This window comes from Lissotriton vulgaris, unplaced genomic scaffold (genome assembly GCF_964263255.1).
Source record: "Lissotriton vulgaris unplaced genomic scaffold, aLisVul1.2 SCAFFOLD_556, whole genome shotgun sequence".
NCBI lineage: Eukaryota > Metazoa > Chordata > Amphibia > Caudata > Salamandridae > Lissotriton > Lissotriton vulgaris.
Genome location: NW_028248468.1, coordinates 175,095 through 247,183, shown reverse-complemented (window position 1 = coordinate 247,183; position 72,089 = coordinate 175,095). Strand labels below are relative to the sequence as shown.

The 72,089-nt window shown below is 44.9% G+C and overlaps 1 protein-coding gene across 1 annotated transcript; it reads left to right on the top strand.

The window, feature by feature from the left end:
• Positions 1-19,172: 19,172 nt before the first annotated feature.
• Positions 19,173-54,599, top strand: LOC147664117 (ribosomal biogenesis factor-like). Its single transcript, XM_086949979.1, has 2 exons — positions 19,173-19,405; positions 54,567-54,599. The coding sequence occupies exons 1-2, from the start codon at positions 19,265-19,267 to the stop codon at positions 54,597-54,599; spliced, it is 174 nt and encodes a 57-aa protein (XP_086806105.1). The 5' UTR covers positions 19,173-19,264.
• The last annotated feature ends 17,490 nt before the right edge of the window (positions 54,600-72,089 follow it).

Genomic DNA, 72,089 nt, shown 5'->3' with positions numbered 1-72,089 from the left:
TGTAAGATTGAAAAATGTTCCGCAGCATTTATGGGCGCAAGGTCCAACTGATGTAGGTTGTATGCATATTACTCCTTATCGTGTCACACTCAAGCAAGGTGTTGTACTGCCCCGAATCCGACAATACAAATTGCCTCCCGAGGCTGTAGCAGCCTTACTGAAAATTATTGACGAACTCATTGCCCAAACAGTAGTTGTAGAAACTGACTCCAATGTATGTAATTCTCCTATCATTCCGATTCTTAAACGAACTGACCCAAATGCACCTCCGGTCTATCGACTGGTGATCGATCTTCGAGAACTCAATAAATGTATAGTACCACAGTATCCAGTAGTCCCAGATATTTCGTCACTATTGACTGCCATTGATTCCGAAGCCGCGTTCTTTACTGTAATTGATCTGAAGAACGCCTTCTTTAGCATCCCCATTCATCCTGATAGCCAATACCTTTTCGGATTCTGTTTAAATGGCCGGAACTTTAAATTTGCACGTGCACCTCAAGGGTTCATGGAAAGTCCGAGTATTTACAGTCAAGCATTGAAAAGACAACTAGACAGTATTCACATGCCTACTGACACTGCTCTACTACAGTATGTTGATGATCTACTGATCACAGCTCGGACCGAACGTGGCCGCGAGCGCGCGTCACTGACGGTCTTGTATTTTCTGTCCGAAAAGGGGCACAAAGTATCCCCTTCGAAGCTCCAATTCTGTGCCCAGCAAGTGGTATACCTTGGGCACTTGCTGTCCAAGAGGGGTAGACAGTTGACACCAGATCGTATCCAGTTAATTGCACATCTGCCACACCCCAAGACACAAAAGGAAGTACGGGCTTTTATTGGCCTCACTTCGTACTGCAGACAATGGATTCCCCAGTATGCATTTCTAGCCAAGCCACTCATACAGTTGACAACACAGGAGGCAGCGACTTCGACTGTCCTCCCTTGGACTCAGGAACATACACAAGCTTTTAATGACTTGAAGAAAGCTTTATGTCAAGCACCAGTTTTAGCGACACCATGTTACAGCAAACCTTTCACACTTTTTGTCACAGAACGCGATGGTACAGCATTATCTGTTCTCACACAAGATCAAGCAGGACACCATAAGCCTTGTGCTTATTTTTCTAGTACATTGGATCCAGTAGCCCAGGCCTTGCCTGCGTGCTTGAAATCAGTTGCAGCAACAGCTCTAGCTATCAGACAAAGTGATTCAATAGTGTTAGGACATCCCTTGACAGTACAGGTCCCACACTCCGTGGAAGTTCTTTTGAACCGTACCCAGACTCAGCACTTGACCATAGCACGATTGACAGGTTATGAATTGACACTGTTCCAGCCACACATAGAAATCAGACGCTGCAACATACTTAATCCTGCCACATTGTTACCCTCGAGTACAATTGATTCAGCACCACATGACTGTGTAGAGGTCATTAATACAGTAACCAAGCCCCGACAAGACTTGACAGATATTGCATTGACCGGCCCAGACCTGACACTTTACGTGGATGGTTCATGTATGAGAACGAGCACAGGAGAATTAGTGGCCGCATATGCAGTGACCACTGAAACTGAATTCATAGAAACACTCCGTATTGACACCCTATCTGCTCAAGCTGCAGAGCTTATTGCTCTGACTCAAGCCTGTATACTAGCCAAGAACAAGAAAGTCAACATATACACAGACTCGCAGTATTCATTCGGAGTCGTTCACGACTTTGGAGTCCTTTGGGAAGAGAGAGGTTTTTTAACTTCTCACGGTACCAAGATCCAGCATGGTCCCCTTATTCAAGCCCTGTTAGAAGCAATACACTTGCCGACAGCCGTAGCCATTATGAAGTGCAAAGCACATACTAAAGTCACCGACAGTATTTCCCAGGGTAACGACCTGGCAGATCGTACAGCCAAACTCACAGCTCAGACAGACATTCCGACTGACATGACAAAGACCGATGCACCTACACTGACACATTGCCTGACAGTTAAGGATCCCACTCTAGATGTACTCGACATACAGACACATGCCACACCAGATGAAATCAAGAAATGGACTGAACAAGGAGGGATCCAAACAGGTCAGGGATGGATGACGAAGGGAAGGGCCACATGGTTCCTCCCCGACTCTATGGTTCAAGTCATAATTAATACAGCACATAGTCCAGCACACTTAGGAGAGAAAGCTATGTTAGACAGTTTACAGAATCTCTGGTACAACAAACATTTACGAGCAGCCGCAAAACAGAAAGTGCGTACTTGCATGATCTGTTGTCAGTTCAATCCAGGAAAAGGTGTCCCCATGGAACAGGGTGGATTTCATCCTCCTGACCATCCTTTTGAAGTCCTCCAGATGGATTATATCCAGATGGACCGATGTCGAGGATTCAAGTATGTCCTCGTAGTTGTATGTGCTCTATCCCGATGGACAGAAGCATATCCAGTCCCCGATTACACTGCTGTAACCACTGCCAAACAGCTGGTACGTGAGTTTTTCCAACGGTACGGTTTGCCCCGTGTCGTGTACTCTGATAATGGACAGCCATTCTCGTCCGAGCTTATGAAGCAGGTATCACTCCTGTTAGGTTACCAGTGGAAGTTCCATTGTGTCCGACATCCTGAAGCCGCAGGTCTCGTAGAGAGACATAATCAGACCCTGAAAACACGCCTAGCCAAGATATGTGCCGAGAAAGGTGTAGATTGGATAGTTGCCTTGCCAGTTGCACTCTTTTACATGCGAATGGTAGCTCATTCTAGGACAGGGCTATCCCCGTATGAGGTGGTCTTCGGTAGGCCTCCGAATATGTGGGGGACGCCTATGCCCCGTAAAATTACTGATGTTGACAGTTCTATGCTGACAGATTACTTGGCTTCCTTGATGTCTGCACTACAATCTTGTCGTTCACAGGTCGCGGCTGCCTTTCCGGATAACACCCAAGTAAATCCGCATGAAGTCCGCCATGGTGATCTGGTCCTCGTGAGGAACTTCGACCGGAAGAGTCCGCTGGAACCCAGATGGAAACAGCCAAAATTGGTTTTATTGTCAACAAGGACCGCAGTCAAACTGGAAGGAAGGAAGGGATGGCTGCATTCGAGCCATGTGAAAAAAGTTCACGGACTGTGTCCAGACTCTCCGATTAAGGACTGCCCACTTTCAGAGACTGATTCTAAACTCCCCCTGCTAGAGAAAACTCCCCAAGAGGAGTACCGTGCTAAGCTAAGGTCTAGTAAGTCAGACAGCGTTTAATTGTTTAAGTCCCCCTCTGGTGAAGCGGTTAGACAGGTTTCTGACATGTATAGAATAGACCCAAGTAGTCAGAGAGATAGGCGTATCGAGAAAAGAAAAAAGTACTGTAAAGTTTTGCACAGCAGATGCATAATTGCCTTGATCTCGATGTTTCTTCTGAGTCTTACGATTATATGCATTAGTCTTATGTTACACGTTTTTTCCCTCTTGATTCACATGTACATGCTTCCTCTAATGACACTGTGGAGCACACTTTTAGTGATCTGCCCCCACATGAACTATCCTATCGTTTAGCCATGCGCAACAATACAGTCATCCGTATGTTACATCATTCACACCAGACCAGCAGTGCCACTAATTGCTGGGTATGTGGCCGACTCCCTCCCTATCAGAAGTACAAGGGAGTTCTGCCCCTCTTTCCTTATCCGTTCACACATAATGGTTTGTGTGGTGCATGGTTTACTTTAATGTCCTCCCTAGATAGTAAGTCCACGGTTTCCCAAGGCAATTGGATATGGGGGAACCTGAATACAGTCATGAATAAAATATGTTTCCCAGACCAAGAAGGTCTTCCCCAGAGGACAGGGACCGATCTAGAAAATGAAGTGTATGGATTAGGTAATTTTACACTTAACCTCATGATCCTGAATGTGCAGTCTGAGACTAATTCGGACTTGCCGTTTATTACAGTTTTGCCAGTGAAAGGTGAATTATGCGTCAGGAAGAATGGTTCAGTACATCTAGGACACAGTGATTGTAATACTGTGGTCGAATTCAGTGATAAAGGAAAGTCTACTTTCAAAGCTTCCCGCCATTCTTATTTCATATGTGGTCAGACAGCCTATGTACGTCTGCCATTGGATTGGGATGGGACGTGCTATATTGCGTTCCTATTGCCACCTGTTTTTCTAGCCCGCCTGATTATCACAGTAATCCACATCTCGTCCATGTAAGACATAGAAGGGAGATCAAGATTCCAATTGTCGATCAGACTGAAACTACATTAGAACAATACATTGATTTCAATAAAGGATTTTTTTCCATTCATAGGCACTGTCTCAAATAGTAAACTAATACGCAAGTTAACTAGAACCTTGGAAGCAGTAGTGAATGAAACTACTTCTGCTTTAGGCAACCTGACCGAGGAACAGTCTGCTATGAGACTTGTTGTTCTTCAAAATCGCCTTGTCCTTGACGTCATCCTGGCAGATAGGGGCGGGGCTTGTAGAGTCATCGGATCCAGTTGTTGCGTGTTTATTCCAAATAACGCGCCATCCGTGTATAAGGCCATAACTCGGCTTCATGAAATAGCTCACCTGATACATCAGAATCCAGGCTCCTGGACTTGGTCCGGTTGGTTCTGGAGTGTAATATCCGCCTGGGGATGGAAATTGTTGTCATTCCTAGGAATAATATTGGTCATAGTATTCAGTTGTTGTCTCTGTCTGCAATGTGGGCCAGCGATTTGCGGCTTGTGCGCCACAGCTTGTATTCCCCGTCCAAGTACACGTTCCCGTTCCCGAATAAAGAAAGAAGAACAAATGATGCTTTATGAACAGATAGATGGTCTTATGAATATAGATATATCCTAAAGGGTGTAGTAGGGTCCAAGGAGGGAATGAGGTAATAGAAATTTTCAGGTAGCTAATGTGTCCCCCACTCGCACCCTATCCATGCACCCATGTTCCATGTATGTCGTGTAACTTCCGTTCTGTACATGCTAGAAAGACGCAAATACATTTGCGTCCATCCTTAACATGTTAGCTATCCAGTCATGCCAAGAAATCCCGTTAATTAGGCTTCTAGGCATACGGTGCCAACGTCTTTACATGGTGCACTTCTGAATTTCGCACATGTTTTTCTCCATGTTTTCCTGGCCCAGTCGAGCCGGGCCCTTAAACGAGGCCTCTTTGCCTCATCTCTCCTGTCTCCGAAAGCTGTGCGCATCCCTGACCCCTGCCTTACTTCCTGCCAGCGAAGCGGTGCCCGGCTCGGCCTGGACTACCTGCCAAATTCATGTTTTGCCTACAGTTATCTGCTCAGCCTCCTCGAAAACACATTCCAGTCTAGTGAAATAGGTAAACATATTCCCGGCTGCAGAGCAAAGGGCCCGGCCTTTTCTGTCCTCCTTGCAGGTGATTTACTGAATCCGTTACCAATGGTAGGCCCATGGCTCCGCACGTTGCACTAAGACACGTATGCACGCACCAGCATTCAGTATTGGATGGCCCCTGCCCGAGAGACCTTCTACTTCAGACACTACATCCTCCAAACATAAGATACTAGATATGCTATAGGTACAGGTTGCCCTGACACTCCAGACACCAGTCTCCTCTACTAGTGCTAAAGTCAAAGCCCCCAGTTACACGTCATGCTAGTTGCGCGCGCATGCAGGTCAAGGGTTTCTGCTGATCCTGCAACTTTCCTATGCATCCACCCACATGTGACGATTCTTGTGACGTTTCTCTGACATGTACAGTGCACGCCCATGTGTACGCCTTTTTTCACGCCTCCTATTACGCACATGTGTTCTTATCTCTCTCTTTTCACCTGCTACGCCTACTGTATTGGATTCAATTGTGTCATTTTACTATATATAATGTGTAATGTTAATAAAACGTTGAATGTCCCTTCCTGAACCTTAGTGGTGATGGAACATGATATCCCATCCTCGAGGATCATTGTCTATTAAAGCCCGTATGACTCAGATACCACGGACTCTGCCTCTCATTTGAATGAGCTGTCTTGTATTGATAATTATACGGAAAAATGCATAGGTAAATTTATTTACCACACCGTCATCAGCACAGCGCGACCGCGGCTGATGACGGAGTGGTTCCGTCACCAGCAGGGGAAGGGTTAAGTGCAGTAGTGTTGTATCTAATATTGTTGTGACGTTTGATTTTTGATAACTCTCATTGTCACAAAAAAACTTCCCTACCCTGTTTGTTTAGGTAACACCTGTTTAGATGTGTCCAATTTTATTTTGTACTTTTTTAAAATAAAAATACTCTTTAACTAACCCCTTGATGAATTCTTGGGAATTATTGTTGTGCTACCAGGGTATTACTGAAACACATTCATAGCTAGGGACCCTTGTTCCCTCGGTATCCTTGGGTTTCCCTTGTTTAGTTTAATATATAAGCCACACTACAGAAAAGAATCAAGGGGTAAGCATAGAGGTCTGTACCTTTCAAAGTCCAAGGAAAAATGGCCAACATCAAACTGTGAGAACGCTAGTAAATACTACAAGAATCTTTGGGTAACACCCATTGATCACACCATCAGGGGCTCAATTGTCCTTTCCATTCTCAAGTTGATCTGCAACATTAACAGACTCAACCAGGGAAGCGCCCTTTGGCACCTGTGACTCCTCGCAATATTGCTAAACAGAGCCTTTCAGTTAACGCTGTGGCTCTCCTTGTTTCTTGTCAAAGGTCTTCTTCGCAGGCTCTCTAGTGCTACTACAGAATTCCATCTATTCTCAAACTAACAGACCATTTTAACATTACCTGCAAAGAAAGAACACGCCAGCAGAAAATGGAAAACAGTATTTATGCAGTAGAAACGCAGGCCCATTCATGATAGCTTAACGTGTTAATTCAGTGGTGCACAATTAATATGCGTGTGCACATACAACTACAAATGAATAAGAAATGTAAGTACATTTAGTAAATGTGAAATGACTTTGAATGCACAAATAAAAGTGTGACTAGAACTACTTTATGAATACCAATGCAAAATAATTACTGCATATGTTTCCATAAACCATTCGCATTTCTAAAGTAAATACATTCTAATAGTGTGAGGATGATTTTTATCAAGTCTCTAAGTAGTATATATTGTTTTCATCAAGTTAAGGCACACATATGTATGATTTCTAGTTCTGCGGTGAATGCACATCAGTACTGAGGTCAAGTGCAACACTTCACATTAATAACGTTAGGCCACACAAGTATAGCAAATCTACAGCCACAAATATGTTGCGGATTAGTGACGTGTAAGGGGGACCCAAATTTACGTTGCTCCACCATCGCTATATAATCTAAATGAACAATGGGGCATATCATCAAGGGCAATATCGCTGCTTTAGCGGCACTTTTTGCTGCTAAAACAGCAATATTTTTATCGCCCTATCTGCAAGCTGTCACTAACAGCTGTTAGCAGCGGCTTACTGGAAATAGTGCTTGTGTTATTGTCGTTTTGCATGTCAGCAATATTTATCGCTAATGACATGCAAAGTAGGCGTTCCTTCTGAAAACAACCCTGGAACAGTAGCTAACCGCACATCGTGGTATCATCAAGCCAGACCATGATACCCATAGCGACATAAAAATCGGCGCAAATCGCGGTTATCATCATCAGCTAACATCTGCAAAATGTCAGAGTTAGCTATATTTATATAATGGGAGGTGAATTCTAGGCCTAAGTCCACATCCACATTGAGAAGGATTCCCTTAGCGCTGTTGTTGCATCGCTGAATTTCCAGTGATGTTCCCTCATTACGCCGCTATCGTCGGAATTTTTATTGCTGTGGCGATAAGCGTTGATAATTACGCGTTATCTCCGCGATAGCTGGCGTTATACAAATTTGCGCTATGTGCGCTCTGCGATGTTTATCGCAGTTTGTAGGGGATATGCCCCAATAGTCTTTGTTTTAAAAAATCTGTGGAAACGTTGGAAAATATATATTTTTTACCATATTCCGTGACCAATTGTGATTTTGATTATATAGTGCGTACTAACCCTGTCAAGGCATTGAAGCCCTTTGCGGCGAATAGCAGGCTACATCGGAATCCAAGGTTAGAGGTCAATCCTGTACATATTCCTTGTTGTTCGTTACATTTTATGTCTGTTTGGATTAAATAAATAAAAAATGCCAATTGTAAAAACGTGATCATTACTAAACAATTACTGTATTGGTCCGAAATGTGATAAAATGAAATATGCACATTTTCCTCAAATTATCCAAAACCATCTCATCTTGCTCAATACAAAATGGTGGTGCTGCTGAGACAGTCTTTAAATAATTTTTCATCATCAGGCCTGGTGTCTAAATTCACGTTGTTTGAATTGGGTTACTTCCAATGTCCATTGTAAACCTTCATGCTAACGGAAGAGACACCTGCCTCAGTTTTTGTCTATAACTGAGACAAAAATGTATCTTGAGTAAGATTAATTGATGTTCACTAACTGCTGGGGGCGAGTAATTGTTGATAAAAGAGCAGGTACCTGTTCACGGGGGTGAATCTGTGTCTATTCATTGGGAACACTCTGCGATGGTTTACACACACATCATCCCAGTTGTCTCACTTCTGTCTTGAGGCTATAGGGCAGTAAGATACTTCAGTCATTTCACAGGATTTATTGCTTTGGATATTATTTCGCATAAAGTGACACCATATGCAACATGCACAGGATTTTTAAAACACTCAGATAAGGCTGTGGCTAATAACCAACAGAAAGCAGAACCCTCTCCGAGAAAACTAACAGAAGAACAACCGAGCCTTCAAGGCTTTACGGAAAGTTGATTGAAATCGCAAAGATGAGAAGGCGGCGCACCTAAACCTAAGGACCAGATGGAGCTGAGTATCCGAGGAGCGTGAGGTGCAACTGGGAGGGTGCGCAAGAAACGTTTGCTGCAGAGGCCCCAACAATGATAGGCTCTGAGCATGATAGGTTTGGAAATCCTAGAATCGGTAAAAGGCAAACAATCCAGGTTTGAGAGCAACCAGGTTTGGACTGGGGCAGAAAATAGGTCTAGGCACCAAAATAAAAGAGGCCTCCATTAGCCAATCAGATAGCTAAAAAAGTGGCCCACAAATACAAATAGGGCAGTTTCGAAATTGTGAAGACCTTTCATATGTGTTTTGCAAGGTATGGGAGACTGCATGCATTTGTGCTTGCAACAGGCAATGTGTGTGGAAATATCAGGGTAATCAAGTAAAAACCAGCATACCACACCATAAAAATGGCCCAAAAACCTCCATAAATTTGGCCCACATACTGACCTACCAGCCTATCTCCCAGGGCACTGCCTGATTGCCTTATAGGCAATGTCCGACCCTGAGAACAACTGAAGGAGAGAAATACCTAGGGGGTTGAAGTCCAACGCATGCCTCAGCATTTTGAATACGTTGAAACCGTTTTGTCAATTCTGGTGAAGTACTTAGGAACATAGAGGCCTAATTTATGGGATTTTGGGGTAGGGTAGCGCAGCAAGGCACCTTGCAGCACTGTCCTATGCCAAAGAGAAAGGGCAGGAATGCACCGTATTTAAGTAATATGGTGCATACTTGTTGATTCTGACTGCGCTGGGGCCGTATTGGTAGCCTAGCGCCAATGTTGGCAGGATTGTTTTTGTGCAGGAAGGTGCAACTTCTTGCACAGAATCAATCCTACGAGGTGTTTTCCTCTTTCTACGTGTGCTGCAGAATGCATCACACATGGATAGAGGAAAAAACAAGTAGAAATAAACATATTTCTCCTTGTTACGCCTCACCTTGGGAGGCATACAGATTTGACTCTTCCCCAGGTTCTCATCACTTTGCAAATCTGCGGTAGTGTCAAATTCCATAGGTGTTTGGTGGAAATACCCACGCAACGCCCATGGGAAGCCACTGGGGTGCAGAGTAAGGTGACGCACGATTTGTGCTGCTTTTTATGAGTCCACTCAAAGGGTGGCTTTGCATGTCTTCATAAATCTTTATGAGAGTGGTACATGCGTAAGGCCGGGCTCTCATAAATAAGTACCAGAGAGTTACAATTATTCATAATCTTCTGGCTAGAACTCTCCATTCTTCTTGAACAGGGCTAAGAATTAAGAGGAAAAAAAAGGACAGGAGTCCTTCTTCTATCTGGCTACGCCGGCTTGGAATGCCCTCCCAGTGGATTTGCGTGCATTGAGGGATGGAAATCCTTTTAGGTGTGCCCAAAAAACCTGCCTTTTTAAAGCAGCTTTAAAGACTCTTTTCAGTGATTACTTGTTGTGGAGTAAATTACAATTATCCAGTTAACATGCAGAGAGAATCTTGATTTCATTACAAGACTGAATGCTATCATTATGTATAAAACTTTATTGCTGCCCCACATGCAACCCTTGAAAGTACATAAAAACACATCACAAAGTAAAATGTTCCATTCTGAAATCACAATACAGTGTATATGATCATAACACAAAGATATCCTCCTCTTTTATTAGCTACTCCCTCAACAGATAAGTGCATTACTTTATTATTTAATGATGTACACTGTTTATAAAAATCATTTGATTGGTGTCATTTTTAATATAATGTCAGAATATATATGCTTAGATTTTCTGGTTGAGTTATTCCAGTATATGGAGTGACTCTTAGGTTTTCATTTTTTGCATTTAATTAATTGTTGGTGTATTCTTTTCTATCAGTGTGAAGGTATTGGTCAAGGAATACAGGTACAATTGATGATTTGGGGCTACAGTCCAGCTGTACGGGTACTTACCAGTAGCTTGTTTTTGTTCAACCAGCCATCGGTAAGCGGCAGGCGCCTCAGCAATAAGACGCGCCGAGGAGTGTCCAACTCACACTCTCACTGCTCCACTTGTGAGCAGTTGCAGCTTGGTGGCTCCCATACCCTCACTCGCCTGCCCTCTCCAAATGCACTAGAGATACACCGAGACTCGTCGGGAAGCAGGAACACAAAGGCGGCCTCATACGGATGTACGTCATTACGACGCACACTTTTTCAACGCGTTCCATTACAACGCGGTCGTAACAACGCAAGTCGTTACAACCACTTGCGTTGGGGGGGGGGGCGCAAATTAAAAAAATTTAATTTACTATTCCAACACCAGTCCCCGTGGATAGTAGGGAAGGTGTTGGGATAGTAAATTAAATGATTTTCTATCCTTGAGCGCCCCCCAGCGCAATTTGTTGTAACAACTTTCGTTGTTATGACCACATCGTAATGGAACGGCGTTGTAACGGTTGCGTTGTAAACATCGCATACCGCCTCATACATGTGTGCCGCCTTCCCCATTTTTATGAGGCCCGGATGCAGAAGTGAGTGTTTAAGGCATTGGTGAATATTTAAAGTATGATATGCACATTAATGATGAGCCCAGGGTTGGTGGTGAAACCTTCAGTGATTGCATATAAAAAGGGGTTAAAGTTATGGGAAGCGAAGTGGAATCCAGCTGCCATTTTGTATTGGGATACAAAATCATAACCGGTTGCTATGACAAAGCCTTTGTTTCAAAGGCAATCGCCAGTTTCTCTTAAACTGTCATTGTTCCTATTTGGCTGTCAGCTGATTAGTAGTGCTACTTTCTTTCTTCTGTGCAGTTACTTATTTTTTTCTACAATCTATCCAGTTCCTAGGGTGTCTCCCCCTCCTCCCTCTATTTGGGTAGCATATAAAAAAAGAAAGGGGGTTGTTAGAAGATTTCCTAAGATCAGCTAATTTAAATTCAGAGTTATAGTTTAGTTATTAATTACAAATTTATGTTGCAGTTTCAAATAATATTATTTATTATTCATTGTCTTTAGGCTCAGGTTTTAAATAGTATTGTGTATATCACTGGGTCTTTTATGTAGTAGGTGTGGCTAAGGAGAGGGAAACTCCTCAGCTAGAGGTAAGTAAAGAGATGTTTAGGAGGTTTTTTGAAGAGGGGCCTCTATCAAAGAAGCAGTGGAGGCCACTATATCCAAGAGGAATAGGAGAATTCCCTCAGAAGAGGAGTACTTCTCAGCCTCTGATGAAGATAGCCCCGCAAATCCAAAATAGGGTGGGATGACCCTTAGAAAGACAAGGAAGAAACCTGAACACTGGATCAAGGACAAGAATGGGCGAAACCCTGTCCTCCACGAATGGAATACTTAGAGCTAGGGGTAGCCTTTGCTCTACAAGAGATGGTGGTGTCCATAGAGGCACAAGAAGTAGCGGTGTCCTCAGCAGCACAAAATAGAACAGGACTCAGTCAGCCCGGATGATATTTTCAATGCCAATAACGATGACAAAGGATTCGATGAGTTTATATTTGATCCTGATGAAGTTTAGATACATTGAGGATCTAGACGACAACTTATAGGGCACTTCATCCACTAAGCCAGTCAAGGATCTTCTGGGGAAGGATATGTTCAGCCCAGATGTCATAATGCACCCACATAGCTCTGAGTGGTTGCCACTGATACACCGGCTATATTTATAAAACAGTGGTGAGAAAACCCCTTGAGAGGCAGCATCGGATTCTGATGCAGCTGGAATGTCCCAGACCAGTGATAGCTAATAAGACATGTCATACACCCAATGTAGATCCAGAACTAATAACATTCCTGTTCAAATCATGTAAAGACCCCAGAAACGGACTCCAGCAGTGCCTAAAACAATGTCAAGACTGTCTTTTGGATATCTTGGGCCTTTTGTCAAGTATATTCAACATGGCTGAAGAAGCACACAGAAATAGACGTCGAGATCTCAAGGAGCTGGAGCCAAAGGGCGGTCTGTATGCTGAGCATTGCCAATCCAGGCCTTATATCAGGAAGTAAAAATGGCCTTCCTTATGAGAATGAGCCCTTAACTCGCTGATTTGGCCATTAAGGAATCAAATGGAGTCATTGGGGGCTCTGGGCAAATGCGTGTCCTCTTTTACAACTTTGAGTAAGACTTAATACAACATGAGATGTGTGTTTGGCACACACATTTTTGGAAGGGCTGACAGGAGGGCACTGGCTGCTGGCCGAGATGTTAGAAGGTCCCACTTTTATACACAAAACCAGTACTTCCAAAATTCAAAGGGATACGTCAGAGGTTTTCAAACCTCAACAGGATTCTACCCGAAGATAGGAAGATCCAGAACCAGAGGGGGAAGAGCTAGATTTCAAGGTTCAGGACATGAAGTGCCAAAGTTTGTACTGCTTCTTCCCAAGTAAAGGGAGCCGGAAGGCTAAAACTATTTGTACACAAATGTGGAGAATTGACAAATGACCCCTGGGGTCTGTAAACTATAAGAGTTTCAAGATAGATTTTTGAGAAGCTCCAATTCAAAGTTCCCAACCCCAGGAGATTGTCTACGACCAGAAGAGAATGTAAATTGGTGGATTTCAGGATTGCTCAAATGTTGCAAAAGGGTGCAATAATAAAATTTGTAGACTCAAACAAAGGATTTGTAAGTGCAATCTTCCTGGTAAAATGGTTAAAAAAAGACAAAGGTTGGCGCCCAGTGATAAATCTAAGAGACATAAACAGGTACTTGGTCTGCAGGCACTTCAAGATGGAGGGAATCCATCTTTTGTGGGATATTTTACAGGAAGAGAATTGGCTAGTAAAACTGGATTCAAAAGATGTGTACTTCATGATTCCTATGGAGACAGATTTGCTGAGGTATCTCCAATCAAAATGGAGAGGTGTGTTGTAACAGTTTTGTAGTCTAACCTTTGGGTTATCCTCCCCTCAAGAGTGTCTTTCCAAGGTCTTAAGACTGGTGGTAGCCTTTCTGAGAGAGAGAGGGAGAGAGAGAGGAGTTTTGCTATTAAAATATATTTAGATGACATGCTGCTGATGAATCAGGTAAAAACAGAGTTAATGATTCATTTGCGTATGACAAGGGAACTTCTAGCAGACCTGGGGTTTATTGTGAATGTGGAGAAGTCAGTCTTGGTACTAAGTCTATATTTGGAGTTTCTTTGTTTGCGAATACACACTCTACGAACCCAGTTACTTCTTCCTCAGAAAAAGATATTAAGATTTTCAAGGGCTTGTTTGGTGTTATTGAGAGATAGGTCCTAAAGAAAGTCTTGGTTCAGATCTGCAATTTTCTACTATAACTTCTTCATGTGTTATAGCGCTGTCTCAATCCCAAGCACCATCCAATGGAACAAACAATTGTTGGCGACAAAACTGAACCCTTCATGGAACTTAGGGTCCTCGGTTAAAATCACTGGTTCATTCCTTTGGCTACTCCCTTTTGCATTGCAACTGGACAGCTCCTACACTGCCTGAACCTTTCCAGTGTAAGTGCATTAGTAACTCCTACTGTTTTATTTCAAAACATCAGTATGTATACATTATGTTTCATGTATTTCTTTTCTTTCCCACTGAGTTTCCTTTTTCCTACCTGGCCATGACCCTTGGAGACTTTTGCCTTGATGCCAACTCCTCCCTGAGCCACTTTGCACTAGCACGTATGATGCTTGAACTATGAATTTAATCAGATGACACACGCTTTGCTGCGCTGACCGTTCTTCTGCAGATATTGATCATCACTGACGTTGCGATCATCCCTGACGCTGCTGTTCTATTTCCACATTCAGGACAGACGAGGTCTTCTCTCTAGTCATTTTGTCATCCCACATTTGCATCTGGCGCACACCAATTTTCAGGGGCTATTGCATGCCACACCAGTGCATGGCTCTGCAAACATTTTTATACCATTGAGACATTGTGAAACGTGGACGGGTATTTTTTTCATCAAGGCTGATTTGCATATAGCCATTGTCTGACCTAGGGTGGTGTGGAGTGCAAAACAACGATGGATTTAGGCCCAGATCTTTGTACTGGGGTGAATGTAAGACATTGTTCTGCATTCTGTCCATCAACTGTGGTTTTTGGGTATTTTTTCCCGCACACTGCACCTGCCTTTTTGGGCTGCTGCATGCCACTCTTTATTTTCCATAGATGTTTTGCTTTCTGGACTGTCATTGATAATCCGATGTACGGACGGGCTATCCTTCCTGTTCTATTTCTCTCTGTTGCTACCGGAGGCCTTCAGCGCACGCCGGCTTATCTGGTTGCGTTGTTTCATTGGCTCCTTTGGAGCGACGCACACAGACCAGGTCCTCCAACAGGCATCTCCTCTGAAGACAGCTTTTTCCTCATGGTACACAAGCACAGGTCATTGTGCACTCCTTCAACACCCTAGTCGGGTTCACAGCAAACAGATGGGTTCTCTCCGGACCATCCTTTCCTTGGCACCCAGGCCATACAATGAGCTTCCCCTCACAGGCGGGCGGGGTGGGGGGGCACACTCACTGTTCAAGTTAGATGTATAGTCATGTTACACCTATACATCTGTTACGCATACACAGTCTGTGTCTCAAATGCCATTTATATACTTTCTCGATTGGTATTGTGAAACTGATTAACTCTGAATAACTATTGCCTATACTTTGCCCTCACACTTTGAGGTAAGGGGACATTTCTACTCCATTCATGGATCTAATATACTTTTGATAAATTGTATTTCATGCCTAAGAATGCATCTATATTTTATTGTAGGTGTCTACTTCCAATGCCCTGATGAAGACTCTGTTTTAAGTTGAGGTTTTGGGGTCGAAACATCAATGTGTTGTTCTGTTTGCTTTGTAATATAAAGTGTAATTTGTGGGGCCCTGAGCAGAGGGCGTTATCATTTTTTAATAAGGAGGTGTGCAAGCTAGGAGGGGTGCAAGCTAGAAGTCCTGCTGTACATTATAGTGCAAGGGGGTTATATTCAGAAGGATAAGGAGAAAGATAAACAGCTTAAGCACTGTCAGACAAGTAAGATTCAATTCAAGCCAGTACCTGGCCTTTAAGGCCACCTTCCTTAAGGCGAATCAGCAAACATTCATGTGAAATTGTAAGAAATGCTGCCAACAAGGATTATCCATTATTTTATGGCTAGAACACTCCACTCTTCTGGTTCAGGGCTGGTCCTGGTACTAAGAATTAAGAAGAAAAAATAAGGCAGGAGTCCTTCTTCTATCTTGCCACGCAGGCTTGGAATGCCCTCCCACTGGATTTGCGTGCATTGAGGGATGGAAATCATTTTAGGTGTGCCCAAAAAAACTGGCTTTTTAAAGCAGCTTTTCAGTGATTACTGGTTGTGGGAAAATTACAATTATCCAATTAACATTCAGAGAGAATCTTGATTTCATTACCAGACCAAAGGCTATCATTATGCACAAACCCTTATTGCTGCCCCACATGCAGCCCTTTAAAGAACGTAAACACATCACAAAGTAAAATGCTCCATTCTGGAATCACAATATGTGCAACTATAAGTTAACTGTATATGTTGTTTGTTTCACAGCGCACTCCTTGCTCACCATATTTCCTACCAGTCACTACACTGCGCCGTTCATCAAGAGCAACTACATCTTATGATTCGTAATATTTTGGGAAGAATTTAAAAACTGTGTGATATACACTGTAAATATCCAAAATCTGGAACAGGATTGTGCAGAACAAGATACATAGGTATACAATAAATAGATGGTCTATTCCGAATCAACCTTATGACCATGAGTAAGTTGTGAAGAAGGCTTTTGCTTTACCTCCGTTTGCAATAATCCAGAAAGTATTATGAAAAGTCTGGAAGGAGGGGTGCAAGCTAGGATTTGCGTGCATTGAGGGATGAAAATCTTTTAGCCATGCCCTTAAAACCTGGCTTCTTAAGCAGCTTTTCAGCAATTACATGTTGTGCAAGAATTGTGCATGTGGTCCTTAGCACCAGGACACTCTTGAGTAGCTGTGAGCTTTATAAATCTCTGATTGATTGATTTATTAAACAAATCTATCAGCACCATGGCCGAAGAAAGCCCCTAAAACGTCAGCAGTTGAGGTCATCTAAAATGGTACTCAAAGCTGAATGAGCACTATGAGATCACCTAAACCCAAAATGGGCTCCACCCAGGATTGTTTGCGTTCCAATAATTGAGACAACTGCTTATTGATGGTCTTTTAAAGCATTTTGACCGGAAATGGTAACTGTGATACAGCCGATTAACGAGATTTATTGCAGATATTCAAGAGAGTTTGTATAATAGGTGTAGACTCACTGTACATAATAGAAACAGGACAGGAATCGAAAGAAGCTGCTGATTAAATCGATGAAGCAATCCCGACCAATTCTTCAAAAACTAGTAGTTCAAAATATAAAGTTAAGACTGGCAGGGAGTGAGGTAAGGACCCTCTCACTCTAAAAGGATTGCTCGGATACATAAGGATAATAGTTACAAATAGAAGGGATTTTTCCTCTCAAACATCTGACAGATTGTTGCAGACTGATTGACAGTGTTTCATACTGCCTGGGGAACAGGCCAGAAGAAGAAAATAAATTTCCTTTTTAACAAACATTTTTGTTGCATTGCAGGTAGTCAGAATCTTTACAGTATCTTAAGTGACCTTAACTGTACAGACCACGTTTAATAGTTTACAAGACTAACCTTCAGCTTTATTTTAGCCTCATTGGCATATTTAATCCTTCGGATTCTTTCCGATTTTTACAATCCAGTTTTGCCTCTTTCAAATTGAATTATAAAATGGAGTGGAAGGTTGAAGTCGATGAGGTCAAGTGAACCTGAAGGTACTATGTTAAGTGCTGAGTCAGTCCATCTATTAAACTCTGCACAGCTTCCATCAATGTCCTGATTCATGGAAGGGTGGACTAACTCCTTTAAAATGTTAGTCAAAGCTTAGAGAAGAGTTTGGACCAAACTCATGTAGTTTATTGAACATGGTCCCATTTAGGAAACTAATACCATCCAGGACCAGATGAAGAGAATGAACTAATAAAATGGTCTGACCGAACTTGCAGTCTCAGGGGTATCACTCAACTTTAAAATATGCAAATCAAAAATATGATCTGGACAGTGCCAGCGTGGCGAGTATGGACATTGACCCACTGCATTAAATATAAATCTATAAATTGCCCACAGAATTAATTAAGGAAACGGTTGCAGTGTGGTTCGGTGACACAATCCATAACTTAAAGTCACCTAACAGCTGCAGGGAGCTAACGACTTGGCAATAACTGAATAAGAATTCTACAAATATTGACAGATATTGATCCAAAATCAGGACGAAGAGCCAGAAGGCGCTACAAAAGTTTTGCCACATGTCCTGTGTGAAAAAAGACTATCAGGCAATAAAGCCTTAAAGTTTAGCTTGAGCAAAGGGATTCATACGTAATGTGGTGGGTGTGACATTTTCCGTGAAAAGAATAGCCGGACCTCCGCCTGGCCTGTTGGCAGGGGGCCCCGGGCACCACGTTCCTCTCTTCATGGTAACGGATATGTATGTTGTCTTTTACAAAAAGGCTTGGTAGAGGGCCTCCAGTTTGTGGTCTCCGTCCTTCCATAAACACTGGCTTCCCTCGAGCCCAGCCCTGGCTTCAGTCCCACAAGTGTTCCTGTCTGTCTGACCACAGTCCACTAATGAAGGCGGGCTGGGCGCGTGGGCCTCAGGTCCCTCACACCAGAGGTCCTGGTCGATCCCATCACATTTAATGGTGTCTCTCTCAGCTCTTGAGTAAGTGTCTGGAGGAGTGAAATATCAGGAGATCAATAGCCACAATAAAGAGCATTACAGCAGTGTAATAAAAGAAAGATGTGCACATTCTTTCAAGTTGAATGAAATGTAATTTCATTCAGAAAACCATCTTTCCGTTACCCAGCGTTGTTCACGTTATTAATATTGACCTCAGGATAAACGTTATACTTCGCTCCTTAATATAGTCTGGAGAGAAGAGATTTCAGTTTCAAATTTTACCTTTTAAGAAGCAATTCGACACGCTTCATTTAGGACTTCATCTAAGGAGGGCTGAAGCCGCGGAATTAAATGTGAAATCCTACCTTAATGTTCACTTCTGAAATCAATGCGGGTCTGTGGAGAACGCGGCTGAGTGTTCACACTGAGGTTACCGCAGTGAGACTGGGGTGCGGTGAAATGCAATGTAAACATGGAGCATCGAATATTCTCAGCCGTGGAAAGATGTGTTTGAATTGCATCCTATAGCTCCTTCTACGTCCCATTTGTCTCTTCCAGTGACTGAAAAATACCATGCATTCGTTTTGCAAAGAATTTCTTAAGGTTTAAGTCAAATGAATGCCTGAATAAAGTGGTATGTTAGGAGTTTGTAAACTGCGCATGATTCATGATGGCGCAAGTACAGGTGTGTGGGAATATAGAGTCCCAGCTATGAATCTCGTTTCAGCCATGCGTTGTCGCAGCGAATGAACATTTAATCCTAAGGCAATTTTGTATCTTTAGCAGCACTTTATAGCAATGGCTAAAAACAAATCTAAAGGGCAGAAACCAAAGAACGTTTTCCACGTGGCAAACAGCAAAACGCTGAAAGCAAAAAACAAAGCCAAACCGGTTACGACCAATCTTAAAAAGGTGAGTTTAGTTAAATACCTGCCAACAGTATTGCGTAGTGTATCCAGTTATCTTTCTTTAGTCAACAAGCGATGGTCCTTTGGTGCTGCGATTGTTTAAATCAGAGACTCTGAAACATTCAGATAGCAACATTATATTCATGTATTTGTGATTTTTATATAGGATATATTTGATTCCGTTCATTTGTGTATGGCTTTGAGTAAATGCAATATCGTATTGTAAGCATGAAAACACCACTGTTTACTAAATCAATATCTTTTATTTTTACCTACTGACACTTATATTTTATGCATCCTGGTGAGGTCGCTGGAGAATATTTCTCTATTTAGGTCTGGCTGTAGACAGTTTAAGCGAGTGCAATTCCTGGTGTCAGTAGGAGGTGACCTAGCTTAGGACACCCCCGCGCCGCACGGCCACCAGCTGCTGCGTGTGCCTCCCGCCACCCGCCTGCCTCGCTGACCCTGCCGCCGCCGGCTGACCACGCCCCCTGCCACCGAGCGGTGTGGTCTCCTGCGGTCTAGTGCTGTGTTCGCTGTGATTTTAGGGTCCTGTGCCCCGTTTTTCCTTGCTGTGTGCCCCTTTGCTGTTAGTGAGATTGTCTTTTGCTTTTGTTGTATTTTTCTATCGCCTGTCCCCCTGTTCTCGCTCCCCGCTTCCCGCCTCCGCCGCTAACCACGCCCCCTTTCTTTCTGTGCCCTCCCCGCTCCCGCCTCCCAGCTGCTCCGCCCTCCCTCGCACTTCGCCATATATGGCGACCGTGCGAACGCGCAGCGGTCACGCGCAGCGGGAGCGCCGATTGTGCGCCGAAGGCGCGCCAAAGGTAAGCCCGTCTGCACCCGTCCGCGCCTGGACCGCGCTCAGTGCCGGAACCCCTGGCCCCCGCAGACCCCTGCCCACCCGCCGGACGTACGACGCCGCCACCCTCAACGCACTCAACGCCGGCCGAGTCCCGGGCTGCTACCGAGCCACCCCGAGACGCACCCACGGACCCTTCTGCTGCAACGCCTGCAAGTTCACCTGCATCCGGACCTGCACCACTCCAGCAGTGCCCAAGACCTCGACGAGCAACAGCAGCAGCCACCTGAGATGCATCCTGCTCAACACCCGCTCCGTCCACAGGCACGCCATCGAGATCTGGAACCTGCTCGACACCACAGCCCCAGACGTCGCCTTCTTCACGGAAACCTGGATGAACGCCTCCTCCGCGCCTGACATCGCCATCGCCATCCCAGACGGCTACAAGATCATCCGTAGGGACCGCATCAACCACACCGGAGGAGGCATCGCCATCGTCCACAGGAACACCATCCGCATCACAACCAACACCGATGACACCCTCTCTACCGCCGAGCACCTGCACGTCCAAGTCCACATCAACCCCAAGACCACCCTCAGAGGCACCCTCATCTACAGACCCCCCGGACAACGCACACAATTCAGCGAAGACATCGCCGACTTCATCAGCCCGCACGCCCTCTGCTCCGCTGACTACATCCTCCTAGGGGACCTCAACTTCCACCTGGAGAACAACAACGACCGCAACACCACCACCCTGCTGGACAACCTCGCCAACCTGGGACTCAAGCAACTGGTGACCACCCCCACCCACTACGCCGGACACACACTCGACCCAGTCTTCTCATCCAGCAAGGACATCGCCTTCAGCCACGCCACCGGACTCCACTGGACGGACCACAGCTGCGTCCACTTCAGCTTCGCAAGGACCACGATCCACCACCACCAGCAACAGGCTGCACGCAGGAACTGGAACAAGGTCACAGCCGACCAGCTCGCGTCCTCCCTGAGCACGAACCCTCCCACCAGCACAACGAACCCCAGCCAGGCGGCCACCAACCTCACGAAGTGGATCAACGACTGCGCAGACGAGCTCGCCCCCCTGAGGACCCCGCCCAGCAGACCCGGCAGCAAGAAAGCCCCATGGTTCACCGACAAACTCAAGCACTCCAAGAAGAACTGCCGAGCCCTCGAGAGAACCTGGCGCAGAGACCCAACACCGGACAACATGACTGCCCTTAAGCTCGCCACCGGGAAACACCACCAACTCATCCGCGCCACCAAGAAAACTGCCTTCAAGGAACGACTGGACAACAACGCCCACAACAGCAAGGAACTCTTCAACATCGTCAAAGAGCTCTCCAACCCCAACGCCGGAAACAACGACATCACCCCTTCGCAAGACCTCTGCAACTCCCTCGCCTCCTACTTCCACAACAAGATCGCGGACATACACAACAGCTTCAGCACTCAACCGACGAGCACCACGACTGAACCACCGCCCCCCACCACCACCCTCCGCGCCTGGACTCCGATCAGCACCGAAGACACCATCCGCACAATGAACTCCATCCACTCCGGATCTCCGACCGACCCCTGCCCTCACCACGTCTTCAACAAGGCCGACGCTATCATCGCACCCCACCTGCGGGACATCATCAACACCTCCTTCGACACCGCTACCTTCCCGGAGAGCTGGAAGCACGCCGAACTCAGCGCTCTACTCAAGAAGCCATCGGCTGACCCCACCGACCTCAAGAACTACCGCCCCATCTCGCTGCTCCCGTTTCCTGCAAAAGTCATCGAGAAGACCGTCAACAAGCAGCTGGCCGCCTTCCTCGAGAGGAACGGATCCCTCGAACCCTTGCAGTCTGGCTTCCGGCCCAACCACAGCACCGAGACCGCCCTGATCGCAGTCACAGATGACATCCGAGCGCTGCTCGACAACGGAGAAACAGCGGCCCTCATCCTCCTTGACCTCTCCGCGGCCTTCGACACTGTTTGCCATCGTACCCTAGCACAACGCCTCAGCAACATCGGAGTCCAGGAGAAGGCACTGGAGTTGATCATCTCCTTCCTCGCCGGAAGAACACAGAGAGTCCGCCTCCCCCGTTCAGATCTGAAGCCACCGAAGTCATCTGCGGCGTCCCTCAAGGCTCCTCACTCAGTCCAACCCTCTACAACATCTACATGAGCCCCCTCGCAGACATCGCACGCCAGCACAACCTCAACATCCTCTCCTACGCCGACGACACCCAGCTGATCCTCTCCCTTACCAACGACCCCGCACCCGCCAGAGCCAACCTTCACGAAGGGATGAAAGAGGTAGCTGAATGGATGAAGAACAGCCGCCTGAAACTGAACTCTGACAAGACGGAAATCCTCATCCTGGGATCCTCACCCTCCGCCTGGGACGACTCCTGGTGGCCCCCCGCCCTAGGCAGCGCACCCAAACCAACAGACCACGCACGCAACCTGGGCTTCATCCTGGACTCCTCCCTCTCCATGACCAGACAAGTCAACGCCGTCTCCTCGTCGTGCTTCAATATCCTGCGCATGCTACGTAAGATCTTCCGGTGGGTCCCCACCGAGACCAGGAAGACGGTCACCCAGGCCCTCGTCACCAGCCGTCTGGACTACGGCAACACCCTCTACGCCGGAACCACCGCCAAACTCCAGAAGAGACTCCAGCGGATCCAGAACGCCTCAGCACGACTCATCCTGGACATCCCCCGTCGCAGCCACATCTCCGTACACCTGAGAGATCTGCATTGGCTCCCGGTCAACAAGAGAATCACCTTCCGTCTCCTCACCCACGCACACAAAGCCCTACACAGCCAAGGCCCAGGATACCTCAACAGCCGCCTCAACTTCTACGCTCCCAAACGCCAGCTTCGTTCGACCAGCCACGCCCTCGCCGCCGTCCCCCGCATCCGCAGAGCCACCACAGGGGGACGGTCCTTCTCCTACCTCGCCGCCAAGACATGGAACTCCCTCCCCACCCACCTCCGCCTGACCCAGGACCACCTCGCCTTCAGGAAGCAACTCAAGACCTGGTTGTTCGAGCAGTAGCGGATCAGCCCCCCCCCCCCCCCCCCCCCAGCGCCTTGAGACCCTCTGGGTAAGTAGTGCACTATATAAATACGATGATTGATTGATTGATTGATTTCTTGTTTCTTAGTTAAGCTCAGTGTTGGACCTGCCCCTCTCTGCAGGGTCACCCCCAAACGTTGTGCCTTCCTCCTATGTTTTTTACTGAATTTGTTTTTGTTGGCCTTAGGACTCTGTGCACTTTACCACTTCAAACTAGTGCTAAAGAGATTGTGCTCTTTCCTTAAAAACATCTTAGATTGGCTTATACTCAATTTTCACATTTAATGTACCCATACGTCCCTAGTAAAGTGACACTACGTGTACTCAGGGCCTGTAAATTTAATGCTACTGGTGGGCCTGCAGCACTGATTGTGCTACACACTTGAGTAGCCCTTGAAATATGTCTCAGGCCTGCCATTGCAGAACCTGCCTGTGCAGTTTTAATCTGCCATTTTGACCTGGCAAAATAAACATTTTTGCCAGGCCCAAACATTTTGCCAGGTCCAAACCTTCCCTTTTAATACATATAAGTCACCCCTAGGGTAGGCTCTGTGCATCCCAGAGGGCAGGGTCAATGTATTTAAAAAGTAGAATGTATAGGGTAAGTTTTACATGTCCTGGTAGCAAGTAACTCTTACATTTGTTTTGAAGGCCTACCTCTTCCATAGGATAACTTTGGAAGCACCTTACTACATTTTATAAATGTAATTTCCAAATGGGAAAGGTAATCAGATCATGTTTGGTGTTTCTGCATCCTAAGTTAAATACTAACTTATGGTAAAGTCGCATTTTTTATTACAATTCTTAAAAGATTTCACTCTTAGAAAGATTACATTTTCCTGCCTTAGCCATTTTGTGCTTGTAGCCTGTCTCTGACCACATGACTAGGTGTAGCTGACAGTTGAGCATTGTGTATTCCTCCTATTCAGCCACACACAATAGGGAGCTTAGGTACACCTGGATGGGCCATCCCTGGCAGTATGGGAGGGAGATGCTGAGCACAGCTCTACTTACACTTGAATAGGCTGGGTCCTGCCTCCACACAAAAGGCAGCAAACCCCCTGCAGTTAGTCTGGAATGGGGACAGAGAAAGCAGGATGCCTGGGGACTTTAAGGGGAAAAGTTGAGAAGATTTAGCACCACTTCAAAGGCACAACTGGGTTTAAATCCTGGATGTCACACAGATTTCAGAGAGAAAGTAATACAGTGGCCAGGCCTCAACCTACTGAGATGATTTTTTGAGGAACATTTGAGTCATTTAATATGTGGCTATTGATCCTCAGTACAATGTGGCCTTTAATCAGTAAGATAATTAAGTGCATTGAAAATTATTGCAGAGAGATACAGGTCACAAGTTTGAATCCTGTTATGCCTGGTTCAGCCTTTCATCCTTCAATATTGAGTTGGGTAATAGCAGCCTCGGCCACTACAGGTAAGAGCGGTGAGGATGTGGGGCCAGTTGAGGGGGTATTTTGAGAGACGACCACGAAGGAAAATTAATTATTTATTTCATTTCCCCTCGTGGTTGTCTCTCGAAATCCCTCCTCACCTGGCCCCATTGCCCCACCGCTCTTACTTGCAGTGGCCGCGGCTGGGTAATAGTAGCATTTTTTGTTCAAGAACCTTAACAATGGCGTGAGCTGTACAAATAAGCAATTAATATTGTCTTTATTATTATTGTAATTATTTTTAGTAGTAGTAGTATATTTTTTCCTGTTCTTGTTGATGTTAAACTTCTTGAACCAATTCATACTCGAGTGAGGATTCTGTGACCCAGACTTTTGCACACCAGGGCACTTTACCCTGCATAAGTTCTGCTTTCATTTTAACTGCATTTTTAGAACAAATTTGTGCTATGGGGTGATAGATGATGCTGAATAAAAATATATTTTCTTGCCATTGCTGCGCTGTCAGTGGTGTATTCCAGAATTTTCGAAACAGCTGGCGGTGACACACCCTGAAAATGATACGCCAACAATGCTCAAATCCCCTCCCTCCTGGAAAAGAAACAGAAACGCAGCTTAAAATCCCATTATGCTTGAATCACATTTTCATCTGAAAGAGAAGCGAGTGTCCTTTGCATTAGTGAGCTAAAACTGAAAATCTTCTGATGGGAGGACTGAGTCCAATTTATTGCCCTTAATTTGACCCGCAAACCTTGGAACATTCCCATCAACATCACCAAAACTAAGAAACATGGCGCATTATCTTTAATGCTTTATGGTATATGAGAACTCAGTGGTAAAAAAGGTCACCCCTAAGGGTTTGCAAGGTCTTTTTGATAATTCCTTATGAAGTACTTGTAATTCGCACCAAAATTATAAAAAAAACTCATTAAGTTCTTTTGAGTGAGGCACTTCACATGAAAATCATGACTTTCTCAAGGACTTTACATGCAAGTATAAATTGTATTTAGTCATTCATGTGGAACAATTAAGCAAGATAAGCACTCAAGTACAAAATGGTGATGATGTCCTAGCACAAGATGGCTTCAGAATACTTCACCAAGAAAAGCTAAGCAAGTTCTGGGCTTGATCACAAATGCTTGTGGGTTGACAGCACCTACTAACACTAGAGGGAGAAAACGAAACATATGTATGTGTTTATTCTGTTTTTAGCTTACTTCGCCTACGGTTCAATAACCACAGCTGCGGGTGCAAAGTCACAATTTATTGATGGCATGACATGACAGCCATTCATTCAGTGACTCCAGAAGTCAATATAGCAAAGAACCTTGACTTTATTTATTTACTTAAGAGCTTATAAGCGCATGGTTACTCCAACGGAGTGTCCCAGCGCTAAGACATCACAGTCTGCGACAGAAGAGCCCTATCCCCCCAAGGGACCACAGGCCCCTTGCATACGCGGTAACTTCACAACCGGTGCGCTCAACACCAATCCCCCGGGGTAACTGAAAAAAACAGGTTTTACGTTTTTTACGAAACATGACTTCAGATGAATACATCCGAATTCCAATTTCTGCCAACTTGTTCTGTGTAAACAGTCGCTTTGTCGACTTATGCGTGCTGCCGAGGAGCACCCTCTGTCCTTATTTGCAAACATAATGAATCTGACAAGCCCCTCCCCAAAGGACATGACTTATAGTCCCTCTGACCACTGCTCAGCAGGACCCGTTTCTTCGGATGGAAACTTGGGTCTAATGTTCAACACATATAAACTCAAACGTCTTCTGCCTGAAAATGATACATTATGCTTTAATATTGCTCAAAGTTTTGTTCTTGTTTTTTTTTATTCTCAAAAACTTTGTACAATTCTTTGATCTAAGTTACTGAGCAAGTATTCGCGTAGTTTATATCTCCAAATGCAAGTAGGATAGAATTGTCCTTCATCAGGGGTACAAATGTACATTGTGCTTGAAAATAAGCTGTGGCCTTCTATAGATAAATCGACCAAACTTTTGTTTGCGTATTTCGATGACTGTGCTGGGTGAAAAGAATACGCCTAAGAGTGGGCTCACTACGCGAACAATGCGCTATGATGTAATATTTACAACTGGAATACTTTTGACCTTACATTTGTTGAACATTAGTAACAAGGTGGCATCTAAAGAAAGATCCCCAGGTGATCCTACATAGCAGTGCGCAGAGGGGCTTCTTGACAGTTCCTCTGGGGAGCAGCTTGCCTTTTTCCTGAATTGTGAGCCACATAGATTGACACAGGTGGTCAGGAACAGAAGGCTCTCAGACATGAGTGTCAGTATTGTTTAAATGATACCGAGTTAAACATTAAGGGGCAGATTTATGTCGGACATGCGCCACGTTTACGCCGCCGTTGCGTGACGCAACGGCGCGGAAACGTGGCACATCCCTGCGACCTATTTACACAACGTGACGCATCTAGGCAGATGCGTCACGTTGTAAAGCCCTGCGCCACATGGAACCTGCGTCAGGTTTCATGTGGGCGTTCTGTCGCAGGGTGGGCGTTCCCTCGTAGGAAAGCCCCGTAAAACTGACGCAGTGAAATCTACAAGATTTCACTGAGTCAGTTTTACGACGCTGCTGCGTCAAATCCTTACGCCTGCTTGAAGCAGGCGTAAGAAGTGACGCACCACGTTATGTATGGGTGGCCTCTGTACATTGCAGGAGTTGCGTCCCACTTGCGACGCTACTCCAGCAATGCGCCACCCGTACACCACAAGATGCGTCACGCATCTGCCCTTCCTTGCACCATTGTGCGCCGCATTGTAAATGCGTTAAGTAAGAACAGGGTTAACCCAAAGAAGTCGCTGGGACCTGGGTAGCTAACGTTAAGAGTAAGGGGTCCCAGTGAAAGAAAGAACATGTAATTACATAAATTATTAGAATAATGCTAATCAACAAAGAAAATACCTCTATAATGTTTTAATCACATTATAGGAAAAGAGCGATATTACACATTCACAAAGCGTATACAATTGTAGTGGTATAGGTGCCCCTTTCTTTGTTGATTAGCATTATTCTAATAATTTATGTAATTACATGTTCTTTCTTTCACTGGGACCCCTTACTCTTAGCATTGTAAATGCGGCGCATCTGTGGTGATGCAAGGAGGGAATTGCGTGACGCATCAGTTCTGGCGCATCCCTGCTGATTTCCAGAGATGCGCCAGAACATGTAAATATGCCCCTAAGAGTTTGCTAGATGCGACACATGTTAAGGTGACTGTCTTGAAATGTAATGCTGGAATCATCTGACAAGTCAGAGGTGTTTGATTGTTGCTGTAAGGTTCTTCTACCACATTAAATAATAATACATTATTCAGATGCAACTGAAGTTTTCTTAAAATTATTTCCTTACCAATATCCATCTCCAGTAGGGAGCCCAGTGTATGATCCTATTCAGTGGACTATTTCAAATAGAATTAATACTCAAAAAGCCTCGGACGTCCCTTCTGTTATAATAAACTTGTTATTTCTGTGTAAGTGCTCCCTCCAAACATTTGTGGGCCCTAAATCTCAGATAAAGAACACAAAAGTCCCTGACAGGTAGATGCTTCCAGGTCATGTGCTATGTTTCCACTGTCTTTAATCCAGTGCATTAGCGCACACCATTTTATAGATGCTTTAGGCACACGAAGTGTTGCTGCTTTTTTGGGGTCTGCACGTGTGGTAATTTCCTTTTTTCATCGAAAAACTACCCCTTAAACTTTACACCTGCCGGTTCGTGCCGCCTTACCTAAACAGTGAGTTTTTTCCTGAGAGTTCCCAAGATATGTATTTGTTTTGAGAATTTACGATCTGCAAGGTGATATCTATGTGCTCGTGGCGTGTAACGTGAGCCCGGGCGGGTCAGGGGGCAGGTGTTATGAGATGCCTGGACGGTGTGCGCGGGACAGGCACCTGCAGGAGCAGCGCAGCTTCTTGCGGCAAAGAAGGCGGGAAGAGCGGGGCTCCCTGCTCGCCTGTGAACATAAAGCAATGCTGCCCAGAGGCCAGAGACATGCACCTGACAGGAGTCAGCCGGTTCCCAAGAGATTGGGTTCCACTCTGGGAACCGTCCCCATGGCCTCAGTGACCAGACACATAGGAGAAAAGAAAGAAACTGCAAGAGAAAGAGGGAAGAGGGGAAAGAGAGAATTAATCCTTGAGAATAGCGGTGTGACTATATGAGATATGTGCACTTGAAGGGACAGTGCATGTATGCAAGGAATGTGAACCTGCAGAAAGGCCCTGAACAGCAGCACCAGTATGCGGGTACTTAGGCCCAACAGTGGTTAGGGTAAATTATATTCTATTTTATCATCATCATCAAAATACCTTATTTCTGTCATGTGACCATAAAATTGCAAATGTAATAAATGCATATAATACATACAAATAGCAGCAGTCATAGGTATACAGTCCCATGTCCAATAAATGATCAAATAAGTAATTATACAATGTCCTCTGAAGGGACAAATGACTCAAAACAACATCAACCTACAGAAATCCTAGAACTGGACTAAGGGGGTCCGCCTCGTTGAATGTCTAGTCCATGTCAATCTGAGGATAACTTAATCTTAATGCTCTTAATTACCTCTAAGAGCACATATCTATTTGTGTATATCAAGGTTAAAAATGGGGTCTTGGGTTTTAGTTAAAATCCTTAGGTAAAAACCAAGTCTTTGGACCATTAAAATAGAATTTAGTAAAGAACAGAATAATAGCAGCAAAGAAAGCCAATTAGTCTCCACACTCCTCTGCAAAAGATTCCTAGCAAATAAAAACATTAATACTGTTTAAAAAGACCATCCCCAGCAAACTGGCCTGGGCCTTCACCAAGGAGCACAGAAACGTGCGTGGCTTAGGCGTGGGTAATATAATCACAGGAATACCTTGTGTACACACCACATTTTAGACAGCAAATACATTCAGTTGTTGGTTGTCATACTTCAGGAGCCTGAATGCTTCTACACAATGCGGGGTCCCCACGTTTCTGCACAGTCGGATCAGCCATTGATTTTTATTTTTGTAACTTAATTTTTCAAATCCGTAAACGCAGGGGTATCAGCCATCTTGATCTGGATTGTTTTTAGCCTGGGCAAAAGAAAAATAACTGGAGCTCTGATTCTGTGGCTTCACCACAGGCTGGACACCCTAAGGGGGCTGAGCCTGGCCCTTTTGTCGGAAACCAAAGTAAACAAAGTAATCCATGACTAATTGGACATAGAGTTTCGTAGCTAGGTCTGGCTGAATTTCATCTGGGAAAAGCTCAAAACTATAGCTATCTTTTATTCCAATAAAAGTTGCTGGCAGTGAACCAAGTGTTTAGCTCCAATGAAGGAGATCGAGTTAATGCCCCCTATAACTTCCGACAAGTTCAGTCCTACATGTCGTAGGGCAGGACACTATTGGATTGCTTCACATGTTCGTTTTGCCAATACTATGAAGTGTGTCCCTAATGTATGTGAACCAGGTTAGTTTCCCAGGGCCAGGTAGTCCCGGTACCTATTACAGCTGTAGCCTGTAGGAAGTCAGTTCCGGGGTGGCTCAGATGCGTCACCAAAAAGTGAGCAGTCTAAGTCCTAGGACTTCTGAAATTGGTCTAACACCTAGATTAAGTCAGAGTGGGCCAAATGGAGCACTAGAAGGAAGGCTAACTAACTGCCTGGTGAAATTATTTTCAGTTCTGGATAAGTTTTTCATCAGGCAATACCCCCATAGTTCCGCCCCATACATGCTGGCACCCCTAGCTTGCAGTTTGGGTTTTCAAAACATTTTCCTGTGCACTTTAGCCAGCCCCTCTGATATCTGTACTTGCATGAGGCTCGTTTTTGCAATATGTGTCAACCAGTCCATGTGTTAACTTAGGGTGACCCCTAAATATTCAAAAGGGGGATACCATTCAGGCAAGGATTGGGGTGTGTGGAATTTGCTGGATTAAAAAACATGTATTTGGTCTTCTGGATGTTAATTACTAGCCCTCTGGTGCTACAGAAAAGATTAAACCTGTCGAGAATGTTCTTGGATGCCCATTGGTGACTTGGAGAGGAGAAGGGTGTCGTCAGCAAACACCAATGCCGATACTTTATTCAGAGAAATCTTGGGGGCATCATTGTACTTCACCCTATTTAGTGTATTTACCAAAGCATTGGTATATAGGCAGAATAAAGTGGGGGCCAGCACACATACTTGCCTGACACCTCTGTTCACAAGTGGCATAGACAGCTCCCCATGTTTCTCATATCTAATCTGGGCAAAGTTTCCCTCATGTGGTCTCCTGCTAATATTACAAAAATATGGGGGAATCCCAATTTCATTTAATACTTCTATTTCAATGGCATATATAGTGCTTCCTATCCATGATGAGGCACTAAACCGCTTTGAGGACAAGTAACACTACTCTATGCATACTGATTACAAATGTATTATAGAGTTGTCACACAGTTCGCACAAAGTTGCAATGCACTTTGTCATGCAATCTGCAATCTTGTGAAGCTGTCACAAACAATCATGCAATCTGTCATACGTTATGTTATGTTATGTTATGTTATGGACATTTATTATGCACACAGCTGCTCCAGCAAAGGAGCGTCCTGGCGCAAGACAAGGTAACAACATAACACAGCTAAAAGAGGCAACAGACTGAAAAGTGAAAAGAATTTAAGAGAATAAAAAGGTCTTAATGGCCCTACGAAATGAAAAAAGATCATCAAGGGCACGGATCTTTGGAGGCAGGGAGTTCCACAAGGCCGCAGCACATACTCAGAATGAGCGGCCACCAGCCCGACTCCGCTTGAACCGGGGGACTACTGCAAGTTCAAGGCCCAACGAATGTAAAGAGCGGGCAGGAACATAGGGAGACAAAAGGTTCAAAAGAATCTGAGCAGGGGAGCCTTTAAGGATTTTATGAGAAAGACAAAGCACTTTAAATTGGATTCTCTGCTTAACCGGCAGCCAATGAAGGGAGCGCAGAGTGTTGGCAGCGGAGCAGAACCTGGGCAGACCCACCACTGCTCTAGCTGCCGCGTTTTGCACACGTTGAAGACGAGTGATTTCAGCCTGGTTTATCCCTACCAAGAGGGAGCTGGCATAATCAAGCCGGGAAATCCCCGTCGCCTGCACCACGAGCTGCCTGGTCGGAGCGTCGAAGAATTTCAGTACAGGTCTTAAGCCACGCAGGATGCCGAAACAGCATGCAGCGGTTCTCTTTGTGTGGCAGACAAAGCTAAGGGCAGGATCTAGCCACACCCCGAGATTTTTTACCTCCGAAACCGGAGTCGGGGTGGGCCCAAGCTCTGGAGACCACCACATATCGCCCCAGAGTTCCGCCTGCTTGCCGATAATCATGATCTCTGTCTTTTTTGCGTTCAGCTGGAGACAGTTGGAGTTCTCCAGCTGGCAACCGCCCGAAGTCCATTCTGGAATCTTGGGGCGTCCGAACGAGAGTCCCAGCTGAGCGTGACCGCCAGCTGGGTGTCGTCAGCGTATGACACCATAGTCATACCCCACTGCTTGACGACATCAGCCAGCGGCCTCACTGAAAGATCGATCGGCAAGAAAGGAGCGGATCCACTGAAGAGCAGGGCCAACGACGCCAGCTTCCTCCAAGCGCTGAAGAAGAATCCTGTGCGAGACGGTGTCAAAGGCGGCGCTAAGATCTAATAAAACAAGCGCCGCCGTTTGACCCGAATCTAGCACAGTGCACAGGTGCTCCACCATGAAGAGGAGGGCTGTCTCCGTGCTGTGCCCGGCTCGAAAGCCGTTTTGCGTGGCGTCCAAAATGTTGGCCCGCGAGAGATGGTCTGAGAGAGCCGTGTTCACATGAGCCTCCGCTACTTTTGCCGGCCACGGAAGAAGCAATATCGGACGGTAGTTCTCAGGTTTACTAGAGTCCAAAGAAGGCTTCTTCAAGATGGGCATAACCACCGCCTGCTTCCACTTGGCGGGTACCAATCCTGAAGCAAGCGAGATATTAATCAGAGAACAGACCGGTAAGAGACCAAAGGATGACGGGTCTCTAAATAAAGCCGGTCTTAGAGGGTCTGCCGGAGAGCTAGACTTAATTTGCTGCGCCAGTTTCTTGAAGCTCTCAGGAGACAGGCAGGGAAAAGTATGTAGAACATCCTGCACTGGAGGGTTAGGAGAACCTCCACCCTGCGGCATAGCAGTGGGAAAGGCTCGATAGATGGCATGGACTTTTTCAAGAAAAAAGGCCGCCAAGGTTTCACAATGTGAAATGGAACAATTTTCATTCACAGAGGACTTTTTTGCCACCAGATCTTTAAGAGCCTTATAGATGGTTTTTGATGGATTGGGGCTGTTGCGGAATTCAAGGGCATAGAACGCCGCACGGGCTCTGCAGACAGCGCAATGGTAGGCTTTGATGGTGGCCAGATACAGGGCTTTTTTACTGGTATCATATGTTTTCCGCCATTCTCTTTCAGCGCGTCTGCACGTACTTTTAAGTGCGCGCAGGGATCCATCATACCAGGGACTGGGGTCCCTTGTTCCGCATTTGCTCATAGTCACCGGAATGAGGGAATCAAGGGCCCGAGTGACCCATTCACAGAAGAGGTCGTAGCCCGTTTCCACAGAATCTAACGGGCCCAACGGGTCCTCAGACAGAAGGTGATAAAAATCCTTGAGCTTTAGTTTATTCCAGTGTCGTCGAGGGACAGCTCGGACCGTAGGTTTAAGAGGGTGCTCATATAGTGGGCACTGGATCGTCACCAAGCAATGGTCCGTCCAGGCCAGGGGGATAGGGGTTGTGACCCTGGCCTCTGCAAGGTTCGTAAAAAAAGGGTCCAGAGTATGTCCTCCTACATGAGTGGGATACGTGACCAGTTGAGACAGTTGAAAGGCCTCGAGGTCGGCCAAAGTACTACTCACGGCAGGGGCGGTCAGATTGTCGAAATGGAGATTCAGATCCCCAAGAATGGAGAAATTAGCACACCCTACAGCCAGCGTGCTAATAGCGTCTGGGAGTGCCTCCCTGAACGCCACTTCACTGCCTGGAGGACGATAAATCACCATACCAGACAAAGAGAAGTGGGGGGTGATGGAAATTTTAAACGAGGCACTTTCACAGCCTGCGATTTTTAAGCCTCTCCAATCGCAAGGGTAACAGGACCTGACAGCAAGCGCTATTCCCCCACCTCTGGTTAAGCGATTAAGCGTGTAAACCGAGTACTCAGAGGGGAAGGCCAGATTAAGAATAGCCGTGTCAGCCTCCTGCAACCAGGTCTCAGTCAGACAGAAGATATCGGGTGACTTATCCTTGATAAGGTCATGGATAGCTTGGTAATGTTTCACCAACGACCTAACATTCAAATTCCAAATACTAAGCTTGTGCGAGGAGTGTTTACTTCTAACAGCTGAAACCTTGCCCATACAACGGGGGAGGGCGGGGGTACCAAGCGACCACCTGCTGCAGGCACATTGGAATGGGCCACACAAAGGACTCACCCGAGCCAAATCACATCCAGAGCGTTGCTGTCTGATGGACACCAAGGCGTCCCTTGAGTAACTGAGCATCGCATCCAACACTGGAGCAAAGGGCGGAGTCCTGCCCTGTCCAACGCGACCGAACGCGGACGGGCGCAGACGGGCAGGACTCTGGCACGACTCAGGCACAGCGAAGGCACGCCCGCTGCGCGATCCCGCTGCGCTTCGTAGGGAGCTTTAAGTAGGCGTCCCTCTCTGCATCCGGCGCGCTAGAGCGCTCGCCGAGTAAGCCTCCTAAACAGCACACACCACTACAAGATGGTGCCTAAACAAGATCCCCACCCCAGGAACCGGACCCGCTCTAAAAGCGGTGCAAATGCCGATTATGATGCGAGTAAGGGGAGTGATTAAGCCCTGGTTAAAATCAGGGGAAAGGCAACAAAGATAAACATAAATAGTAAACAGGAAATTTAAAAATGCGAAACAGCAAATTAAGCGCGAAGCGCTGAGCAGCGTTCTGGTACCTTGTCAGTACCATATTTCTTAAGAAGGTTATGAATTCTGTCATACATGTGGTCGTTCAGGTGATTGGCCATGTGGTCATGTAGTCATCGGGCAAGTGGTCACAAGAGCAGTCTCTCAAGTGTATAACTACCATCTGACAACAGTGGATCAGTTAAATATTATATGTAGTCATGCTAGAAGGAGGGGTGGGTGGAAATTGCGTATTCGCGCTACACAATGCTCTGCAAAACAGTAAAAAATCTGCACGAGCACGCAGAGTTCCGCGAAGACGCGGAATTGCTTGTTCCATCCATTCGCGATGCATTTTTCCTGTTCGCGAATGCTGTTTGCGTGCTCGGGGGGAAATATCTCACAAACTTGCCAATGCCGTCGCCAATTGGCGCGGCTATCTTCTTTCACTTGTCCCGCCCGATGCGTGTTTCCTGTTCGTGAACGCGGGCGCATCCGTATGAAGTGTTTGCGATCGTACACTCTCGCGGGATCGCGAGGCCGGCTACCAAAATCTTGTGCCGCAGGCGAACAGATAGGAAAACTTGTTGGCGAATGCAGGGATCCTGGTAATTCGCTCTTGCGCACGCGAACATGCATTTTGAAAGCGCGAACAAGGAAAAAAATCTGCGACGCCACGGATCGCAGAATTTTTGGCAATTCCGCGTTCTCCGCAGAACGCGGAATTGCCCAAATTCTGCAAACTCTGAAAGCGGAACGGAATTTACCACCCAGGCCTAGCTAGAAGCGACATAATTCCAGCCCTTGGTGGTACTGCAAAGTCACCAGAAAGTACAAGATTGAATGAATACAGGAGTGACAGAATCCTGGCACCTGGTAGCGAATAGCGATACTACTCCACCAAGAAAGACCCCATTGAAGTAAACACAATAGCAGCATAACATTTTCCCTTGGATCAATGCTATGTTACCATTAGATACCAAGAGGTCTGGTCACATGAGCCAATGAGATCATGGTAGAAGCTGTGTGGCTTAACCCGAGAAGTATCAAATTATTACGTAGATGCAGTATTTGGTTGCATCTCGTAGTGACTGTAGGAGGAATGTGTTAGGTTTATTGAAGAGACAGTGATCGAATAAGAGATGAAAGGACAGAGGTCAAGGCAAAAGGGCAGTTGAGTGTGCGGCCTAATGTTCAGCTTGTAAATGCCATTCACCCTTTGTCATTGAGAGCTGGCAGTGCCAGGCAGATTTCAGACTTGCTAAGGACATCCCAGGATAAGACAGAGGAGTCATCGGTGGCATTCATATTCTATAGGCAGCCGGATCAATGAACATTGGTTCTAGTCAAGACTATCAAAAGAGCAGAAATCAATGGTAACAGGAAGCCAGATAAATGCACAAGGCATCTATGCAGGAACGACAGTAGAAGACATGCATATACAAAGTTTAAAAGTTTGCTGTGTTTTACCAGACAGTTTCTGTAGAGCAAATGATCATTGTTTCTTGTAGCTCTTGAAGATGATGACTGTGATTGGTTCTTGTTGAGAGTAGTGTGACTTGTTATTGCAAAAACAGGGTGCCTGGCCTAAGGCCAAACCAGGCTAAAACAAAAGAGTTCTTTCTTTGAGTAACACTTAACCTCTAATGCCACAGTTCGAAGTATCAATACAGTTCTTTTGAAATGGGAATTCAGAAGCAATTGAGGACGTGATATGTTTGTCCACACTGACAGTACTATTATCAAGGGTCATTTAATAACAGTTTCTGAAGAGTACCTTGGAATTCCAGTATGAATTCCAGTTTCGCACACAGAGATTTACAGGTGTATCTTTGCTCATCATAAAAATGTGCAAATGCACTAGCAAAGTGCCTGTGGAGAAACCCATATTCCTGAACCCCACTAATTATATGAGGTTTTTTTATGCCCATGTCAAACCTGGAATTGGATTTACTACTTCAGTTGACAAGACAACATTTCTAACCATTTCCAGGATGGAAACGGGATGGAAAAAAGTTTGCAAATCCACACAGAATCACATGTTTTGTGGGTTTGCACAAACTTGCAAGGGCATCTCTATTGTGGAGTTGCGAGCGCACAGAGCCTGGCGTGTGAGGTGCGACAGCCTCGGAGCAGCCTAAGCAGCGACAGTGCCGGAAATCGGCAGACGACCCCAGCTGTATCCTCATTCCCGGGTGAGTGTCGCTGCGCACCATCATTTTATTGAGAAGGAGCAAGCGCGCTGTGCCCTCGAATCTGCCCGCACATCCAGCTAGGCCCCTGGCACACAGCTAACAGTCCTTTGGGATGCATGATCGGCCAGGCAGGAGGGCCGCTTATCGTGCGCCTTGAGAAGCTGCACAGGCCTGTTGAGGAGTGGACATGCCTGCCTTGTTTTTCAGACTGCCGGTCCGGGCTGCAGAGAGAGTGGAGGGTAGGAATGGGGTTTGCGACTGGAGGGACCTGTCGATCCTGGGAGTCAGCTACTTTCGGACCCAGACCAACGAGCATTCAACGTACAGGCCCAGACCAGGTGGGTGCGGGTTTGGGGGGACTCTAAGAGGATATTTTTTGTGGCAGTCCCTCACCTTTCTTCTCCCGTTGGGCACACAGAGTGCTGGCTACACCCCCAACCCGGGCATGCCTCCCTGCAATATCATTGCTCGCATTTTCAACAATAAAGACATGGACACACTCCGGCAGGCCATTAGGTACACCACAGACCTGACATTTGAGGAAGGGAAGGTCGCCCTCTATCCCGACTACACTCTTAAAGTTCAACAGATGCCGAGGAGCTTCATGGAAGTGATGCGTGAATTGAGGAACCATTAAATAAAATATATGATGCTCTCCCCGGCCAAACTCAGGGTGATAGTAGAAAGGAAGACAGGGTTTTTCGACTCCCCCGAACTGGCGGCGGAATGGCTGGAGGGATGGCGTACAGTTAATGGTGGGAAAAGTCACAGAAATACATGACCAAAGTCTGGCAAAGGAAGGGGGGGATCGGCTGACCCTCGCTCACCGCAAAGAGATGCTGACAACATTGAGGACGGCGAGAGGCGAACAGACGAAGGGACACACCCATCAGCCCTCTAAGTCGGGCCAGAGAGAGGCATGTATTTTCATTGATTATACCTATTGGGGCCCAAAAATAAAATGCAGGCTGTAATGGCCCACGATGTGCATGTATCTGGGAGGGAAGAGTCAATCACTCGCCCCTGTCGGCCTGACGCCTTTTGTGCATTATTTTGGATCGGACCTCCCCTATGGGGACTGCTGCCTCACGGCTGTCCTCCGTGCAAACTTCTGTGTGCTTCCATCCTGTTGAGTACACAGTGGCTTATATTGGTTTTCATCCCACCTTAGGTGCATTCTAGTGGAAATTGTTTTACGGGTTTTCATTTGGGTATTAGTCCACCCTGAACTCTTCGCGATTATCCTCTTGTGTATCTTCATTTTTGTTTTGAAATTCTCCTTTGGCTTAGAGCCATTTATTTAGAATGGGTGGTCCATGTGCTTATTTCTTGTTTTCACATTTATCTTTGAAGCCTCTTCTAGTTTCTTCCTGCCTAGAGTGGTCTTGATTTCGACACAGCATAATTCTTTTCTGCTCGCTCTTTCTAGCTGTATATTCAGACATTATGCCCTCCAGCATCCATGTTTGCTTTATTTTCTTCAGGAGTTATTCTTCTGTGGGTCTGTGACCCGGCTGTAAACCTTCTTTCTACCTGGGATTGCACCGCGCCCGGAGCTTTTCCTACTCTTTGCGTAGACTTGGTGGGTGTTCTGTAAGTTAGTAGCTCCTCATTCCATGTTCCTGCTTGTCATTACATTTTCTTCTTTTCTTATCTGAATGGTTGTTTCTTCTTACTGTTGTTTATTAGATGTATTCCAGCGACCGATTTTTAGTTCCTGGATGTTTTGTATCTGCTACTACCTCTTACCTTGGGACCTTGATTGGCTCCTTTCTCCAGTAGGTTGTGTCCATTACGTCGGTTTTTATGCTCTCCTCACATACTCCCGTTATTTCACTTCACTTTTTCAATTGTGGGTGAGGGAACTGGCCTGGACTGCACTTGCTTATTCGGTTTCATGGCTTTCTTAGTCTCACCACAGTAGCTTTTAGGTCTGAGCTTTTCCCTTTACACACTTGCGATATGCATCTATTCTTCACCGTTATTCTTTCATCATGTCTAGCACTATTCAGATGTTTGGACGAAGCTCTGGAGATCACTATTGGTTGGTTTATTAGCCCTTATTAGAATATTCCCAATTTATTTTGTGGGGACATAGATCGGCATTATCCCATGTTTTCTTTTTCTTTATTTTTAGATGGGGTATGGATATCCGTCCCTTCGACACCTTCATAAACCCCCCCTCCATGTGGTTCCTTTACCTCATCAGTTTTGTGCCCTGAAGAAGGTGGTGGCTACACGTTTAGCCTGACACCGAAACACGTGTCTGCACTACTAATGACAGGAGCTACCCAGTGGGTCAATGATTGAATAAGAAGAGTTTTACATTCCTTGAAAACTTCAACTTATCCCTTCATCCTTTAAACTCATGAGGAAAAACGCTATCTAACTAAAAACTATGTTTATATGAATGTTTTATTGTTACCAGAATATATATAGACTCTCTGTATAGTTTGTGATTGAACTACCTTTTCCTTATTCTTGTTCAATTGTGCAGGTTTTTGCCACCAGTAGCAGTTTGTTTAATGGTTCCTGTCCTCAACTGCTTTTTTAATGGGTCGTTGTTTTAGTGCAGTAGATGAAAGTGTATGACTGAAGTACGATTGATGTTTTGGGTGAGTTGGTGTGTGGTAATTTGATATGTTTCTGATGTTTTTTAGTGTCCTTGTTGATTCACTTGGGGTAGGGAGGATTTTTGTGTTACATTTATGTTCATTGGGTTTCATGCCAAAAGAAAGTATGTATGTTGTCCTAAACTGATTTGTTCTATGACAGACTTTAAAATAACTGGAAAAAATAAAAAAACCTCTACAAAGCATCGTGTATACCTTCTTGAGTTTGTAGTATTGTGAGTTCTGTCTCTTTTTGGCTGTTCCCCCTTGGGAAATTCTCTTGATATTTTCATTTAGAGAAGCAATGCGCAAATTTTTCATTAGAGGCAGGTGATATTTATTCCCTTCTCGCATAGGGTGTCATTGTTTGTTCGACCCACATATGTATCAGCGGACAGGATAGGTTTGTAGCAACCAGTGCAGACGCTCTCTAACTCCACACACCCAGAAAAGACTGATCCCCCAAGGTTAAGCTATTTGGGGCGGTAGGGAGGCGCCGAGCTCTCCTAGTCATTTTACCCCACCATTTGCCAGTTGTGGTTGGGTGGACATTTTAGCAGGGTAGCTAGGTGGGGGGGTTTCCCTAGTTTACCGGGTTAGTTACAGTTAGATCATTAAGCAGCAGCGAAGTATCATTCAATGCCCCCTTTCCTTTGTGGGGCTAGCGCCTTCTCTCCCAACACACGACATGTCATTACCCTCTAGCTACTGGACTCGCTTGACTATCCTGTTATGGACCGTGAAGGGTCTTGGTAACAAGATCAAGCGAGGTATGGTTCACCAATTTATCCATAAACATGCGCACAATGTCGTATTACTGCAGGAAGTACACGTATTAGGCAGCACCTGTAGAGCAATGACTCGAGGAGGCTACATGATGGTAGCACACTCAGACTAAATGACTGACTCACGGGGTGGGTATACTTATCAAGAACTCAACTCCCTATCTACCACAAAAGGCATAGGTGGACAATAAGTGCAACTATGTGGCACAGAATAGCACTTGGGAAGGGATCCAAAATAACCTATGCTCGGTTTATAGTCCACCACAGCTTCATCGTATGAGGGAGATGCTGCTCCAACTACCAGGAGGGGGCCTACTCCTGGGGGGCGATTTCAATGCAGTACTATCGTCCGACCTAGACAAACAATCCCAATCCTCAAATGATACACCACAAATCCACACTATCCAACTTTATCACTGCCTTCGGCCTTGTTGATACCTGGCGATCACAACATCAAACAGAACGCCAGAACACCAACCTCTTTGGGGCCCATCACAGTCTTTCCAGGTTAAACTACATCTTTACTCAATCCATCCATCTGGATCAAGATAGAAGAATCTCAGACCATTCCCCAATGTTGCTAGAGATATGGGGACATGCTGGCACTTCACGCGGCCCACGACCTATAAACTCTTGACGTCTCCAGGATGCCAGGATACCAAACTCACCAGGGACTTGACCCAAGCCACGACTTCCTACTTCGAATTCAATGAGGAATCAGTTGCCTCCTACCTAACTCTCTGTGAGGCTCATAAGGTCATCCGGGGCCGAGCATACTCATCAGTAGTGGAGCAAAAACGAGATAAGTAATTGGAGAGCGAAATGGGAACTTTAAAAAGGGTGGGATGTCATGGTACAAATGAGGACTGTTTGCACACCCTACACCTCAAACAAAAAGAGTACAGATACCTATTGAAGGATAGGGCTAGAATCTCCTATAGCTTATCTCAATGATGTCTATATGATGTGGGTAAGAAAACGACTAACCTACTTGCATGGCTTTAAAAGAAAGACCGAGCAAGGAGATAGGCATTGCATATCACCAATGGCTTGAGCAAGACTTTTTTTTACCACAAGGGCTTAGCAGAAATGTTTGCGTAACACTATGAGCGGCTTTACTCCCCCAAAATACATTGGTCACCCACAGATGTTAGAGATTTTCTAAGGGATATCAAACACCCCACTCTTAAAGAAGAATACCACACTTTTCTGGAAGCGGATATTGAGCCTCACAAAGTGGAATAGGTGTTGTGAGCACTGACCTCTGGCAAGGCTCTGGGACCCAATTGCCTTCCCCTTGAATTCTATAAGTGCCTTGCCTCTAAATTAGCACCTTAGATGCTTAAAATGTGTAGGGAAGTGCAGGAGACCCATGTGCTCCGAGAAGACCAACTGCTGACGACAAAAATCATAATACACAAGACTGGAAAGCCGTCGGAGTTAAGAAGTTCATATCATCCCATTTCCCTCCACAACATTGAGATCAAAGTCAGCTCTTTGCAAACAGGCTTTGACAGGTAATCACCTTCTTGGCCCATTCTGACCGATCTAGTTTTATGCCGAACAGAGGGATGCGTCTCAACCTGCGCAGGCTGTATGGGGTCATGGTGGTTTCAAGAAAATACAAGGTATCTACTATGGTAGTGTCCATGGATGCCTCAATGGTATTCAACACGATAGAATGGCCCTACATGTTCGTAGTGCTTGAAAGTATGGATTTTTGACCCAGGTTTCTGGGCTGGATGCACCTACAATATAAAGACTCGATAGCCCATGTTAAAGTCAAGGCAATGCAATGTCAAGCAATTTTACACTGGATAGAGGGACTGGGCAGGGGTGCCCACTCTCCCCATTGACATTTGCTCTCGCCTTAGACCATCTCCTGGGGGCAATTGTGGGAAGAATGCATATCCCTATAGGCAGATGATATCCTCTTTTATATGACTAATGCCCCAGAGACAATTACCTGTTTAACTCATATCTTGTGAACATTTGGTCAATATTCCAGATACATTGTAAATAGGGAAAAATCCCTCATGCTATGATAGCGTGCCCCAGGGACCTCTGTCTCCCCCTATCTAGCGGTCATTTCAAATATCAGGGCATCCACGTCACCATGGACCCCCTCCTATTTTACTGATTACATTTTGCTCCTGTCCTTGTGCAGTTTGAATCAGACGTACAACGCTGGAGAACGCTTCCTATTTCCCTTTTGAAGCAAGCTGCGATTTTTAAAATGATTACATTACTCCTCATTCTTTAGCCACTTAAAAATACTCCCCATTCAATACCCGACAAGTTCTTTCACACCACTGAATCCTTCCTCCGCTCACTTTTGTGGAACACAACCCCACCACGGATAGCCCTCTCCAAGCTGAGGCGAGGGGCATAGTATGGAGGCATTGGTAAATGTAAATGTAAATGTACAGGAATTTATATAGCGCAAATCACCGAGCGGTTTCTAAGCGCTTGCTTAGGGAACCCATCCTGGTATTCCCCTGTGAGATAACCCCGGCAGGGTATCCGCAAGGTGAAAGCCAGGCATCCCGCCAATATGGGCCGTTGTGAAGATTAAGCAAGCTATTGCCCAGAGTCGCAGAGTGTGAACCCGTGAATCGAGTAGGCACCGGAGCGAGAATTGTCGAGTCCATGGACATTTTAGGACTCAAGACCCCGCCGAGCTGGGAACTGAACCCTGGTCCCGGGCTGACCTCTGCTTCCAGGTCTGCCTCCTCTAACCAGTGAGCCACACCCTGGCATTAAGAAATATTACAGGGCATTGCACTTAGCTGTAGAAAATGGCTGGGCAATTGCAACCTGGGGCGATCCAGCCTTTAGATTGGAGAGGTTCTCAATGGGACGTGAAGGATACCTAGGTATACTCTATAATTCAGCTATGGTTAAGAATCTATTACCCTAGGCAAACACAGTAGCTCACATTTAGAGATCAGCCACGTCGTTTTTGGGCTTGAGCGAGAACCTTACTGACCTGACTCCTCTTTGGAGTAGTGGTTCACTTTCTTAACTACATAGTCTTCAGGGCTTCAAACCATGGAACCTCATAGGGATATCCTTAAGGGGCGACATATGGAGGTAGGATAATAAGCTTACCTGGGGAGAGTTGCAGACTCAATACGATTTAACACCTACTGAAGTATTCAGATATCTAAAGTAGGCATGGGCGGAAAATCCGTTCCGCTCGCGGATTTTGCGGATTTTCGGGAAATCCGCAATCCGCGAGATTTGCGAATCTCCCGCAAAATCCGCAAATCCGCGAGCAGCCGATTTTGCTCGCACTGCTCGCACTGTTCGCGTGAGTTCGCGTGAGTTCGCGCCCCGCGAATAAGTGCAAAATTGCAGAAATACGATTTTAGCAAAACTGAAAGTAACTACTTACCAGGTTCAAAAGTTCAGGCTCATCATTAGTAGCCATTTCCTGTAGTGCTTCCTGAGGGGCCCCTCCAGAGTTCAGTTGCCAGTTGAAACTATTATGTGACCCTGCTCTGAACCTCAGAATAGTTACACATATGCCACAAAGGTCCTGAATTACAGCTAAGGGAGACAAGCAGGAGCCAGGCTGGAAGTTAAAATCCATTAATCAGCCCCTAATTCATTATTGTCAGTTGGGGCAGGGCAGGTGTTGTAACTAATTTTGCAACAATGAAAGCACTTAGCAAGTGCAAAAGATCACTAATCAGGGCGCACTAAGGAAGCAGGTGCCAGCTAAAAAAATATTCTGTGACACATTAATCAGCCCCAAATTAATTCAGGTCACTTGAGGCAGGGAAGGTGTGCTTTGCTTTGCCGAAAATAATGTACACTGGACAACCAGAGGGTGTGGTGATGAAACAGAGGGTGGCATGGGTGGGCCAGAGGGTGGCATGAGTAGTCAGAGAGTGGCAGTGGTGACAGAGAGTGGCAGTGATGAAGAAGAGTGTCCCAAACAGGCTGGACACGTAGAAACAACAAGTTCGCGAAACTTGCGACCCGACAGGTAAGTTCGCAATTTGCGAAAGTGTACAAAACCCTCGCGAACTGGCAGAAACACGGGCGAACACAAAAAAAAAAAAATCCGCAAATTCGCGGGAATTCGCGGATTTTGCGGATTGCGAATCCGCAAATCCGCAAAATTCGCGAACGCGAGATCCGCAAAATTCGCTCATGCCTATTCTAAAGCTTCAGAATGCTCTCAAAATACACATTTCTAATAGCACTTCTATTCCCTATTCCTCCCACCTAGAAGATAGAGTCCTCGCTGAACCACTACCCAAGAAAAGGATTTCCCTAATATACAAAAAACTAATAAAAAAACTCCCCTAATACTCTTATAGCACTGAAGGTTAAGTGGGAGGGCAATATTGGGGACTGTGAAGAGGGAGAATGGGAAGAGGCACTGGGAAATGACCATACACGCAGGGTTTTGACTGATCTACTTGCGTATACTACACCATTCTTATTATTCACGCACAGAAATCCAGGCCATGGACCATTCTTTAACTGACCTCTGTCTCCAGGGTTGTGGTGAAAGGAGAACTTTCTTTTTCATCATATGGTAATGCCCGATGGTACCAACCTTTTGGACAGAATTACAAAGATTTATGGGAGAGGTGACAATGAAGGTCCCCCCAGAAACTGCAAAAATATGTCTTTTACACATTTGGCTAGAGGAACCACCACCAAAATATGTTAAGACATGGTTATCACTGGGCCTTATAGTGGCCAAACAAAACATTGCATGCCTTAGGGGGCGGCAGGGGTTCCCAACAGTGGGGGATTGGGAGCGGGGCATGGATTGGCGCATGACAAATGAAAAAATGATACACCTGTGGAGAGGTTGGTCACGCACATAGGAGAAAATATGGGCAGGGGGACGCTAATACTGAGGCCTTGACTTGGAACAAATCCCGCCGTATGCAGGTCTAGAGTAGGGCTCCCTCTGAACTTCAGAGACATGGTTATAAAGTGTTAATTTACACAGTAAACTAAACAGCTAATCTAATCCGTTTGTTTCACTTTGAAGGGGTCTTACCCCCCATTTTGTTAAGGGACGTATACAAATGCAATGTAACATATATTTCGCTGTTCAAATTTGTATGGTTTTTGTCTTCTTTCTGCTGAAAACATTAAAGAAATACTTTAAAAAAAATACACAAACAAATGGCTATGTGCATTGGGGTCTAAGACCTGGGTCTACGGCAGCATTAGTGGAGAGTTGCTATTCAATTTCCAAGATCAAGGAATTTTTGACTATTTGGGTTGCGATTTGTAAAATGCACATGTATTCCCAGAGAAATCATGGCTCTCTGGAATTGCGTTAGCTATGATTTAAGTAGGCTTCTGTAAAGTGGCAGATTATGCAGAGGCTTTGTTAAAGGAGGACATGACCAATAGCATGCTTCCAAGGGAGAATAATCAGTGACTAGCAATATGGATAACACATTTAGATGATGTGGACTATCACAGTGAGAAGAAAGTCAAATATGAAACAGAGTTCTGGCAGGCTCCACTGGATTGCCCATTTTTGTCAGCCAAAAAGAGTGTGCTCATGAGGAAGTAGTTCTGTTTTACTCTGAATGAATGAATAATTCTATTCAATTATAAGAACGTATGGTCATAAAAGTTAGAATGACAAAAGATATATTAAAAAAAGATTGAATTGCAAACGTTCACCGCAGTTTTTAAAAATGACAGCAGCAAGACAAATATCTAACTCAGACTAGGATAAATGCTTACAGACTCAGAACAGAATTGCCCTAATGCGAAACAGAAAAGAATATGGATAATACCAATTCTGAATCTAGTCAAGAGAACTCTTTCCCAAGAGTTGATGGTAAGCATAACATAGAGTTTCGATGGTAGTATAGCGCCCTAACATGAGTTTAACTGACTCAGTAAGCTTTCTATTCAGCCTCCTGCATTCCAGGAAAGTATTGTTGACCCACAGTTTGTCAGACGTATTCACAGAGGGTGGGTCAGTAAATTGGAGTTGCCTACCAATTCAACCATAATATTTTTCAAATAATGCAGCCTAGGAATCTTTATACAGTTCAAACAACCCAGTATAACCCTTTGATTCGAGGTAGTATTAGGACTTGACCATATAGAGACCCACAGCAAAAGAAGAGCAGCTTCTATCGCATCCTCAATCTATTTCAATTCATGCTCCTTTGACTAAAGTAATGTAGACCCGCGTCTTTGCATTTACAAATTTTAGATAGTACATTACTAGTATGCGCCATGTCTGTTTTTTTGAAAAACATTATGAGAATCTGTGTTGACGCATAACGTCTATTTGTGATTAAAGTCTGGAATGTACCATCCTGTAGGATAACCTACCCTATTTAAATGCACCTCTGCACCATGTGATGGATAACGTTTTAACTAATGTACATATCGAACTTTTTTTTATTCGTTTTTATCTATGTATGTGCTTTTATGATTTTAATTGTCTAAAATCGAATAAAGATCATTTTGATTTGATTTGATTTGACTAAAGTAATGAGGACAACTCATGAGTAAAGAAAGTAAACATTAGCAAAGTCGATTCTTCTCTACTCGGAGGACGGTGCTTTTTGATATTAAGATGCAGGTCCAAACATTGTGACTCGGCCCTCCCTAAAGCCAGACTGAGATTCACAAGTGATGCTATTGTTCTTTGTTCATGCCATCATTTTATGATGCAATACTCTACCCACCACTTTGACCACAGAACAGAATCAATTAAAGAAATGTGGCGATTGCAGCAAGGAATGGTTGTTTTGCCTTTTTTTAAAGCAGGAACAATGCCTTTTATAGATCCATGGGAGCCCCATCTGGTGCAGGAGCTTTGCCAGAAGGACTTAAGGTAATGCTCAGGCTACCTCCTGGCATCCAAAAGTTAAATAAGATGCTCATCGGAGAGGGGCTAACATCCTGGATATCCTCAATGGTACAATTACTGTTTGTTCGACAATAGATGGCCTGAAAGTTGTTAGTCCAGCTTTCAGCTGAAATATGTGCCCCCAAGTAAGGTGAAATATTGTTGCCATTCTTCACCTTGTTAACCAGCTGCCAAGAAGCTGCTGGGTCTTTGTGGTGGCAAGCCACCAATAAAGTGTGCCAACGAGCTCCTTTAAATCCAGCTTTCCTGTGTTTAGTACCAGCTGTATAAAGAGCTCTACACTGAGCAATTTCAAACCTATTACTAGGTTTTGCAGAAAGAGAAGCACAGAGCTGTCTGTTTGAGAAAGAGCTGGAGGAATCAACACATTTTGGAGTACCTTCAACCGAACCAAACACTGATCTGGTGAGTGGGCCCTTAACCAGATGATTCATTGCTATAACGCCCTTAACAATATCAGCAGGACTAGCCTCACTGGTATAAAAACAATCTAAGTGCGGTCTCGCAAAATTACTTTAAAACATTTTCGGATCAGAGGGTTTCCAGGTGAGGACCTTTTCCTTTGTTTTCTGCTGCAGGATGAGGGGCGTCATTGGAAACACGGCGACAATTGATGACTGGAAGTAAACAGGTAGCTATTAAGAATGGTCATCGTAGATTTTGTTGAGTACCTCTCCTTATAGATAACCAGTTAAACTTCTATAAATAAGTATATAATCAATAATGGAGCTACGGCCATATAGAAAAAAAGATAGGGATGGGACTTCTTTTTTAGACGTTAATAATATCCCACTCAGCTATGCAATTAAATAGCAGGGCATCCTTGGCAAAGTGTTGGATATGCATATTATCTTTGTCGAACTGCATAGTACAGTTTGTGAAGAAAAAGGTATTCCCAAGCAACCTGGCATTAAAATCACTACAAATAATCAGGTGAAACACATTCTGAAAGAACTTAGGCTTCATACAAATAGTATCAATAAAGTTGAATAGATCAATAACATTACGATTTCCCTGTTAGGACAAATCTTCATTATAACATTTAACAAGGCAGAATTCATAGGTTTTCAATGATACAGAGAATGTTTGTACCCCTCTATAGTCCCCTCCATAGTCAGCATCAAACTGAGTGATTAGGTAACATAAAGATAGGCTAAACACATTGGAAGACCCCCCCACAGTCGTCCTACCAGACCCAGAGGCACCAGAGGCTTTAGAAAAGAAGGAATAGTTGTCAAAATGTAAATCAGTGATAGGCCAAGTTTCCTGAAGTGCTATGTTATCTAAACTATTTACAAATAAACATCAACCACACAAATGTATTTTGGAGCTGTTACCGGCTATGTTCCAAAGGAGAGTAAATATCATTCCATCCACGTTCTGCTGAGGCACAATCCAATCAAAGCTATCGCCTCCCTCATGCCCCAAATCACATTTTGACATGTGATGTAAATGTAAATGTAAATGTAAATGTGCTTCTCTTAAAGTACAGGACTAGGTCACAATAAATGAAAAATGGTCATGCTACCAAGACTACTGTATTACTTTATGAATCTGCCTATACTCATTCCCCGTAAGGCGTTCTGCATGTTTGATAAATCAATTAACCAGGGGTTTGTAAAGCACAGGAGGGCTGCTAATTCATCTTGGTGTGGATGTTCAGTCGAAGAGCTAGGTCTTGAGGTACTTCCTGAACTGGGTCAATTACGCGGATTGCCTCAGGTGGAGGGGCAGGGTGTTTCAGGTCTTGATTAGGCATGGGCGGATTTTGCGGATTGGCAATCCGCGAATTTGCGGATTTGCGAATTTGCGGATTGCGAAAATCCGCAAAATCCGCGAATCCTCGCGGTTTTTTTTTTTTTATGTTCGCACGGGTTTCTGCAAGTTCGCGAGGGTTTTGTGCAATTTCGCAAATTGCGAAACTGTACAAAACGCTTGCGACCTTGCAGAAACCCGTGCGAACACAATGCGCCCAGTAGGGTATGTGCCTCTTGTGTGTATAAAAGGTCAGAGAAAGATCAGTTCAGCAGATGAAGAGAAAGAAGCTCCTCGTTACAGGAACAGCACGGGTATTGCGCTCGTGAAAGTCAAGGATGCAAAGCCTATCCAGCATCACAGCTGATTTTCCAAGGTAGATTTGGGAAGAAGGCACACCTGTCCAGCCTTGACGACGCTCACGATTGTTTTTGGGCTAATGAATGAGTCACTGAATTTGAGCATCAACTAGTTCGAGCGACCATGTGTGTGTTACTATGCAATCGCCCCGAAGGGCGCAGGGGTCCCTTGAGTGAGCTGTGAGCTGTAACTATTTTACAATGGCGCCAGCAAGCTGCCAGCGCCGTTGTAAAATAGTTACAAAGTTAGCTTGCACAGGAAGCACTTAGATAAAATAAAGCAGCACCTGCTTCGTTTTATCTAGTGGTTCCTGTGCAAGCTAACTTTGTAACTATTTTACAACGGCGCTGGCAGCTTGCTGGCGCCATTGTAAAATAGTTCCATGAGTGGGGGTTCAACTTTTGAACCCGTTACGTCCGCTGATTTTTTTTTGCGGATTTTGCGGGAAATCCGCAACATTCGCGGATTGCGGATTTCCCAAAAATCCGCAAAATCCTCGGGCGTAACGGATTTCCCGCTCACCCTTAGTCTTGATGGTGAGGTAGGAAAAGGATCTTCCTCCGGTTCTGATCATGTGGATCCATAGAACGGATACCAGGGCGAGTTGGGCAGAGCAAAGTTGTCTGGCGGGTGCGTGGAAAGCGAGACGGTGCTTTAGATATTCTGGTCCTGCGTTGTGGAGAGCCTTGTAATCATGTGTGAGTAAAATGTAAATTAATACTTGTTTAGCGCACTACTCACCCGCAAGGGTCTCAAGGCGCTTGTACGAATACCGCTGTGGAACCCATTCTGGCTTTCCCTGTGAGGCGTCCACTTCTGGGCACCCCCAAGGTGGAGGCCAGGCATCTTTAGCGTTGTGGGGGCCATTGTGGAGATTAAGCAAGCTACTGCCCAGAGTTGCAGAGTGGGACTCCATGATTGGAATAGGCACCGAGGAGAGAATTATCAGGTCCGTGGAATTTTAAGCCCAAGACCCGCCGAGGCGTGGAATTGTACCCTGGTCCCGGGCAAGACCTCTGCATCAGGGTCTGCCGCTCTAATCATTGAGCCACACTTCTCCGTAAGATGAGTAAGATGGTATGTTGGGGGATCGATCTGGATCTACCCTACCTAAGCTTCAATTGCTTACAACTGATCGGAGTCTTTGGGTCCTGAATGTTTAACATTAATATCTAATGGTCCAACTACAGTTGCCAGCCCACTGATTTGAGGTAATTAACCTAGAAGAAGCATTGTAAACTCTTGACAGGGACATTCTGAACAATTTACAGGAAATGCTCCTTCCACAATCATCCCTGCCCACACACCTTAACAGCTACTTCACATAGCTTACAGTTGCTATTGTAAAGTGAAGTGAAGTAGTGTGGCTCACTGGTTAGAGGCGGCAGACCCGAGAGCAGAGGACGGCCCGGGACCAGGGTTCGATTCCCGACGCGGCAGGTTTCCGGACCAGGGTCAGCGGACTCGATAATTCTCTCGCCTCGGTGCCCACTCTGATCAGCGATCACACTCGGCAACTCTGGGCACTAGCTTGCCTCATCTTCACTAACGGCCCCACCAGACCGCCGGGGATGCCTGGTCTCAACCCTGGAGATACCCATTAAGGGACCATCTCTCAGGGAAGCCAGGAAGGGTTTCGCAGCGGTCGAAGCGCGGAGGTACCCCTTCGGGAGTGAGTCCTGTGCTATATAAGCACACAATTAAAGCACTGAAAGGTTGCTGCAATATACACCATGGCCCGTATTACAGAAGTGCCCAGGGGACACAACGGGCATTTGCGCCTGCTTTATGCACCCCTGGGGAACTTTGGTATTACAGAAGGTGTCGTAGATGCTTGTGCAGCCCCTCCTGTAATACAGATAGCACTGGTGCGCATGCAGCACCACTACTATTGAGAGAGGACGTGCCCTCATTTGCATGGGGGTGTGGCCCCCTACAAATGCACGAATCACTTTGCCTCTGCACCCATACCGTACTACCGACGTGGGCACAGAGGCAAACATGCCCTTGGGAGGTGCAGCAAAAGTGTGCCATAGAAAGATGGCACACCGTCAGTGCGCACCCTCAGGGTAGCCCTCTCAGGAGATGAAAGGGGTACTTAAGGACCCTCAAGACACCCGCCTGTAGGTGGGTACAGTGACTCACTGCACCCGCTTGCAAGAAGATCTCTAATCCCTTTTAAATTTACTGGTGGGTTGCAACCTGCACAGAGAAAAACAGTAGGTTTTAAACAGCCACTTCGTTTTTCCCTCAAGTGGTTGCCCTGAGGGCTGTACTTTCTTCCTAATAGGGTGCACTTTCCTTGATTGCACACTGGCTGTTGGACTTGGCCCTTTTTGCGGGGTCGTCCCCGAACTTTTTACCTTCCTCCTGGTAGTTTTTCTGACCTGATGTTGGTGGTTTTAGGACTCTGGGCACTTTATCACAGCTGTTCAGTGGTAAAGTGCATTCGCTGTCTATGCTAAATGTGGTAAGATTGGTCTACACCTGTTTGGCCTATTTAATTTACTGATAAGTCCCTTGTAAAGTGATATGTCATATACCCGGGGCCAGTAAATGAAATGCTACTGGTGGGCTTGCAGTGCTGCTTGCAGGCCCACCAAAGTAGCCTTTCAAATAAACCTGTCTCAGGCCTCTGCCATTGCAGGGCCTGCGCGTGCAGTTTACTGCAGCTGTGAAGTGGCAGATAAAGTGGCTGCCATGTCCGTGACTCCCCTTTTACTACATATCAGTCACCCCTAAGTTAGGCCCTAGCTAGCCCTATGGGCTGGGTGCGCTGTAGGTAAAAGGTAGGACATGTGCCTTAACTATGTGGCATGTCTATTTTGGTTTCTCACTACTGGGAGGCTGCCCTCTCATGGGAATGCATTGGGGATTCCCTGATATGTGTTTCAGTGATAAATCCTGACATGAGAGGAGTAGCGTGATCAAGTATGGTATGTTTGGAATAGTGGTGATAAATGCTGCTCTGATGGTGTTCACTGATTTATTATCACTATTTTAGAAATGCCACTTTTAAAAGTGGGCATTTCTGTGTTCTATGTGTCTTTGTGCCTGGCTGTTGTGTATTGTATGTATGGCTCTGGATGACAGGGGCTGGTGAGGTGCAGTGGCTCCAGAGGAGCTAGGTGAGTCAGTGCTAGGCTGGATAGGCCGTTCTGCATTTGGAGTAGTGGGAGGAGTAGCACCTGACCCTGAATAGGACTGTGCCTACCTTCCACAATGCTGGCTCCTGTGGTGTGTCTGGGGCCAGAGCCTACACTAACATCTCTGCAGTGCATACCCCTCAGTGCCTCTACATACTCTGCAGTATTTACTGCAGAGTATGCAAGTTTGCCAAGGGGTATGCACTGCAAAGATTTTTTAAAAGGTCAGGAAAGGGAGCAGTCATTCTGTGTTTAAAACCACTGCAGTGATTTTTAGGTCTCGCGCCTGCGATGCATATGGCGAAGCCATATGCCATCGCGCAGGCGCGATACTAATGCTGCCGGGTCTGCTTCCCAGGAGACAGGAGATGTCACGCGCACGCTCTGGAAAGCGATCGGCGCCGGCCGCGCGCGTTTCCCAATCTCCTGTCTCTCTGGGAAGCACACCAGCAAGCCCAGCAAGCCCCGTCAAAGTATCACGAGTGAACGCAGTAAGAGTTGTGCAACTCTAAACCTGACCCGCCGGAGCCATGCATCAAGAATATTTTCATACCTTACCTCTTTCTGCTACTCCTTCCTCGAGAAAAAACACACTCCCCACATCTGGAATCATGAACAAGGAAGGAGCCTCCGCAAAAATGTGTGTAAAAAGTAAAACACAGTCAGCGAGTGGTCATAGTGCCATTACCCGTTCTTTTCTGATAATGTTTAATCCCCACGGATTTCATTCGGGTTCCAATTCAGAATCATTCCACATTACCCTTCTTTGAGACTCAAAGGTCAATTCAAAGGAAATGTTGGGACTACGGCTTTAAGTGGAGTGGGTCTCCCTGGTTCTTAGCCCGCCAGTCATTAAAAACTAACATTGTAACAGGCGCCTGTCTGGTCCTTGTGAGCTTTATGCTACAGGCAGACCCCATGATATTTATTTTTAACAATAACTGTACAAACGTTAAGGAATTCCATCTCAAGGATGCAGGACCTGTTTACGTTTAAATTGTTTTATTTGGTCGTGCATTCTTTGATTGTTTGCTTTTTCCAGGATATTGTTTTATAGTTTTTCTCGTGCAGCATGTTGCTCTTGTATGGAGCCGAGTCTCTGTATCTCCGAGTTCTCTTTGTGAGTGGCTGTTAATCACTTGCATAATTGCAAGCGCTGGAGCGGAGGCTGTAGACAGCGTTTGTCTGAAGGTGTCAGCCAGTCACATTGGGTCATAAAAGTGCGCAGAACACGTGCTCGTCAAACACTGGACTCTACAGAACAGTGGTCACGCGCTTCAATTGAATTTGTGATTTAAGTATACTTTTCAGGCCATGCCCTTCATTACATAAGACACGTCTTTTGAAAATGATTCATAGCTAAACCTTTTAGCTCATGGCTTTTTTGTGTTTTTGAGTGACTGCCATGTATTATTTTATTTTACCTGTTCTTGTTTCTGCAATGTGTAAATTTTTTATATTCTTCCCATGTAACGTACTTGGTTCTATTGTGAAGCGCTGTGACACCTTTGGGTAAAGTCCGCGCTATATAAAAATGCATTAAATGAAAATGGCTAAACCTCTTAGGTCATACCCGTTTTAGAGGCCTTCTACTTATTTTATCCCACTTGGTCATCGGTGTGACTTTTTCTTTAGATAGGGAGAGATCTTGGTGTTAGATAGAGCCACAGCTGCCGACTTTGCAACTGGGAACCAGGTTCGAGTACTGGCATTGCCTCAACAGCCTGTGATTTTGGGCACCTCACCTCATCTCCCCGTGTCTGATTTCGTGATTACAAGCTGCTTTATGGTCTATCCTGCATGGTGTAAGTCTCGACGCTAATACGTTGTTGATTCGACACCATTGTTCGTGATTGAAACGGGATGTCCTTGTGAGGGCGAGGGGGTACCACTAGCCGAGCGCGCCTTACCCTCCCTGAACCTCCCGCCCGCATTCTTCTCCTAGAACGCTCTTTTTCTCACCTTTTTAATCCACCCCGACCCCCTGGTGGTGTCTCTTACTGGTTGCCCTTAAATGTTTTCTTCCAGTAGCCAGCTGCCAGACTTTGCGCATACACTTTTATATTTTGTGGTCGCAGAAGTCTGTTGTAATGGGTGTTGTGGCAAAAAGTAGCATTTAGGGATGCTCGCTGTCGACACTACAGACAAAACGGGTGTAGTCGTGCCATCATTTGATTATTTTAGTCACGAATTGCCTATGTGATTTTTTGTTTGTTTTTCTTGATTTAGTTATCAAATCTGGTTGCACCGAATGAGTTTTGATTGTGGTAGCTGCTCGTTTCCTGAGAACTTATTAAATAATGTTTAGGAACCATGTACTTACATAGAGCTTTCCATGTGCGTAAATATCTGGCTGTGGGAGTTGAATGGTTGTCACAGCCACAAACGTACTCACTTGTGGCTATTCACAAGCCACATAAAGAACTTTTCATGCCCTGAAAGATTGGCATTTACTCCTCTTATGGGCAGGAGAAAATCCCTTTACAGAGTGACATATGAGCACCTCCAAAAATGTGTTCGGTGAAGTTTCTTTACAGTGGAAAATATATCCCTTGGAGAGGGGGGAGATAAACGCTAGCCGTTGTGTTTCCAGTTGTTCTGTGTTTTTTTTCTCCTCATGCTAGTAAATGTACGTGTATATTATCGTCGGGAATAAGGGAATTCAGAAAACCTTTTGAAGATGCACCAAGGTGGTTGCGACTGAAGTAGGTTTCAAGGCTCAAGTTGCAAACATTTTGAAAAGTCTGAACCGATACCGATGTAAACTCTACCCATGCCAAATGGCAGATGTACGTCTGTTTTTGAGACAGGCCTAGAATTGTTGTTTAGCGGTATGCAGGGAAATGGATTGACTGGGTGACTCTAATGCACCACACCTGAGCTTTGCGTCTGGAGTATTTCCGCTCATGGGTATAAACGTATGAATTTTGGGAATTCACGCACATTCCCAGCAGTGCACCTGGAAAAGTGGGCCAGTTTTCCACGCATATAACGGGGAATGTATTGTGACATTTGCTGTTTCCTTAATGCAGTGTTATACCGTGGGTATAGCCAGGGCACAAGTCGTCAAAAAAGAAGTGGGGGGACGCTGTCACCGGAAGTGACGTCACAACAGGAAGTGACGTCACGAAAGGTGCTGAGCTCCATGTCCCAGAGAGGCCAAATAGTGAAGTCCAGCTGTTTAGCAGGGGGGATGGCGTCCCCCTGGTAAAATAAGTAGGGGGACGCCATCCACCCGCGTGGTACCCCGACTCGAGCCCTGGGTATAGCACGGGCTTTTAGTGAGTCCGGTCACTCTGGGTCACAGACCCACCAGAAATTAAATAGTGAGCTTGTAACAGGTACCACCTGGGCCCGAGTCCATTTTCTAAACTTACGAGGCAAAACGCAAATCAATTTCTTGTGATTGTAAAAAAAAATGTTACAGTAATCCCCAATTGAGAGCGCTGGAATTGAGGCTAAAGGCAGTGCCAGTTTCTCACAGTGGCTATCATTGGGTCATAAAGTTGTTCAGAACACATGCTATGGCCTCTCTTAGGTAACACTGGGCAATGGCTGTGTGTGCCAGCTGTAATTGTGATTCTATGCAAAAGTGTTTGAAGGAGGTACACATTTCTGTTAAAATATTGACAGAGAACTTTAAAAGAAAATTCAGTGCTCAGAGGTGAGTGGATGCGTTGTGGTGTGGGCGGATGCTGAAGAGGAGGAGGTGAATGGAAGTACAATAAGGAGGAGTGAGTGAAGAGGAAAGAGCCGAGGTGTGGAGGATTTAAAAAAGATGCAAGGAAGAAAAGGTGCCTCTAACAGAGGCTGTAGAGAAAGTGGCATGAATGGGAGTGAAGGGCTGATAGGGAGTGTCTGAGGTTTTGTTGTTACTCATTTATCTCCAAACTGCAAGAAAACATTGGCAATGCCAATGGGTCTGGCTTGCTTTATCTGGCAGACTGTTACTTTGAGATATGCTTGGTTGCAAAAGATGGAAGCTCAGAGGCATCACAATACTGGTATTGTGGCTCTCCATGGGAAGCATCAGAGTCTAGTTTACATTTGTTAAGCCACAGTCTTAATTCCATAGGCCAATGCTCTTGGAAATGATTCCTAGTTACCCTTCCTAGACCACATCCCTTTAAGAGACTCCCATCCTCTTACCCCAACATTTTTTCATACCACTTCCATCCTTGGAAATAACCCCACATTACGGCAATGGAGCTAAATTTGGAAATACTTTTTCACCTACCTTCCCCCTGGGAAAATCACTTTCCCTGCATGTCTACAATGTTCAATTTCCCTTCCCACTCTATGGACAGTTACTCTAATCTTTTATCTACCGGAATCCGGGTTTGAATGTTTCCAAGGTGGAAAGGGGTCTGAGAAGAGGTTGAGATAGTCACCTAAGTCACAAGTTGGTAGGTTTTCTCATATTCAGAAGAAAACCATGCCTTGACTCCCCACCAGCTCACACCTTCTTGCTCTGGTTTAGTGCTACATACTTGTTGGCAGCGGTGAAAATTAAAAGTCTTGTGTTTTTTTTGCAGAGCGAAGTTATTTTTCAACAACCAGCTGTTCCTAATGGCTGCTTGGGTCAAACGTTTGTATTTTTTGTTTGGCCCATCTTAGCTCACTGCTCAACACGGTAAAAACCAATAGGGAAAACAAACAATCTTTTCTGTGGCAAACCCTCCCTTGAGATCATGGAAAAATAGGCTGCTGTAAATATTGCACGGTTAATGGCTGTAGGTGTCTGGGAGGTTAAATATGTGTTGAGTTTAAAACCAGTGGCTTTCAAGTGTTTACGGACAGGTGGCTTTGTTACTGCCACCAGCACGTGCCTATTTCAATGAGGGCGACAGGCTCTGTTATTGTTAATAGTCTGGGAAGTAAACTTTCAGCGGACATCCCACTCGACACGCACATTGTTGTCAATGTATGGCAGGACTTTAAGTAATTAAAAGCACCACCACATCCACCACCACCACCACATCCACCACCACCACCACATCCACCACCACATCCACCACCACATCCACTACATCCAACACCACCACATCCACCACCACATCCACCACAGCCACCACCACATACAATGCCAATAGCTCTAACTTTTGCAAAGGCGAGACCGTTGCATTGTAAATGCTTGTTAAACATAGAGGGACTTCTCCCTCTTGCAGCTCTCATAGAAACAAATAATAATTGCAGATTAATTCTGTAGACAGAATTGAAAAGTAATTCCTTGTTACAAGAGTAATGCAGAATTTCCAAATTCCTCTCCACAGGCCTAATTACCTCCAGTGCACACTCTAAAAAAACTTCAATTGCTTTGCCTTTGTGTGTAGAACAGGTATTGCCCCACTTTTTCTCTTGCCTAACTTACTTAAAGATTGAAAAGGGGGATGCCCAGTCCAGTCTCTTTCAAGTTCTGACTGGCCTGATCTTGCCCTGGTGTTTGCCTGGGCATAGCTTGGGCATGTCCCACACATGTCCTGCACTGCGGGCACGAGAACATGCTATAAGGTGCTGAGCCCTTCCTCCTGGAACAAGGGCTGCTGGAATTAGAAGCCCCTTTGCATCCACAGCAGCCTACGAGTAGAACTCAGTCTGGAGAATGTCCTACACTACTTTGAACAAGAATGCACTATCAGATGCTGAACCCCTCCTCCTGGAACAAGGGTCGTTGTAATTAGAGGTCCCCCAGCATCCACAGCAGCTTCTGGACAGAACCAGTCATCTTGAGAGTTTTGAGGGCCGCGGGCATGAAATATTTGGCGCCTCTGTTTAGAACATCTTTAAACTTTATTATTCATTTTCCGCTAATTTAAACTCCATGATGCCAGCTAATATTGAATTGAATGTAAAAGGTAGAGAAAGAAAAATAGAGAAAAGTAATATAATGAAAAAACTCACTATTTTAGGGTGTACTTGGAAGGAGAGGCCCTGGACATTGCCCTACTTAGCCGTTCCTTAAAGCATTTCTGGGCAGAACATAATCTGCAGTTTGTTGGTAGCCTGGGAAGCCCTTGCTGGGTAGTCATGAGCTTTCGAAATCATACACATATTTCTGATTGCCTATCATATTAGAAGTTGCAAGATGCGTCCAAGGCATAGAGCTATATTATCATAATGGAATGTCCACTGACTTTCTTGATGCAAAAAAAGGGTTGGAGATGTCACCCAGCATGCAGTCCTTCTCCTACACAGTGTTTCTGATTTCATACACTCTCGCTGCCTTTGAGCTCTTGACCAGGGCCTAATTTGAGATGGTGTTTGCAGGCGGGCCCACTGGCACTCATTTTTGGTGACCAACACTTATTTATGCTCAAAAAACTTTGATCCAAAGCAAGAAAAACACAACTTGAAAGGAGGAAGAGTAGGGCACGAGTCGGGGGGTAGACGCGGGTGGACTGCATCCACCTTTTTTTCCACAGGATGTATGCCATCCACCCTGATAGAATTTGGGCCCCACTGAACAATGTGCTGAACTCAACCCGGTATAATTTCCAAACACCAGGACACTTTCAGCAGTGGTTGCACGTTGTCTTCTTTCCATCTGCAACAAGCAACAATGTGTGCAGGCGGGGAAGGGCTTTCTTATGAAGGTCTTTCTTATTTAAGACTCCTGCAAGGGCCCATAACAAGGGCCAAATTTGAGGGGTCATCAGGCCTCCTTTTTTTCGAGTCTCTTGTCTGGGAACAGTCAGGAGCCTCACTCACACCTGATGCAAATAAAGCAGAGGGGAAACAAAGACTCACACCTGGTTAGCACTTCACCCATACTTAAGAGAGGCAGCTTTTCACTTTCTTCAGTCCCTTTTTAAGAGATATGCATGCAGTGTAAGAATAGCAGATGTTTTGGTTTTTTCCAGTATTTACAAAAAGCAAATTGCATTTATAGAGAGCTTTTTTTCCTCTGAGGAGGCGTTGAAATAATTTAAGTACCACTATTTTTTTCGTGTATAGCCCGACTCATTCTAATGCAGGATGTCAGAGCGCTTTACATCAACACGTGCATATTACATGTACAATAAATGACATGTTTGTAAATGAATATACAGGATGTGTTACATAAAACTGGGGGACTGCAAGGTGTAGAAGTCATATCATCGTCCATAGCTCACTGTGCTATTGTCCTCGCAATGCGCTCAGACGTTCACATGATAGATCTGCTAACCATATATGTGGGGGCTTTAGATCTGATGTCTCTTCTTGTGATGCCACTTTCTGTAAAGTCGTGGCTTGTGATGCCACTTTTTATGATGTCAATTCCTGTGATGGCATGTGTGATGTTGTGCGCTGTGACGTCACACACTGTCATGTCATTTGCATACTGCCAAACTGAGTCAGTTCCCCACTTCTTTTTTAGGACTTGTGCCCTGAGAAAGAGATAAAAAACTGCGAGAAATGGCGAAAATAAGAGGGAAAAAGAACCTTCAAGAGTGTGCTAAAGGGGTAGAGTACCTGGTGATGGAATAAGGATGCTGGAGGTGGAATCAAGACAACGCTGCTTTGTTACTCGGCAACCCAACATTGGTCAGGGCTTCTCAGTAACATTTTGGGCCCGGTACTAATTTAAATATTTTTAAAAATAAAGCTCTGCGTTTTAGACACTTATTTTCTACGAGGTCGCCCATCCCAGGGAGCACGCGACGAGCTTTGTTTTCTGCTCCAGGGGGAGAGGTTAGGTGAGAAGACTTCATTCAGCTTGTGAACTTCAGTCCAGGCATGGCTCAGATGTCCGAGGCAGTGACGGGCGTACTAGACTGCTCTGTTATTTACAGCCGTTCGGAGGCGTCACTAGACTACCACTCTTCTGAAACTGCGCTCTTGTGAAACAGATTGTCCTCAAGTATGTGAAATATGGCGCCAGTGACGAAGCACTGAGGAAAGAAATGTTAACAGCACGCGCACGACTTGCAATTTGCCGACACCGAGTGATTATCAAAACACTCAAACTATCTCCGCCCCGCCCATCGTCTCAACGAGCAGGGGTAATGACAAGGGAGTGGCGGATAATAAAAGTATGATGAACAACGACTGGCTTATTTTAATCACTAATCAAAGAATTGTGATTTATTACACACAAAAAAAGAATGGAAAGGTGTTACACAAATCCACAGCATGTTGCAATTGAACATATTATAAATATCGATATACATTCAGCGATGGTACTGAAGCTCTACATATAAAACTTCTCCAAAGTAAAAGCACTTGAAAATTGTAGCGTTGCGGAGAGTCAATGCCCTCTGTACAGCCCCGGCAGGATCAGGCACTTGCTGCCATGAATTTTAGGTCGCAGCTAAAAAGGGGCAACCGCATAACGTCATTAACATGTTGATAGACTTCACAGTATATATAATAGGCGAGTGATGAAATGTGGTAAGGAGAGTCGGGCACAGACTCCAGGGAACCGCAAAGGTCGCGCGTGCCAGAGCATAGGTGACCTAACCAGCCAACCAGAAAACCTCACCAAAGGTGTGGGTGGGGAGCGACTAAGCACATTCCTACACTATATGTGGGGGACACTACCTGGTAAGAAATGGCCAAAGTTCCACCCAGCTACGTTTTGTAAACATTTATTCCGTATATCTTACAGAGAGCACTGGTGTTGGGAATGTGTTTGTATTTTGCACCACCTTACGAGCACGCATGGTATTCTCACTTTCTATAAAATGCAGTCACTACCAGCAGCTACTTGCTCCGGGGCTCGTGTTTCTCAAATCAATAGTGGTTTTTTTCATGAGAAATCTCTCCTCTACCTTTCAGTTGCTAAGTAGCTCGCGCCGTTATTGTATTGTGTGCTCAAATCAATAGCTGGTGAATATAAAATCCCACATGTTGTTTTTTAAAAAAAATTTTATTTCAGTAATTTTTTATTGAAAATAAAAAGCATATTTACATGGTACAGTCAGTTATGCGCCTTGCACTTGGCACAACAGTGCTGTCTGCTCGCCGGTGTACGGGGCAAGTAGCCTACCATTGGCTCAACATTCAAACCACCGGAAATGGGCTTCAAAACGGGGACTGCTTGTCCCCGTTAATAGGATTTTTGAAGGCATGATTAGAATAATTTTCCAGAAGGCTTGAAATGATAAGATCATCTACAAAAATGTAGCAATTACTGATCAAACGTCACTTTAACGAACGGGATCTGCCCTACTTGACTCCTGCAACTCATTTGACCGAACACTTTTAAAATACAAAAAGAGCCTGTGTATGAAACTCATCCATAACTTTATAACTCAGACCAGTCTGGCAGGGGCGGCTCTAGGCTCATGGCGGCCCTGGGCCGGGAGCGTAGGTAGGGGGCCCCGGAAGAGGGGATCCGGACGGGGAGGAGGAAACAAAGGTTTAATTTGATTGTCCAAAGAAAGGGAACATAGCATAGCGTGGAAGTGAACGAGATGGACAAACCCAGATCATGAAAAGAGACTTTGTATTCTTATCTGTGCCTCTTCTTCGCTATGACAGTATGTCATAAGAATGGCAGGTGTCAGAAACATCAGACAAGCTCGCACTTTGTGCGTAGTAGTAGTGAAGTAGTGTGGCTCACTGGTTAGAGGCGGCAGACCCGAGAGCAGAGGACGGCCCGGGACCAGGGTTCGATTCCCGGCGCGGCAGGTTTCTGGACCAGGGTCAGCGGACTCGATAATTCTCTCGCTCGGTGCCCACTCTGATCAGCGATCACACTCGGCAACTCTGGGCATTAGCTTGCCTCATCTTCACTAACGGCCCCACCAGACTGCCGGGGATGCCTGGTCTCACCCTGGAGATACCCATTAAGGGACCATCTCTCAGGGAAGCCAGGAAGGGTTTCGCAGCGGTCGAAGCGCCTTGGGACCCTACGGGTAAGTAGTGCGCTATATAAATGCCTATACATACACATTTACACTTTGCGTGGTGGCCAACATTATCTTGGTATATGTTGGAAATATCACACAAAACATAACAAAAGGAGGGAAGAACAATCCGACTGGAGCACGAGAGCACACAGGGCTGCCTGCCCCTGGTTCTCATTATATAGGGAGCAGATTAGATGTAATAACTGCAAAGAGGAATAGTAAAGATGCGTGGAAGAGGGTTGGAGCTACACTCTCAGCGATAGGTTTGGTAAAAGCACTACTACAGGGATTATTAATATTATTTGTTTGTAAAACGCCTTACCGACTTCAGGCTGTTTCAGAGCATTTTGGGTTAGGGACACAGAAAGGAGCGGGACTAATAATAAATCAGGAGGCAGAAGACACAGCCAATCAGCCACCAACAGGGTGGAGTGAGCTCGTGAAAAGCATTATCTTTGTACGCAGAAACACAGTGACAAAGAAGAACCAGTCAGCCAACTGGCATGATCAAGTAGTAGAGGACACATTTTGAGCTAACGTATAGAACTATACTAGCCAGGTGCCAGGTTGAAGACATGGGTTTTTTAGGGACCTCCATAATTCGACTTTCGTTTTCGTATCTCCACAAGGATATGTCATGTACGGGAAGTGACCTGCCTCTGAATTTCTTGTATCTAATTAGGTGTAAAATAATTATATTTCAATTGGAAGAACTTAAGGGCATATGTACAAGAACTTACCGCTGCTGTAGCATACATTTTTTGACGTTACAGCAGCTTTTTTATATCACATTTTTCACAAGTTGCTGCTAACTGCAGTTAGCAGCACTTTTCCTACGAAATGTGAATTTTCAAGATCACCACTTCTGTTAGCAGGACATAACGAAAACGAGATGCAAAGTAGGCATTTCAGTGCAAAAACTGCTGCTAACCACACTGCATGATATTTACTAGGAATTCCTTGTATGGTGCAAAACCAAAGAAACTGCCTCTAACTCCAGTTAAAAGGCAGTTTTTTTAAGACCAGAAAATAGCTGGTCTTAAAAATGGTGGAAACACTTGTGGCCATATTTCAGAAGGTTTTGGTGCTGGACATCACTGCAAGGAAAGTTGCTGTGCTGCCCTGCACCAAAACTACAGGGCAGGTTGGTGCACCATCAATAAGATAGGGTGCATTCTTGGGCCTCATTAATGAAAAGTGTTGCATCACAGAAACAAAACAGTGTTGCAACACCACTATGCACTTCTTGCAACGCCATTGATGTGCTGTGTTCACTGTATGGCGCGCCTTGTTACAATCAATGCCAGATACGTCTAGATTTCTGACATATCTGTCAGAGCTAAAGTCACACATTGCTGCAGTTGTGTCACAAGCATGATGAAACTCCAGCAGTGCATGGGGCCAGCCTATCCCTGTGGCACTGTGTCACCCTTACGCCTGCCATGAGGCAGACCTAAGGTACTGACGCAGTGGTGCCCTATTTCACTGTGCCACGCCTATGAGGTTTTGTTGCATGTGAACGCCCACCCTGCATACATCATACCTGATGCAGGTATAATGTGGCACAGAGCTTCACACGGTCACGCAGATGCCTAGACGCGTCATTTTACAAATATGGCAGAACGTGGTGTAAGAATCACGCTGCAAGTACGTCAATTCACCGGTGGGGTGAGACTGTCAGAAGGGGCTCATGTATAATCCCCCTGTCTTTCTCTCCTATTTTGGCACACAATGGCTGCCATGCACCAATGCAGGCAACCTTGCGCCATGGTGCAAAGGTGACTTTGTTGCAGAGTTGATAGATGTTGTGGCTCCATCTCTTCTAGAGACGTGTGCAGGTGGGGCTGGACTAATGAAGGGCGGGAGTGAACGAGTTGGCCTTCTTGAAGTGTTGTTTGCCTGGTCTTTTCTTGATGGGTGCCAGGGCAGCAGTGCAATTTGAGATCCATCGGTGGAAGTTGCACTCTGTGGTGTTGGAGTCTGTAAGCGTTGGCGGAGTGGTGGTGCTGAGGAAGTTGATGGGATGTTTTTCGGTGGCCTTGATCCAGCTGCGACGGGGGCAATGATTTCGATGGTGTACGGTGGGCGTGGTGAAGGCGTGATGTAAGCAAAAGGGGTCAGTACGAGAGAGTCTTGTGGTGTGGCTATAGTTGAAGTTTCCGCTGGTGAGAAGACTGGCTTGAGCGTGTGTCAGGTTATGTGGGTTGGTGTGGTTACTATCTACTTGAATCTGATGTTTGTGAGGTTCCCCATTAATAGGTAAAGGTGCTTTCAAGGGATTTGATTAACTATTCTCAGTCAAATTTTATACAGATAAGTCACTTGTGTGTTAAACCTCAATTGGTGGCTCAACATTGAAAAATCTAAATAACAATGAAGTTATTCACAACACAATATTAAGTAGAACACTTACAGACACAAGTATATCTTTTTTCAAAAGTACACAATTTTTAATGTGAAGAGAATCAAAAAGGGTACATTAGAAACCAACAAAACACCATGATAGAGGATACATAAAAAATCTGCAAATCATTGGTGTAAACATCGATTTCAAATTAATACAAAAAAGGAAATGAATCAAAAACAGCAGAAAACAGTTCCTTAAGGGCAACATATGGTAAGGAAATAGATTTATCAGTCGACGTTTCGGTCTGTTGTGGCAGATTTGTCCGTCAGACCATGTTCAGGACATAAAGACGAATGTTAAAAGAGTCCCCAATATAAATATAATGTATAAAATTACATAAATATTCTACCATGACAAAACTTTTGAAGAAAGAAAAGATAAACCCCTGTGGAATAGAAAGGAGATGTCATTGTTATAAATCTGAAATACGTGGAAAGAGATGCACTCTTCGTCCTCCTTGTTTTAATCCTTCTTTTAATCCTTCTTTTACCATTGTGATTTTGACGGCATGCAAAAACCCCCTTCGCGCTTCATCCTATTGCGCTGCAACGTGACATCTCTACAAAGGGAACCTCATTTAAAGATTCCATCGGGCTGCACTGCCACACTTTAGTTTTGAATCAAATTAATCAATTAATTCTGCTGTACTCTCATTTTTCATCATATTTAACCGTATTTTAATCCATTACTTTTTCTTCATTTTCAATTCATTTTTACTCAAGTCTATTTAAGACTTAGATTTCTCACAAAAGCCCAAGAGTCAAAGGTGGGTTCCACATACCAAGATTTTTTAATAAAACAACCCAATGCATTTCGGGAAGTAAATTCCCTTCTTCAGGGGCATCATGGCTTATTGGTCACCGCATTTAATAAAAATAAATAATTTCTTCCTTCCTTCTCAGCGAATCGAAACGCTTCTGGTGCAAGTTAACTTGCAATGCAGCCCCATGGAATTTTTAAACGAGGTTCCCTTTGTAGAGTTGTATTGTTATAAATCTGTCAATAGTGTGAAATTTGGGCCTTAACCCAAAGATGTAGTCCAGATCAGAGTAGATCACACATTTTCACAAAGGAGAGTAGGTGATACAAAAGTTATCACCAAAAGCAACTTGAAATAGATCCTTTTTATGAAAGTGTTACTTACTTTGATCAAGTTTGGTATTCAATTTAAACCAGATGGATCAACGTTTAAAAACACCGGAAGGGCCTTGCAAACAGGCTAAAATGGGTATATGGACAAAGAATGTCTGTTTACAAAACATAAGGTAACATAGAGACACCAAAGTTTCCAAAAGACAGCGCAATCTAGTTGTGCCTAAACTCATCAGGTTGATGAACTGAAACTATTAAAATGATGACTTGGTCCAAACACATTTAGGCCGATTATTGAAAATGAAAAAGAAACAAATTAACTTAGATCAATACACTCCTAACATCTAAAGAGAAGACTACTAACATCATCAAACACTGAAAAAACGGTTTAGAAAACCACTTGCAATATTGTCAGTCTGTAGGCTATGTTGTTGAGTGCACAGAGATGGTTAGCCCGCATATCTTTGATAATACTTTATTCGATAAATATATCATAAAAGTGCATACATAAAAAATACATAAGACAATTTACCAAGTATTACTACAATTTCATTAAAAATCATCGCTACAAACAGGTTAAAAATAGAGGAAATACATTCTTGGTATAAATCTGATCAGACATAACATAACAACCTTGACCGGATAAACCAAGCACTGGCAAGGTACTTGGCGACCCCGCAAACAATATACATAGAGGTAGTGTTAGTTAAAATAATGCGCAGAGCTGATCTATGGTCCCTAACTCCCAACTCCCTACACACAGGTTTTAACCATTTCGCTCTAACCTGCTTATAGGCTTTACATGCAAACAAAAAGTGGCCAAGGGATTCTTCCAGACATGGACAACCTGGACAGTTTATGTCATGCACCCTCCTACCCTTCCACCCTTCCGTAAATTTTTTGAGGGGGAGGGTACCGTATCTTAGTTTCAGGAACAAAGTTCTATCTCCAGGGGTCTGGATAAAGTCCAGGAATGGTTCTAGCTTTCTGGATGGTTTATGTTCAAGAAAGTTATTCGTCAATGGTCCCCAACTTGTGGTATTGAGGTCCTTGGCCTCTACCCAATCCCAGTATAATTTTTTAACAATTTGTTTAGCAGGGGGGGGACTGTGAGGCACAGAACTCAGCCTAACCTATAGACTCTACCAGCTTCTTTAAATTATTGAGCCACTTTATTTTGTTGGATACATTCAAGATAATTAACTCGTCCAACACTAGAGCATATTTTGCTAATTCAGGGGTCCTTCTAAGGCGCACCCAGAATAGCAAAGGGCGGAGTCGAACTATTTCTGAAATTGATCTTTTACCCATATCAAGGAACAATGGTTTCAAGGGGGTCGAGGGAGGAAGTGAAACTATATCTCTCATAAACTTATTCTCTGCAGTTGCCAATGCCTTAGTATTCTCGGCACCCCACAGTTCCGAGCCATGAACTGCCGAGGCTAGAGCTTTCCCCTCGTAAACTGCCAGGGCAGGGGCTACTGGTCTACTAATGGAGAGGCGCTGATTCTTCAATATGGCTCCAGAGACCCTTTTAAGGATTAGGACCATTTTGGATATATGGGAGTACCATCTCATATTGTTACATAGCCTGACCCCAAGGTAGTCGAATTCATCCACCAACTCTAGAGGGGACCCATTCAAAGAGAGATAAACTTTCCTAGAATTTCTTTTAGCAGATAATACCATCAGCTTCGTTTTCGTGGTGTTAACCGTTAACCCACGGTCTTTACAAAAAAAAAAAAAGAAACGGTCAAGCAAATTTTGGAGACCCTTAGGGGTCTTGGACATCAGGAGGGTATCATCCGCAAAGAGGAGTGTGGGGGTTTTCTCCCCGGCAAGGCCAGGGGCATACGCAGGGTCCTGCCTCAAATGGTCCACCACCCCATTTATGAAGAGGGAGAACAGTGTCAGAGCCATCACACAACCCTGCCGCACCCCTCTATTGACTGGTTCCCTCCCTGTCAGTTGACCCTGGCTCCCCCACCGAATCCTTGCATAATTATCCTCGTGGGGCTTGATGATGAGTTGCAGCAAATAGCTAGGAAAACCCATGTCCAATAGGACCCCCCAGAGTTTGGCACGTGGAATAACATCGAACGCTGTTTTCAGGTCTATGAAAGCCAAGTAGAGCCTACCCTTGGTGATGGTCACTGACTTCCAATAGACCGCACAAAACCGAAATACCTGATCCATCGCACCAACATTACGCCTAAACCCCGCCTGGAAGGGGGTCAAGATGCAATCGTCTATTAGCCATGTCTCTATTCGGTTTATGATGACCCTGCCAACTACCTTTTGGATGGTATCAATTAAACTTATTGGTCTGTAGTTGGCAGGGTCCTCTCTATCACCTTTCTTGTATATAGTGATAACCTCCGCGCCCTTCCAGGATTCAGGGAAAGGGTGGCCATACTGAATTAAATTCATTAAACAGGCTATAAGGTCTGCCCATATTTTGGGGTCATGCAGTAGTAAATCCCCAGGCATGCCGTCTGGGCCGGCCACCTTCCATGGTAATATTTTTAAAATAGCATCTTGGACTCTTCCTTGCTAACCTATCTCCATGCTAGGTTCACTCTGAATTTCCACTGCTGGAGATATTAACTGACCTTGAACACTATCCTCACAATACAATTTTAAAAAATGGGAATACCATTGGTGTTCGTTTATATGGTTTAAAATCGGCTCTGCGCCCCTTCTATCAAGGGCATTGATCAGTTTCCAAAACAAAATTGAGTTTTTCCCACAGGCAGCGGCCTTAAGCTGCTGCCAATGCTCCACCTCCCAGTCCTTCCTAGCTGAGGTTATGCTTCTGCGATACTCCTTTCTGGCAAATCTCACTGCTATGGGGTCCTTGCTTTTAATAGCTAGCGTAATAGCCTTCCTCTTTCCTCTACAATTTGCCGTGTACCAGGGGTTGCCCTTAGAGGGTCTTTGGTTTGATGTAAATGTCCCCTGTGACCTCTTAAGGAAAAACTCTCCTATTTTGTCTGTTAGGTTCTTATATGAGACTGGCATGTTTGATCCAGGGGGATGAGGTGCTGCTAGAGCGACAGCTGCAAGGCTACATATTTCAGCTAAAACTAACTCTTTAATACTATTAAGTTTCCCCTCTTCACACTTAACCACATTCCATTTTAACTTCCGGTTACAGTTGTGAGGAAAAAACGCTTTAGTAAGCATCTCTGAACCTCCACTCTTGCCAATCCCATTTGCCCAGTGGATTTCCATGCATAATGGGTTGTGATCACTGTCTGTTGATTGCCTAACCTCCATATCAACTAGACTTGCCCAAGATTCAATATCCAGAAAAATATAATCAAACCGAGACAGGCACCCTATCCTGTTATAAGTCATCGCCCCATCGCGATCTGAGACAGTCCGCCCATTAAGAGCCCGTAGATTATGTTCTAGGGCCAGAGCATTCAGCTGGATTGCTCTGGCTGTCCATTTCTTAATGGGAGCAAGGGCTAAAGGAGGTATGGTCTGTCTCCAGTCCTCTGAACTAAAACTTAATACCTCTTCATCATCCACGGGTTCAAATGTGCAATTAAAATCACCCCCTACTAGTATTTTAGACCTAGGTGGAAGATCTGATAACTTCACATCTAACAACTCTATTGTGGGCGAGATTAAACCACCCGGTAAACCTCTTGCATAGACACAAAAGAGTTAAAAAATGGTACCCCCAGACGGGCTTTTTAGGGAGATATGCAAAATGTCATTGGAATGTACTTTATGGGTAGTAACAGCACAGTTCAAATTCACCTTGACCCAAATATGCAGGCCACTGGAAGGGCAACCTTTCCCCACCGTGACTGCTGGAATAGAGTAAGTGGAGTACCCATTTTTATATTGCGGGGTCAGGCACCAGGTTTCTTGGAACATACATATATAGAATGTGTTAATAAAATCGTTCCAGTATGGGTTAACAGGATTTTTTTTTAGCCCTGCTATATTCCAGGAAAGAATATTACTGGAGGTAGGGGCTACAGTTGATTCCTTGGTTGTAACTGGAATGCTAACTTCCTTTTCTCCTAAACTAGGACTAATGATTTCCAAACTAGCTGGGCCATCCCTGCCGATTTCAGTTCCATCCCATGGGGAAGCTGCCACCTTCCACTTTCCAATTTGTCCAGGAGACTGAGTTGGAAGTCAATCGACTGCTTCCAATCCGCTGTAACGATTGTAACAGGGGATTAGGGGAAAATTAAGCTGTGGGCCAGACCATTCCCAGTTGAACTGGTTGCCACCAGGAATGGGCCTCCCTGGTCTTCTTCGTACTACGTTCCAACCTCCATCATCGCCCCTGCCCCAGTTGAGTGTATTCTGATCCCTCAAAGGGTCACACCTCATCCCCCCCTCACAAGATTAGAAGCCCTCAACCAGCTCCACCTATTGTTGTGATGCTCCGTAAGCATGTAGAAGTAAGATAGTGGTTTAACCATGATTGTAGAGTTGTTACATGGGGGCCCAGAGCAAATGTGCTCCACCGATCGTGGGTCCTCGAATGTTACAACAACACAGTCCCCCAGTAGGCTTTTCTTATTCTCACCCACCCACGGTGCTCTCTCCACCATGAGCAATTTGCTGTGAATGTTAGGGGGGAGAGGATAATTTCTGTCTAACCAATGACATACTTTATTTTTAATTGCCCAAAAGGGTTCGAGCATTGCAGGGGCAAGCTCAGGGACACCTGTTAAAACTATCACATAGGGACAGGAGTCAGGTGGTAGGCTGATGTTCCGGCGCATCTTAGATTCCTCAAGTTGGGATAGAGAGGGTTTGGAGACTGGAATAATAGGGCCACCTACTTTCTGGGGTTTAATATGCCCATTATTCGCTGGTTGATTCGCACAGGCTTTTTTACTCTTTGGAATAGGAGTTTTGGGGGGGCGGGACTCGGGGGTGGAGTTTTTCCCTACTGGTTGAGTCTTAGTCGTGGGCGGGAGACTACGAGCGGGAGCCGGTGCATTAGGTGCCCTTTGGACATGGTTATTATTTCGGGATTTTAATTCCTGGTGAAGGGCCTGGAGCTGATGTTCTATGCCCTGGAGTCTATTCTCCAAGGGCAAAAGTAGAGACTTAATAAGATCAGATAGGGTACTTATAAGTGGGCCATTCTTATCCTCTAGTTCCTCTGAAGTTTCATCCAGGCTACTATCATCAAGAATACTAACCAGACTGCTATTCGAGGCTGTATCATCCGGGATACCCAATGGTAAAGGGTGGGTTACATGCTGAGCCTCTTCTCTCCCTGAATTAAGACCCAAATTATCCTTCCCCTCCTCAGTACTACCACTAGCGATAGCCAAATCACTAAAGCATCCTGCTGTGACTTGTTTGGTTGTACTGTCACCATTGACCTTGGTGGTTATTCGTTTGGTTTTGGGAATTGCGCCTTCCAGTATACCCCTTTGGGTAAAGTGTTCTCATGGTGGTCAACAGCTGGTAGGGGTACTGGGTTATTGTCAATGGTGGTCAATATTAAAGGAATCAAGGGGAGTGGGTCCAAAAGAACTGATTGAGTACTGGTAGTGGTGTGAATCACAGCATCAACATGCATAGAGTTGGATTCAGGAATACTTGAAGCTTTGATAGGGGTACGCGCAGAGGCTATATCACCTGATGACGACCTTTTAGCATGCGCGAGGTCCTGAGACACCCTTCTTTCCATAAGTACTATTCCCTGGCCGATTAGGGAATTGGTACGGAGGATGAAATTATCATATGTACCTGTCACTTTTAAGGCCTCCGCCGCAGCCTTGCTTCGATTTTCCGGGTAGACATAACCTTTAACGGGAAGTAACAGGCTAACAGTAAAATGCAAAACCAAATTACTAACAAATTAGGGTACAAGTATACTGGTTACTCCACGTTGCAAGGACCCACAATATAAATACCAATTGACATAGAATGAGGCAAAAAGGGGCACCAGTAAACAAATCAATAATAAGGCGCATCAATAGGGATATGCTTACTATACTGAAGGCTTTGGCAAGAAAGATAAACCAGGGGGATCACTGACAGAATTTCGACCTCATAAATATCCTCCTACAAGAATATCGAGTCAACAATATCGAAGGCAAAAATATCGACATCCTATCTACAACATGGTAAGTACAAAAATATCGAAAAAATAATATAGATGTAAAAAATATCGATGTTAAAAATATCGATTTTTTTTCTTTTAATATATAAATGTAAAATTAAGTATATAACAGTAATAAATAAAATATACATATTTAAAAGTATCTAATAATGTTTAAAATTAATAAATAATACATATATATTAATAATACATTAAATAAATATATACAGTAAATATATAATATCTATGTACTGAACAATAATTATTAATAATTATTTTACTAATTTATAAATTAATAAAATATATTCTAAATTAGTAATACATTT

Bases quoted from the DNA above. Each gene is read 5' to 3' on its own strand.
- LOC147664117 (XM_086949979.1), top strand. From the start codon at position 19,265: ATGGCTAAAAACAAATCTAAAGGGCAGAAACCAAAGAACGTTTTCCAC. The intron at 19,406-54,566 runs GTATTGCGTAGT...TTCTTGATTTAG, and splicing joins TAGTTAAATACCTGCCAACA to TTATCAAATCTGGTTGCACC.